Genomic DNA, 72,089 nt, shown 5'->3' on the forward strand with positions numbered 1-72,089 from the left:
TAAAATTATATGAGGTGATATATAATATTATATGAGGTGATATAGTGATATATAATATTATATGAGGTGATATATAATATTATATGAGGTGGTGATATAGTGATATATAATATTATATGAGGTGATATAGTGATATATAATATTATATAAGGTGATATATAATATTATATGAGGTGATATAGTGATATATAATATTATGAGGTGATATATAATATTATATGAGGTAATATAGTGATATATAATATTATATAACGCGGCTTCCTCAGGGGTAAAACAATATAAACAGACTGGCTAGCACTATACTATAAATAGTATAGTATAAACTAGTTAATTAGCATGTGTAGAGGCTGGGTTTGGACTGGCGACATCCGTTTTTTTGGGGTGTGTGTTAAATTGGATAAGACCCCATTTATTACTGTGGTGCCCTCTGTTTTTTTTCATGCACAGTGGGATATAATATTACATGGGGGGAAATTGTCGTATTATACAATATTTCATGAGCTTATATAGTGATATATAATATTACTGGATAAGCTAATTTAGTGGTGTATAATAATTAATGGGGAGATATACAGTGGCATGCAAAAGTTTGGGCACCCCTGGTCAAAATTGTTGTTACTATGAACAGTTAAGAAGATGAAGATGAAATGATCTCTGAAAGGCAGTAACTTACAGATGAGACATTTCCTTTGTATTTTAGGTAAATTACCGTATGTTCATGTTTTACATTTTAAAAATTACAAAAAAGAAAATTGGCCGATGCAAAAGTTTTTCCACCCTTGGAGATTTGTGAGCTCAGATAACTTTTACCAAGTTTTTAGACCTTATTTAGCCTGTGAGGGTTATGGCTTGTTCACTGTCATCGTTAGGAAAGGCTGGTGATGCAAATTTCACAGCTTTAGAGAAACCCGGCCTCCTCTAACTTTGTGACAAAAAACGGCAGCAATGGGTTCTTGTAAGCAGCTGCCTAGCACTCTGAAAATGAAAATGGTGGAGGCCCACAAAGCAGGAGAAGGCTATAAGAAGACAGCAAAGCGTTTTTAAGTTGCCCTTTCCTCAGTTCAAAATGTAATTAAGAAATGGCTGTTACCAGGAACAGCGGAGGTCAAGATAAGGTTTGGAAGACGAAGCAAAATTTCTGTGAGAGCTGCTGGTAGGATTGCTAGAGAGGCAAATCAGAGCCCTTGTGTGACTGGAAAAGACCTTCAGGAAGGTTTAGCAGATTCTGGAGTTGTGGAACATTGTTCTACTGTTCAGAGACACCTGGACAAATATGGCCTTCATGGAAGAGTCATCAGAAGAAAACCTCTCCTGCGTCCTCACCATAAAATTCAGAGTCAGAAGTATCCAAAAGAACATCTAAACAAGCCTGATGCATTGTGCAAACAAGTCCTGTGGACCGATGAGGATAAAATAGAACTCTGTCCACAATGATCAAAGATATGTGTGAAAAAAAGGGCGCAGAATTTCAGGAAAAGAATATATCGCCAACCATTAAGCATGGGGTGGATCGATCATGCTCTGTGGTTGTGTTGCAGCCAATGGCATGGGGAACATTTAACGGGTAGAGGGAAGAATGGATTCAATGAAATCTCAACAAATTCTTGATGCAAACATAACACCATCTGTAAAAAAGCTGAAGCTGAAAAGAGAAGAATTGAGGAGAAAAAGAGGAGAAAAGAGGATGGCTTCTACACATGGTTAATTATCCTAAACACACGTCAAAATCCACAACAAACGATCTCACAAGGTGCAAGCTGAAGGTTTTACAATGGCCCTCACAGTCCCCTGATCTAAACACCATTTGAAATCTGTGGCTAGAGCTCAAAAGAGCAGAGGATGTAAGACGAGCCAGGAATGTCACAGAACTTGAAGACGTCCCCAGGAAGAGCCGAGCATGCAAGACGAGCCGGGAATCTCACAAAACTGGAAGACATCCCCAAGGAACAGCAGTGCATGCAAGACGAGCCAGGAATCTCACAAAACTGGAAGACGTCCCCAAGGAAGAGCAGTGCTGTTAGGGCCAGGTGGACGGGCAGACCCAGGAGGTGGATCCACTGGGCTGAACACCTCACCGAGGGCAAGGTGCCCGGTAGCCGGAGCACTAGCAGGACAGTCCGTTTAGAGGAGTGGAGTAAAGAAGTCCCTGGGACCACGGGGTCTCTGATGGTAGTCCGGGTGACGGAGCTCAGGTTCGGAGGCCGAGATGTCGTCAGGCAGAGTCCGGAACCAATGGAGCGAGAAGACGGGTCACCACAGGGATCGGAGATGGCAGGAACTGACGGGATGGCAGGCCGTCACCGTTCGGGGTTCGGGTATCGTCAGGACCGGTTGGCGAGGCAGGAGCGGCTCTACGAGAGAGATAGGTGAGTATATCACAGACACAAGGAGACCTGACTCCTAGCTTAGAAAACACGAAGAACAGGCCCCGCCCACTTGGAAAGGATCCCCCTATATACCCAGTACCTGATCCTTCAATATCCTGTTGGAGAACACTGGCCCTTTAAGAAAGGGTCAATGACCGCGCGCGCGCCCTAATGCGCATGCGCGAGGCCCGGGTGCCAGAAGCCAGGGCAAGGAGCGGTGAACAGGAGGCAGGGGAGCCGGCCTGGAGCAGAGCTGCCGCCGGGCGCCGGGAGCGGGGACCGAGCCGCCTGGGGACCGCAGGTGATGGGGGCTGGAGGCTGTGGAGCGGGGGACGCCTGACAGAGGAGCTGGGGAGCGAGGCAGGGAAGCCGGGGAGCGTGGCAGGTGAGCCGGGGAGCGAGGCAGGGGATCCGGGAAGCAAGGCAGGGGACCCGGGGAGCGTGACAGTACCCCCTCCCCCACGCCCCCCTCCCCGCAACCGGGACAGGAAGGCACGTATCAGAGGAGTACCCACATTCTCCCGGGGTTCCCAGGACCTATCCTCAGGACCATACCCTGCCCAGTCCACCAGGAAGAACTGTCGGCCTCGTACGGTTTTCATGGCCACGATATCCCTTACCGCATAGATGTCATCATCAGCAATAGGAGGAGGAGCAGAACTGGCAGCAGCGGAGAAGGGACCAAGGACAACCGGCTTGAGCAGGGAGACGTGGAAGGAGTTGGGTATCCTCATCGTGGCCGGGAGCTGCAGCTTGTAGGAGACCTCATTTATTTTGCTGAGGACTTTAAACGGCCCGATGTAGCGAGGACCCAGCTTGTATGATGGTAGCTTCAATCGGACGTACTTGGAAGCAAGCCAGACCAGATCTCCTGGAGAGAAACACGGGGGATCCAGACGCCTTTTGTCTGCGTGTCTCTTCATCCGCAGGGAAGCACGTCCAAGGGACGTCTTGACAGAGTCCCAAATTGTAGAAAAGTCACGGACTACAGCATCAGCAGCAGGGACATCCGAGGAAGAGGATACAGGTAATGGGACGGAAGGCTGAAGACCGTAAACGATGGAAGGGAGAGCTGGAGGAGGACTCACTGACGTGGTGGTTATGGGAGAATTCAGCCCAAGGAAGAAGCGTGGACTAGTCGTCGTGATGGGCGTTAACGTAGTGACGTAAGAAGGAGGTCAAGATCTGATTGACTCGTTCCACTTGGCCGTTCGACTGAGGATGGTAGGCTGAAGAAAAGTCCAGAGTCACTCCCAGATGTTTGCAGAGAGCCCTCCAGAAGCGGGAGGTAAACTGAGTTCCTCTGTCGGACACAATGTGTGATGGAAAACCATGCAACCGGAAGATGTGCTGTATGTAAGCGTCAGCGAGTTCCTGGGCAGAGGGCAGTCCAGCCATAGGGACGAAATGAGCCATTTTGGAGAACCGATCCACCACGACCCATATGACTGTGTGTCCGGAGGACAGGGGCAAGTCCGTAATAAAGTCCATCGCAATGTGTTGACACGGAACGGAGGGTATAGGCAGAGGCAGAAGACGACCATATGGCAGGTGTTTGGGCGTCTTGTTCCTGGCACAAGAGGAGCAGGCTGAGACAAAAGAAGCGACGTCCGTGCGAAGGGATGGCCACCAGTAGTGACGTACAATTGTACTCCATGTTTTCTTCTGACCAGCATGGCCGGCTATTTTCGAGGCATGGCCCCAGTGCAACACTTTTTGCCTGTCAGTCTCAGAGACATAGGTCTTCCCAGGCGGTATCTGGGCCAGGGTGACAGGAGCCACCGGAATGATCTTACTAGGACAGATGATGGGCTGGGATGTCTCCTCCTCCTGCTCCATGGGCATGAATGACCTGGACAAAGCATCTGCTCGTACATTCTTGTCCGCGTGTCGAAAATGGAGCTGAAAATCGAACCTGGCAAAGAACAAGGATCACCTGGCCTGCCGTGGGTTCAGTCGCTGAGCGGACCGCAGGTATTCCAGGTTCTTGTGGTCCGTGTAAATGATCACGGGGTACACTGCTCCCTCCAGAAGGTAGCGCCATTCCTCCAGAGCCAGTTTGACTGCCAATAGCTCTCGGTCACCGATGGTGTAGTTGCGTTCAGGCGCTGAGAAGCTCTTGGAGAAGAAACCGCAAGTAACCATCTTCCCGGAGGAGGACTTCTGCATGAGCACTGCTCCGGCTCCCGAGGAGGAGGCATCCACCTCCAAGGTGAACTGTCGGTGTAACTCAGGACGGTGGAGCACAGGGGAAGAAGCAAATGCCTGTTTCAGGGAGCCAAACGCGGCGTCGGCCGCAGGTGACCAGTCCTTTGGATTAGCCCCCTTCTTGGTCAAGGCGGAGAGAGGTGCAGTCAGAGCAGAGAAGTGAGGGATGAACTGACGATAATAGTTTGCGAATCCCAGAAAGCGTTGGATTGCCTTCAGTCCGGAAGGAGGGGGCCAGTTGAGAATGGAAGAGACCTTCTCCGGGTCCATCTGTAGACCGGTATCGGAGATTATGTAACCCAAGAAGGGAAGAGAAGACTGCTCAAATACACACTTCTCGTACTTGGCGTACAGCCGATTCTCTCTCAGTCTTTGTAGTACCCGCTGCATGTTCTCTCTGTGGGTCTGGAGGTCCGGAGAGAAGACCAGGATATCGTCAAGATACACCACCACACAGACGTAGAGAAGGTCCCGGAACACGTCGTTCACCAATTCCTGAAACACTGCTGGTGCGTTACAGAGGCCGAAGGGCATCACACAGTATTCATAGTGCCCATCGCGAGTATTGAATGCGGTCTTCCATTCGTCCCCAGAGCGGATGCGGACCAGGTTGTAGGCACCCCGAAGATCCAACTTGGTAAACACACGAGCTCCTCTAAGCCGATCAAACAATTCGGGGATGAGCGGCAGGGGGTATTTATTTTTCACGGTGATTTGGTTCAATCCCCGGTAGTCAATGCATGGGCGTAGATCGCCCTCTTTCTTCTTAACGAAGAAGAAGCCTGCTCCCGCAGGAGAGGAGGACCTCCGAATGAATCCCCTTGCCAGGTTCTCCGTGATGTAGGCAGACATGGCCCTTGTTTCAGCAGGAGACAGCGGATATATCCGTCCTCGAGGTGGTGTAGTTCCCGGGAGTAGGTCGATGGCACAGTCATAAGGACGATGTGGCGGAAGTACCTCTGATTCCTTTTTATCAAAGACGTCCGCGAAGGACCAATAGGCCGAGGGCAGTCCCGGTAGGGACTCCGGAACCGGAGGTCGTCGGATGGGCTGTATAGTCTTCAGACAATTCTCGTGGCAAGAGGACCCCATCAGGTGATTTCACCAGTACCCCAGCTGACTGACGGTTCGTGTGTCCGTAACCAGGGGAGTCCCAGCAGGATTTGATGGGACATGTGTGGGAGGACGTAGAGAGCGATGTTCTCGGTGTGCAGGGCACCGATACGTAGTTCCACCGGCTTGGTGATCCACGAGATGGTGTCAGAGAGGGGTCTCCCATCTACAGAGGCAATCACGAGGGGTTTGTCGAGTGGAGTAACAGGCACCTGGTACTTTTCCACCGTGGCCTGCTGGATGAAATTGCCTGCTGCCCCGGAATCGAGGTACGCCTCGGCCGTGAACGGCGTCTCTCCCGTTGTCACTTGAACAGTCCACGTAACCGGGTCTGAGAGAGTACCAGCACCTAGGGTGGCCTCTCCTACCAACCCTAGGCTTTGGAGTTTCCCGGCCTCTCTGGACAGGAGCGTAGAAGGTGTGTGCCCTCTCCGCAGTAGAAGCAGAGGCCCTTGGCGAGCCGTTCTGCTCGGCGTTGTTCGGACTGCCGCAAACGGTCAATCTGCATGGGCTCGTGGACAGAGACACCAGACGACGCTGACTGAAGTCCGGCGGGCTTCTGCGGAGGAGAGGAATGCCGTATCGGACGTCTCTCACGGGACACCTCTTTGGATCGTTCCTGGAATCTGAGGTCCACGCGGGTGGCTAGTGCGATCAGGGCATCCAGGGTGGAAGGAACATCGCGGCCTGCCAGCTCGTCCTTAATACGGCTGGAGAGTCCTTCCCAGAAGGCGGCGGTGAGGGCTTCATTGTTCCACCCCAATTCTGAGGCCAAAGTGCGGAAGCGGATGGCATACTGCCCTACCGTCGTAGTCCCCTGACATAGCCTGAGGAGTGATGAGGCGGAAGCAGCGGCACGTCCAGGTTCGTCAAAGGTGTTTCTGAATGCCTGCAGGAAGTCCTGGATGTTGGTAGTCACAGGGTCCTCCTTTTCCCACAAGGGGTTCATCCAGGCCAGTGCCTCACCCTCTAGATGGGACATCACAAACGCCACCTTGGCTTGGTCGGAGGCAAACAAGTGCGGAAGCAGCTTGAAATGAAGGGAGCACTGGTTTAGGAATCCCCTGCAGGTCTTGGGATCTCCGGCGTACCGGGGTGGTGAGGCCAAACGAAGTCTGGAAGCATCCGAGGAGGCTGCCACGGGAGCAGTGGCCGTGGATTGTACAGTGGAAACCTGAGATGCCAAGGATGTGGCCGTTGCTTGTAGCGTGTTCAGGCGGGTATCCACAGAAGACATGAAGTTCAGCATGCGGGTCTGGGTCTCGCGCTGGCGTGTGAGTTCCTGCTGCAAGGCCGCTAGTGCTTCGTCGGGATCCATGGCCTGTTCTTACTGTTAGGGCCAGGTGGACGGGCAGACCCAGGAGGTGGATCCACTGGGCTGAACACCTCACCGAGGGCAAGGTGCCCGGTAGCCGGAGCACTAGCAGGACAGTCCGTTTAGAGGAGTGGAGTAAAGAAGTCCCTGGGACCACGGGGTCTCTGATGGTAGTCCGGGTGACGGAGCTCAGGTTCGGAGGCCGAGATGTCGTCAGGCAGAGTCCGGAACCAATGGAGCGAGAAGACGGGTCACCACAGGGATCGGAGATGGCAGGAACTGACGGGATGGCAGGCCGTCACCGTTCGGGGTTCGGGTATCGTCAGGACCGGTTGGCGAGGCAGGAGCGGCTCTATGAGAGAGATAGGTGAGTATATCACAGACACAAGGAGACCTGACTCCTAGCTTAGAAAACACGAAGAACAGGCCCCGCCCACTTGGAAAGGATCCCCCTATATACCCAGTACCTGATCCTTCAATATCCTGTTGGAGGACACTGGCCCTTTAAGAAAGGGTCAATGACCGCGCGCGCGCCCTAATGAACTGGAAGACGTCCCCAAGGAAGAGCAGTGCATGCAAGACGAGCCAGGAATCTCACAGAACTGGAAGATGTCTCCAAGGAAAAATGGATGAAAATCCCTCAAACAAAAAATGAAAGACTCTTGGCTGGTTACAAAAAGAGTTTACAAGCTGTGATACCTGCCATAGGAGGTGCTACTAGGTCCTAACATGCAGGGTGCCCAAACTTTTGCATTAGACCATTTTCCTTTTTGTTAATTTAAAAATGTAAAGGAAATGTGTCATCTGTAACTTGCTGCCTTTTAGAGATCATTTCATCTTCATCTTCCTTAACTGTTCACAAACAGTAATTTTGACCAGAGGTGCCCAAACTTTTAAGGGATGTATATTATTACAGTACAGGGGATGTCTATTACAGTACAGGGGATATATATTATTATATTATAGGGGATGTATATTACAGTACAGGGGATGTATATTATTGCAGTACAGTGGATGTATATTACAGTACAGGGGATATATATTATTACAGTACAGGGGATGTATATTACAGTACTGGAGATGTATATTACAGTACAGGGGATATATATTATTACAGTACAGGGGATGTATATTACAGTACTGGAGATGTATATTACAGTACAGGGGATATATATTATTACAGTACAGGGGATGTATATTACAGTACAGGGGATATATTATTACAGTACAGGGGATGTATATTACAGTACAGGGGATATATATTATTACAGTACAGGGGATGTATATTATAGTACAGGGGATGTATATTACAGTACAGGGGATGTATATTATTGCAGTACAGTGGATGTATATTACAGTACAGGGGATGTATATTACAGTACAGGGATATATATTATTACAGTACAGGGGATGTATATTACAGTACTGGAGATGTATATTACAGTACAGGGGATATATATTATTACAGTACAGGGGATGTATATTACAGTACAGGGGATATATTATTACAGTACAGGGGATGTATATTACAGTACAGGGGATATATATTATTACAGTACAGGGGATGTATATTATAGTACAGGGGATGTATATTACAGTACAGGGGATGTATATTACAGTACAGGGGATATATATTATTACAGTACAGGGGATGTATATTACAGTACAGGGGATATATATTATTACAGTACAGGGGATGTATATTACAGTACAGGGGATATATATTATTACAGTACAGGGGATGTATATTACAGTACAGGGGATATATATTATTACAGTACAGGGGATGTATATTACAGTACAGGGGATATATTATTACAGTACAGGGGATGTATATTACAGTACAGGGGATAAATATTATTACAGTACAGGGGATGTATATTATAGTACAGGGGATGTATATTACAGTACAGGGGATGAATATTATTACAGTACAGGGGATGTATATTACAGTACAGGGGATGAATATTATTACAGTACAGGGGATGTATATTACAGTGCAGGGGATGTATATTACAGTGCAGGGGATGTATATTACAGTACAGGGGATATATTATTACAGTACAGGGGATGTATATTATTACAGTACAGGGGATATATATTACAGTACAGGGGATATATATTATTACAGTACATGGGATGTATATTACAGTACAGGAGATGTATATTACAGTACAGGGGATATATATATTATTACAGTACAGGGGATGTATATTACAGTACAGGGGATATATTATTACAGTACAGGGGATGTATATTACAGTACAGGGGATATATGTTATTACAGTACAGGGGATGAATATTATTACAGTACAGGGGATGTATATTACAGTACAGGGGATATATGTTATTACAGTACAGGGGATGTATATTACAGTACAGGGGATGTATATTACAGTACAAGGGGATGAATATTATTACAGTACAGGGGATGTATATTACAGTACAGGGGATGTATATTATTACAGTACAGGGGATGTATATTATTACAGTATAGGGGATGTATATTACAGTACAGGGGATGTATATTATTACAATACAGGGGATGTATATTACAGTACAAGGGGATGAATATTATTACAGTACAGGGGATGAATATTATTACAGTACAGGGGATGTATATTACAGTACAGGGGATGTATATTATTACAGTACAGGGGATGTATATTACAGTACAGGGGATGTATATTACAGTACAAGGGGATGAATATTATTACAGTACAGGGGATGTATATTATTACAGTACAGGGGATGTATATTACAGTACAAGGGGATGAATATTATTACAGTACAGGGGATGAATATTATTACAGTACAGGGGATGTATATTACAGTACAGGGGATGTATATTATTACAGTACAGGGGATGTATATTACAGTACAGGGGATGTATATTACAGTACAAGGGGATGAATATTATTACAGTACAGGGGATGAATATTATTACAGTACAGGGGATGTATATTACAGTACAGGGGGTATATATTATTACAGTACAGGGGATGTATATTACAGTACAGGGGATGTATATTATTACAGTACAGAGAATATATATTATTACAGTACAGGGGATGTATATTATTACAGTACAGAGAATATATATTATTACAGTACAGGGGATATATATTATTACAGTACAGCGGATGTATATTACAGTACAGGGGATGTATATTACAGTACAGGGGATGAATATTATTACAGTACAGGGGATGAATATTACATTAGAGGGGATGTATATTATTACAGTACAGGGGATGTATATTACAGTACAGGGGATGTATATTATTACAGTACAGGGAATGACTATTACAGTACAGGGGATATATATTATTACAGTACAGGGGGATGAATATTACAGTACAGGGGATATATATATATATATATATATATATATATATATAATTATTATTACATTGCAGGGGATATATATTATTACAGTACAAAGGATGTATATTACAGTACAGGGGATGAATATTACGGTACAGGGGATATATATTATTACAGTACAGGGGATGTATATTACAGTACAGGGGATGTATATGACAGTACAGGGGATGTATATTATTACAGTACAGGGGATATATATTACAGTACAGGGGATGTATATTATTGCAGTACAGGGGATGTATATTATTACAGTACAGGGGATAAATATTACAATACAGGGGATATATATTATTACAGTACAGGGGATGTATATTACAGTACAGGGGATGTTTTTGACAGTACAGGGAATGTATATTATTACAGTACAGGGGATATATATTACAGTACAGGGGATGTATATTACAGTACAGGGGATGTATATTATTACAGTACAGGGGATGTATATTATTGCAGTACAGGGGATGTATATTATTACAGGACAGGGGATGTATATTACAGTACAGGGGATGTATATTACAGTACAGGGGATGTATATTATTGCAGTACAGGGGATGTATATTATTACAGGACAGGGGATGTATATTACAGTACAGGGGATGTATATTACAGTACTGGAGATGTATATTACAGTACAGGGGATATATATTATTACAGTACAGGGGATGTATATTACAGTACAGGGGATATATTATTACAGTACAGGGGATGTATATTACAGTACAGGGGATATATATTATTACAGTACAGGGGATGTATATTACAGTACAGGGGATATATTATTACAGTACAGGGGATGTATATTACAGTACAGGGGATATATATTATTACAGTACAGGGGATGTATATTATAGTACAGGGGATGTATATTACAGTACAGGGGATATATATTATTACAGTACAGGGGATGTATATTATAGTACAGGGGATGTATATTACAGTACAGGAGATGAATATTATTACAGTACAGGGGATGTATATTACAGTACAGGGGATGGATATTATTACAGTACAGGGGATGTATATTACAGTACAGGGGATATATTATTACAGTACAGGGGATGTATATTATTACAGTACAGGGGATATATATTACAGTACAGGGATATATATTATTACAGTACATGGGATGTATATTACAGTACAGGAGATGTATATTACAGTACAGGGGATATATATATTATTACAGTACAGGGGATGTATATTACAGTACAGGGGATATATTATTACAGTACAGGGGATGTATATTACAGTACAGGGGATATATGTTATTACAGTACAGGGGATGAATATTATTACAGTACAGGGGATGTATATTACAGTACAGGGGATGTATATTACAGTACAGGGGATATATGTTATTACAGTACAGGGGATGAATATTACAGTACAAGGGGATGAATATTATTACAGTACAGGGGATGAATATTATTACAGTACAGGGGATGTATATTACAGTACAAGGGGATGAATATTATTACAGTACAGGGGATGAATATTATTACAGTACAGGGGATGTATATTACAGTACAGGGGATGTATATTATTACAGTACAGGGGATGTATATTACAGTACAGGGGATGTATATTACAGTACAAGGGGATGAATATTATTACAGTACAGGGGATGAATATTATTACAGTACAGGGGATGTATATTACAGTACAGGGGATGTATATTATTACAGTACAGAGAATATATATTATTACAGTAAAGGGGATGTATATTATTACAGTACAGGGGATATATATTATTACAGTACAGGGGATATATTATTACAGTACAGCGGATGTATATTACAGTACAGGGGATGAATATTATTACAGTACAGGGGATGAATATTACATTAGAGGGGATGTATATTATTACAGTACAGGGGATGTATATTACAGTACAGGGGATGTATATTATTACAGTACAGGGATTGACTATTACAGTACAGGGGATATATATTATTACAGTACAGGGGGATGAATATTACAGTACAGGGGATATATATATATATATATATATATATATATATAATTATTATTACATTGCAGGGGATATATATTATTACAGTACAAAGGATGTATATTACAGTACAGGGGATGAATATTACGGTACAGGGGATATATATTATTACAGTACAGGGGATGTATATTACAGTACAGGGGATGTATATGACAGTACAGGGGATGTATATTATTACAGTACAGGGGATATATATTACAGTACAGGGGATGTATATTATTGCAGTACAGGGGATGTATATTATTACAGTACAGGGGATAAATATTACAATACAGGGGATATATATTATTACAGTACAGGGGATGTATATTACAGTACAGGGGATGTTTTTGACAGTACAGGGAATGTATATTATTACAGTACAGGGGATATATATTACAGTACAGGGGATGTATATTATTGCAGTACAGGGGATGTATATTATTACAGGACAGGGGATGTATATTACAGTACAGGGGATGTATATTACAGTACATGGGGATGTATATTATTACAGTACAGGGGATGTATATTATTGCAGTACAGGGGATGTATATTATTACAGGACAGGGGATGTATATTATTACAGTACAGGGGATATATATTACAGTACAGGGGATATATATATTATTACAGGACAGGGGATGTATATTATTACAGTACAGGGGATATATATTACAGTACAGGGGATATATATATTATTACAGGACAGGGGATGTATATTACAGTACAGGGGATGTATATTACAGTACAGGGGATATATATTACAGTACAGGGGATATATATATTATTACAGTACAGGGGATATATATTACAGTACAGGGGATGTATATTACAGTACAGGGGATGTATATTACAGTACAGGGGATGTATATTATTGCAGTACAGGGGATGTATATTATTACAGGACAGGGGATGTATATTACAGTACAGGGGATGTATATTACAGTACATGGGGATGTATATTATTACAGTACAGGGGATGTATATTATTGCAGTACAGGGGATGTATATTATTACAGGACAGGGGATGTATATTATTACAGTACAGGGGATATATATTACAGTACAGGGGATGTATATTACAGTACAGGCGATATATATTATTACAGTACAGGGGATGTATAGTACAGTACAAGGGATATATATATATATATATATATATATATATATATATATATATATATATATATATAATCACAGTGCAGGGGATATATATTATTACAGTACAAAGGATGTATATTACAGTACAGGGGATATATATTATTACAGTACAGGGGATGTATATGACAGTACAGGGAATGTATATTATTGCAGTACAGGGGATGTATAGTATTACAGTACAGGGGATAAATAATACAGTACAGGGGATATATTATTACAGTACAGGGGATAAATATTACAGTACAGGGGATATATATATATATATATATATATATATATTATCACAGTGCAAGGGATATATATTATTACAGTACAAAGGATGTATATGACAGTACAGGGAGTGTATATTATTGCAGTACAGGGGATGTATATTATTACAGTACAGGGGATGTATATTATTACAGTACAGGGGATGTATATTACAGTACAGGGGATGTATATTACATTAGAGGGTATGTATATTACAGTACAGGGGATGTATATTATTACAGTATGTATATTATTACAGTACAGGGGATGTATATTATTACAGTACAGGGGATGTATATTATTACAGTACAGGGGATGTATATTACAGTACAGGGGATGTATATTATTACAGTACAGGGGATATATATATTATTACAGTACAGGGGATATATATATTATTACAGTACAGGGGATATATATTATTACAGTACAGGGGATGTATATTATTACAGTACAGGGGATATATATTATTACAGTACAGGGGATGTATATTACAGTACAGGGGATGTATATTACAGTACAGGGGATGTATATTATTACAGTACAGGGGATGTATATTATTACAGTACAGGGGATGTATATTACAGTACAGGGGATGTATATTACAGTACAGGGGATGTATATTATTACAGTACAGGGGATGTATATTATTACAGTACAGGGGATGTATATTATTACAGTACAGGGGATGTATATTACATTAGAGGGGATGTGTATTACAGAACAGGGGATGTATATTATTACAGTACAGGGGATGTATATTACAGTACAGGGGATGTATATTATTACAGTACAGGGGATGTATATTATTACAGTACAGGGGATGTATATTATTACAGTACAGGGGATGTATATTACATTAGAGGGGATGTGTATTACAGTACAGGGGATGCATATTATTACAGTACAGGGGATGTATATTACAGTACAGGGGATGTATATTATTACAGTACAGGGGATGTATATTATTACAGTACAGGGGATGTATATTACAGTACAGGGGATGTATATTACATTAGAGGGGATGTGTATTACAGTACAGGGGATGAATATTACAGTACAGGGGATGCATATTATTACAGTACAGGGGATGTATATTACAGTACAGGGGATGTATATTATTACAGTACAGGGGATGTATATTATTACAGTACAGGGGATGTATATTACAGTACAGGGGATGTATATTACATTAGAGGGGATGTGTATTACAGTACAGGGGATGTATATTACAGTACAGGGGATGTATATTATTACAGTACAGGGGATGTATATTATTACAGTACAGGGGATGTATATTATTACAGTACAGGGGATGCATATTATTACAGTACAGGGGATGTATATTACAGTACAGGGGATGTATATTATTACAGTACAGGGGATGTATATTACAGTACAGGGGATGTATATTACATTAGAGGGGATGTATATTACAGTACAGGGGATGCATATTATTACAGTACAGGGGATGTATATTACAGTACAGGGGATGTATATTATTACAGTACAGGGGATGTATATTATTACAGTACAGGGGATGTATATTACAGTACAGGGGATGTATATTACATTAGAGGGGATGTGTATTACAGTACAGGGGATGTATATTACAGTACAGGGGATATATATTATTACAGTACAGGGGATGCATATTATTACAGTACAGGGGATGTATATTACAGTACAGGGGATGTATATTATTACAGTACAGGGGATGTATATTACAGTACAGGGGATGTATATTACATTAGAGGGTATGTATATTACAGTACAGGGGATGTATATTATTACAGTACAGGGGCTGTATATTATTACAGTACAGGGGATGTATATTATTACAGTACAGGGGATGTATATTATTACAGTACAGGGGATGTATATTATTACAGTACAGGGGATGTATATTACAGTACAGGGGATGTATATTATTACAGTACAGGGGATATATATATTATTACAGTACAGGGGATATATATATTATTACAGTACAGGGGATATATATTATTACAGTACAGGGGATGTATATTATTACAGTACAGGGGATATATATTATTACAGTACAGGGGATGTATATTACAGTACAGGGGATGTATATTACAGTACAGGGGATGTATATTATTACAGTACAGGGGATGTATATTATTACAGTACAGGGGATGTATATTACAGTACAGGGGATGTATATTACAGTACAGGGGATGTATATTATTACAGTACAGGGGATGTATATTATTACAGTACAGGGGATGTATATTATTACAGTACAGGGGATGTATATTACATTAGAGGGGATGTGTATTACAGAACAGGGGATGTATATTATTACAGTACAGGGGATGTATATTACAGTACAGGGGATGTATATTATTACAGTACAGGGGATGTATATTATTACAGTACAGGGGATGTATATTATTACAGTACAGGGGATGTATATTACATTAGAGGGGATGTGTATTACAGTACAGGGGATGCATATTATTACAGTACAGGGGATGTATATTACAGTACAGGGGATGTATATTATTACAGTACAGGGGATGTATATTATTACAGTACAGGGGCTGTATATTACAGTACAGGGGCTGTATATTACAGTACAGGGGATGAATATTACAGTACAGGGGATGTATATTATTACAGTACAGGGGATGTATATTATTACAGTACAGGGGATGTATATTATTACAGTACAGGGGATGTATATTACATTAGAGGGGATGTGTATTACAGTACAGGGGATGCATATTATTACAGTACAGGGGATGTATATTACAGTACAGGGGATGTATATTATTACAGTACAGGGGATGTATATTATTACAGTACAGGGGCTGTATATTACAGTACAGGGGCTGTATATTACAGTACAGGGGATGTATATTACAGTACAGGGGATATATATCACACAGGATGGTGCCGCTGGCTCCGCCCCCACCTGGTCCCCGCTGCAGGCCCCGCCCCCTGCTCTCGGCCGCCGGACACCTCTGGCTGGGCGCTCAGTTATTGGCTGCCTCTCTCCATCCGGGTACTTTGCGCAGTTGCAGCTCGTTCGCCTAGAGGTACCAATATGGCGGAGGTAAGGAGGAAAACCGGGCCGGAGCGGGGGGAGGGACGATACAGACGGAGATCCCGGGCTTTATAGCCCCGGAAACCGGACAAATCCCCTCTGAATCTCTATCTCACAGCCCCATCCACCGCTTCAGGCAGCCAGGGGGCGGAAGGGCCTCTCTGAGGCGAGGAAAATCGCCTTTAGGCCATGGGTGGGAGCGGACAGTCCGGGGTGGGGGAGGGACCGAGGACGGAGAGGCGGCGGCCGGGACCAGCGGCTTCCGGTGTGAAGTGGCCGATGAGTGAGCGCGGTGTAACCGGGTATAATGGCCCCCTACACCGCTCCCCTCATCTGCGTCTAATCCCCAGGGACTGTATGATGGATAGTGAGCCCGCCGGCACACCGTCAGTCCTGTATCAATTCCAACTAAAACCGGCAGCCCTGCCCACCCCCAAGTACACTTGCAGCTCTGCCAATCCCCCCCATCCCCAAGTACACTGGCCGCTTTACCAATTCCCCCCCATCCCCAAGTACACTGGCAGCTCTGCCAATCCCCCCCCCCCCCCAATCCCCAACTACACTGGCCGCTCTCTGCCAATCCCCCCCCCAATCCCCAACTACACTGGCAGCCCTGCCAATCCCCCCCCCCATCCCCAAGTACACTGGCAGCTCTGCCAATCCCCCCCCCCATCCCCAACTACACTGGCCGCTCTCTGCCAATCCCCCCCCCCCAATCCCCAACTACACTGGCAGCCCTGCCAATCCCCCCCCCCCCATCCCCAAGTACACTGGCCGCTTTACCAATTCCCCCCCCATCCCCAACTACACTGGCAGCTCTGCCAATCCCCCCCCATCCCCAACTACACTGGCAGCTCTGCCAATCCCCCCCCCCATCCCCAACTACACTGGCCGCTCTCTGCCAATCCCCCCCCCCATCCCCAACTACACTGGCAGCCCTGCCAATCCCCCCCCCCCCCATCCCCAACTACACTGGCAGCTCTGCCAATCCCCCCCCCCCATCCCCAACTACACTGGCCGCTCTGCCAATCCCCCCCCCCCATCCCCAACTACACTGGCCGCTCTCTGCCAATTCCCCCCCCCCAATCCCCAACTACACTGGCAGCTCTGCCAATCCCCCCCCCCATCCCCAAGTACACTGGCAGCTCTGCCAATCCCCCCCCCATCCCCAAGTACACTGGCAGCTCTGCCAATCCCCCCCCCATCCCCAAGTACACTGGCAGCTCTGCCAATCCCCCCCCCCCCCATCCCCAAGTACACTGGCAGCTCTGCCAATCCCCCCCCATCCCCGAGTACACTGGCAGCTCTGCCAATCCCCCCCCATCCCCAAGTACACTGGCAGCTCTGCCAATCCCCCCGTACACTGGCAGCTCTGCCAATCCCCCCATCCCCAAGTACACTGGCAGCTCTGCCAATCCCCCCATCCCCAAGTACACTGGCAGCTCTGCCAATCCCCCCATCCCCAAGTACACTGGCAGCTCTGCCAATCCCCCCATCCCCAAGTACACTGGCAGCTCTGCCAATCCCCCCATCCCCAAGTACACTGGCAGCTCTGCCAATCCCCCCATCCCCAAGTACACTGGCAGCTCTGCAATCCCCCCATCCCCAAGTACACTGGCAGCTCTGCCAATCCCCCCGTACACTGGCAGCTCTGCCAATCCCCCCATCCCCAAGTACACTGGCAGCTCTGCCAATCCCCCCATCCCCAAGTACACTGGCAGCTCTGTCAATCCCCCCATCCCCAAGTACACTGGCAGCTCTGCCAATCCCCCCATCCCCAAGTACACTGGCAGCTCTGCAATCCCCCCATCCCCAAGTACACTGGCAGCTCTGCCAATCCCCCCATCCCCAAGTACACTGGCAGCTCTGCCAATCCCCCCATCCCCAAGTACACTGGCAGCTCTGCCAATCCCCCCATCCCCAAGTACACTGGCATCTCTGCCAATCCCCCCATCCCCAAGTACACTGGCAGCTCTGCAATCCCCCCATCCCCAAGTACACTGGCAGCTCTGCCAATCCCCCCATCCCCAAGTACACTGGCAGCTCTGCCAATCCCCCCATCCCCAAGTACACTGGCAGCTCTGCCAATCCCCCCATCCCCAAGTACACTGGCAGCTCTGCCAATCCCCCCATCCCCAAGTACACTGGCAGCTCTGCCAATCCCCCCATCCCCAAGTACACTGGCAGCTCTGCCAATCCCCCCATCCCCAAGTACACTGGCAGCTCTGCCAATCCCCCCATCCCCAAGTACACTGGCAGCTCTGCCAATCCCCCCATCCCCAAGTACACTGGCAGCCCTGCTAATCTCCCCCCCCCCCCATCCCCAAGTACACTGGCAGCCCTGCTAATCTCCCCCCCCCCCCCCCCCCTATCCCCAAGTACACTGGCAGCCCTGCCAATCCCCCCCCCCGACACCCCTAAGTACGCTGGTACACTGGCAGCCCTGCCAATCCCCCCCCCCGACACCCCCAAGTACACTGGCAGCCCTGCCAACCCCCCCATCCCCAAGTGCACTGGCAGCTCTGCCAATCCCCCCATCCCCAAGTGCACTGGCAGCTCTGCCAATCCCCCCATCCCCAAGTGCACTGGCAGCTCTGCCAATCCCCCCATCCCCAAGTACACTGGCAGCTCTGCCAATCCCCCCATCCCCAAGTACACTGGCAGCTCTGCCAATCCCCCCATCCCCAAGTACACTGGCAGCTCTGCCAATCCCCCCCCCCCCCCCCGACACCCCCAAGTACACTGGCAGCTCTGCCAATCCCGTCCCATCCCCAAGTACACTGGCAGCTCTGCCAATCCCCCCCATCCCCAAGTACACTGGCAGCTCTGCCAATCCCCTTGACACCCCCAAGTACGCTGGCAGCCCTGCCAAACCCCCCCCCCCCCCGACACCCCCAAGTACACTGGCAGCCCGGCCAATCCTCCCCCCCCCCCCCCCCTGACACCCCCAAGTACACTGGCAGCCCTGGTTATTGGTGTGAGATATGTGGCAAAACTGACCCAGATAAACGTAGCTTATAGTTCGCCAGGTCCCCAAATCTTACTCTGTATACAGGCAGAGGGTGGTGAAGATTGCCTGGTACTTACAGTTATCTATAGGCTGTGACATAGGCCGGGGGCACGTATGCACCCCATTACCGTGGTACCTGAGTGGCAGATACTTGTACATGATCCTTACATCCAACTGTTTCTGCATTAGTAGACGCTGATCTCTGTGGGATGTAATGGTTATTTATGGGATGTGTGTGGACATTTAATAATTTGTATCTTTTGTTCTCTTTCAGGCTTCATTTGACAGTTCGAGCCCAGGTTGGTCCCATTTTCTTACCCTCTAAGCTTCGCTTCTCCCTGGCTTGCTGAGATGTTAGGAGTTGACATTTTTGATGATGAGGAAGTGAAGGCTTTGCTGATAACTTATCACTCGCTGTGCAATAATGTGTGCTTAATTATACTTCAGCTTTCCTCATTTATAACTTGTGCACAATATGGAGCTACAGTGTGATATAGAGAATATATATATTTTATTATATATAATTTGCTTGTAATCTTACATTGTACCCCTCATGTCACATAACAAGCATTATGACTGAGGGTTGTTTACGGCATTACCCTCCTGTGTTGTTTGGCGTCTGTACACCTTGTAAATTAGCGCCGCCTCCTTAACTTTAATGTTTGATACGAGAGCTCCTGATTTAATTTTTTTTGTAAGCTTATTTCGACTACTGAGTCACACACCCAAGCTCCCAAAGATGGCCTCTGTGTGGAACAGATGACTTAACCTCGGCATCTTCTGCTATATATACACATCACTACCTGTGTATTAGGACACATTATTGTGTATCGATCCCACGCTTGTCTCCTCCTGGTACCTCTTGAGCGTGTAATGATTGCTCGGAGAAGGGCGACCACTGCAGCCAGGGGCATCGGGTAGTGGGGACCAGCGTGGGAATCTGGAAGTGTTGGACCAAGACGGGGAGGTAGATAGGACCTGTTTTTATTTTTTTCCATTATTGCCTTTTTTTTTTTTCTTTTTTTAAAACAAAGTATTGGCTGGACAATCCCTCAATTCTTTCAATCCCCTACAACACAGAAGGTTAATGACCCGTACGGCTGGACGTCTCTCTGCTTGTTCATGTTTATGAGTATTTCCCTTATATATTGAAAGATAGAATTGTTCACTCTTTTTAAATACTAAAATCCCCAAAATGAGCAGCAATGCAATATCCAGTAATGTGGACTACAGACGGTCACAAGTATCTGCAAACCCAATCAACGTGAATGTAACGGTCACAGAAATTCCTGCAACAAGTCATTCACGTGTGAATGTTCTCTGATGGGAGCGCTGTCAATCACAATATATTGGGGAGCCGCCTGATTGGCTGACTCCTCCAAACCACAGAGCAATGTATGAAATCAGATCACTGTTCTGTGTAACGTGTATCCGATATTCACGTTAATCTCAGATACTTGTGCTCAGCTCTTGGATTAATATTTCTGTTGTGGGAGGAAATGTATAAACAGCTGTATAATATAGACCTAAACCTAAAGTAAAAATCTCATAAAATAAAGTGTTAATGGAGCTGCTAATATCACAAATGCCTATGGAAATAAAGGTTTCAGGAGTTTTTTGTTCAGCTACATTCTCACAAATGTAATATGCGGTCCGTGTATGGACCACCTGAAGGTGCCCGCTCCGAACTAAAAGTCTCACATATGTCTGAGTCTCTTAGTTGGGGTCGGGCAGTCCAGGCAGTACATAGACCATATATAATACCTTTGTGTAAAAGTAGCCTTGGAAATCTACCATATAGTAAATCAATGGTTTAGTGCCCCTTTTAAAGTTGAATTAAATGGTTCAATACCTTGAAGAAAATATGTTCTCTGTATTTGCTTAATGTAAACCAGCCTGTCTCATCTTTTTATTTATTCTTATTGTTTGATTATATTTGACAAATTAGTGTATGATGAACCTAAGCACTAACAGGCAGGTAGTTGCTAACTGCCTACCTGTTGTGCCCAGCACAGAGCTCCTGCCGGCAATTCAGCGGCTTCCACTTATGTCACGTGGACAGAACCGCGGCTTCTCTTCAGCTCTGCTCTGTTGATGGGGTGTGACTGCTGACATATAATTCTGATTGACAGACGGCTCCCTGGAGTTAGGCCACAGAGAGCTGGCTGTCAATTCACAAGATATTGGCAGTACAGCCCGGAACAGGAAGAGCTGCTCAGATGACGTGAAGCAATTGCCTGTTAGGTTTTAGGCCCATAGTAATATACGTCCTGGATAAGACTTTTGAGGGTGTAAGGCTACTTTCACACATCCGGTTTGAGCTCTGCGGCTCAATCCGGCTGTGAAACCTATGCAACGGATGCGGTGAAAACACCGCATCCTTTGCATAAGTTTTTACATGCGGCCCGTCCGTTTTTTTTTCCCGGTTGCGGTACGCTATTGAGCATGCGCAGTGGAAGAAACCGCATGCGGCAGCCGGATGCAGTTTTTGTGCCGCATGGGCTTGTGTTCGGTCCGGTTTTTGCAGCATGCGGCAGATTTAGCCGATGCCGCGGCCGGATGGAACGTTGCCTGCAACGTTTTTTGCTCCAGCAAAAAAAAAAAACGCATCGCGCCGCTGCGGCGCATTTTTCAATGCATGCCTATGGACGCCGGATGCGGCGCAATGCGTTTTTTTTTGCGGGGGCAAAAAACGTTGCAGGCAACGTTCCATCCGGCCCCGGCATTGGCTAAATCTGCCGCATGCTGCAATAACCGGACCGAACGCAAGCCCATACGGCACTAATGTAAGTCTCCAAAAAAACCCGCAACCAGCGGCAAAAAAAACCAAACGGTTGCGGTTTTTCTGCAGAGCGCGGTATTGTGCCGCAGAGCAAAAACCGGATGTGTGAAAGTAGCCTAAGTGGTTTAAACTAGGGGTGGGCAATTAACATGAAAGACTGTAACTGGTGTGCAGGGATGAACCTATAGGCTTAAATTCTGCTCAACATTAATATTGCCATATGAATTATAATGTATATTGTATCTTTTAATATTAAGCAGAATTATGTATGCTGACATCCCCCTATATACAGTATACAAGATGAGCCCCCACATAGCCTCCTATATACAGTGTGAGCCCTTCACTTACGCCCGTTTCACATATCCGGCACACTCCAGTACAGTGTAATACAGTGCAATGGCATCGCGGCAACCTTCGGTCACATGCTGTCGGAGCTTGCTGCGATGCCATTGTACTGTATTAACATTGTACTGGAGTGTGCCGGATCCGGCAATCTGGCAAAATGTCGGATGTGTGAAACGGGCCGTAGCCTCCTATATACAGCGTGACCCTCCACTTAGCCTCCTATATACAATGTGTTCACAGCTGTCTGCATAATGTGGGTGCAAATAGCGGTTAAAGAGAACCTGTCAGGTACAATATGCACCCAGCACCCGAGCAGTTCTGGGTGTATATTGCTAATCCCTGCCTAACCGTCCCTGTATACACTAGCATAGATAAAGAAATCCATATAAAAAGTATTTCTAAAAATCTTTTATCTTATACTAATGAGCGCAGGGACTAGTCCTAAGGGCGTTGTATAATATTTATTCATTTATATAGCACTATTAATTCCTCAGCGCTGTACATACAATGGCAACACTGTCCCCATTGGGGCTCACAATCTAGAGTCCCTATTTGTATGTGTTTGGAGTGTGGGAGGAAACCCACGCAAGCACAGGGAGAACATACAAACTCCTTGCAAATGGTGTCCGTAGTGGGATTTGAACCCAGTTAAATCCCCCGACTAGCCGCCCTCTTAGCATGCCCACAGGGGTGTACTAACATTTCTATTCAATGCAGCGTCACAAGCGGTGCAGCACATAGCTGTGTTCACTGTGACTGCGCTTCTGAATGCCCGGCACTTCCGATCATGCACAGTATGAGTCCCAGCTTCAGAGAGGTCTACTGCGCATGACTGGAAGTGCCGGGGCGTTCAGAAGTGCGAACACAGATACACGCTGCACCGCTCGTGACACAACATTGAATAGCTGTGGACGTGCTAAGAAGGCGGACTAGTCAGGGGATATAACACCCTTTGGACTAGTCCCCACTCTCCTTAGCATAAGATAAATACGTTTTCTAAAGATCCCTTTATCTATGCTAGTGTATACAGGGATTAGCAATATACACCTAGAACTGCTCGTGGTTCTGGGTGCATATTGCACCTGACAGGTTCTCTTTAAATTGTGTGTTGGGCAGCAGTGGCGGCGGGGGGTGGCATGGTGCTGCTCGCTGTCCATGGTTTTCAGCCCTTTGGCGGTTTTGGTCCACAAGCCAGATTGATACAGCTGCAGGGCTGGATGTGGCCTGTGGATTGCACTTTGCTCAGGTCTGGGTTATATGATAGATTTAAAGCTTCTCCGCAGTCAGACTAATCAAGCCACGTTTGGAAGACTGGATAATGATATAATTGTAGGAGACTTTTTCCAATAGTTGGAAATAATTGCATCTCTACAACTCACTTAGTATATCATCTAGGGATCAAGTCTGGTAAATTCTCAACAGGTGGAACAGATTTTCGATAGTGACCGTATTATGGCCATATTTTATCACAATTCTGTGAATTCACTCGTAGCCTATAAATATTGGATTCCCCTATAAAAAGATCCCTTTAGTTATCTGCTATGTGATTAGAGACTGTCTGTGCGTCTTAAGCTTTGGGGAGGGTGGGGAAAACCTCCCATTGTTGGCACATTCTTACAATAACTATACAATGTGTCGAAATGTTTCTATCCAGTAAAACCTTTTTTTTTTTTATATCCAGCATAAGAAACTAGCACCAGTCCCACTTGGCAAAGTACTTGTGCTGCTACTTATTTCCTAGGCCTCATTCACATGGCACTATATATCGGTCAGGGTTTTTCTTTTAGCCTTAATATTTTAACTAGCGACTATTAACAAGCACCAATCACCAGGATTCTCCTATATCACCTAGTGCGAGTATAGCACTGGCTTTATCAGGCTGATTCTATATATACCTTTAGTGGTCAGCTAGAATGTATAGGTTTTGAAATACAAGCAAGTAAAGTTTGTAAGATAAATAGTTTTTGATTAGCAGCAGCTAATAGCTGGGGTGGGTAATCCTAGTTATTCCTGCCCACTCCCTATCTATTTATTTATCCTAATTCCATTATAGAAGGTTGTGGCTATAAATCATGGTGACTATAAGGACCTGTGCTGATGTCATATCAATGTGCCCAGAAGGGGCGGGGCATCAGCTAACAGAAAAATAATGTTGCTTCCTGGTATCAGCTATGTTGGCTGAGGCCCCGCCTCTTCTGGTCACATGGGTATGACATAAGCATAGGTCCTTTTTAGCCACCATGATTTAGCCACAACCAGTAGTAAAACACTTCTATAATGGAATTAGCATAAATAGGGGGAGGATACACAGGCAGGGAGATGGGAATATATCAAACCCACCCCAGCTATTAGCGCCTTACAATTACTGATAATAATGTGGCAAAGTGACTGCAGGATTAACTTTTTCACATTTTTCTTTTTTGAGATAACTTGATTTAACCTGTATAAATGGTAGGAGTGATAATAATATTAATAATAATAATTAATAATAAGGCATCTAAACTAAACATAACCTGACAGCAATAAAGGATTTTTAACCAACGTAAACGTTCTCCGGGAGTACCGTAATGACCGAAATGTGTCACGTAATAATTCGCGGGCAGCCTGTCCATAGACTTTACACTCGGGGCTTGTGTGATTGATGGGAAGGAGGGAGCAGGAGTCTGAGCGGAGTCTCATCAGGAATTAGGAACGTAATGAGTCTCGAAAATACTGTTTTTATTTCAATTTTTCTCTGAAATAGATAACTACTGAAGCATATCACAATGAAATATTCAATCAGAATGACAAAGAGAAAGTAAAGGTAATTTGTGAAAACATTTTTTTTTTTTTTAATTTATTTTTCATTTTCTAAATGCTGAAGTGAGACTGGTGCTTTAAGAAAGTGATCTACTTATTAGTGTCTGCAGGGAAAACAGTGCAAACTCCAGCATCGGAGTCCTGCAGAAAGTGAGAGCCGTGGTACTTGTATCACATTCTTTTTATTTTGTGGGTGCATCTGGGTATTTGGCAAGAAGAAAAAGGAATAAAACTCTGGACCAGCGGATAAAGCCTGAGCAGACCAGGAAGTCTTCCATCTAGTATTATTGATTCTTACCAGAAGGGAGAACACTATCTGCAGGAGGACGAGGCTGGTTTCTATGGATATGATATATATTTGAAGGCAGATTGTGGTATATGTTCCTGTTGTTGCTATACGTATTCTAAGGCTTTGTCTTCCTTGTAGGCTGTTTCCAGATTTAACCTTTTAATAGAAATAAATTGGATATATTGTAGTTTGTTTTTTCTTTTGTGAATGTACTTTTTCTCCCGTGCACAGCTGTTAATGTCTGGATGTTTCCAGGTCTGCAATATTTGTATAATGTGTTTTGCGCTGTATTTTATGGTCTTATTTATTACAGAAGGGGCTCATTGCTTTTTTTTGTATTCATCACAGACTTTTTTTTTTTTTGCTTATTCTTCCAGTCGGCTCGCTGTCATCTGAGGATCATGACTTTGACCCTACAGCTGAAATGTTGGTACATGACTATGATGATGAGAGAACTCTTGAAGAGGAAGAAATGAAGGAGGACTGCAAAAATTTTAGCTCCGAAATTGAAGATTTAGAAAAGGTGGGGGGATTGCTAAAATTTCTGCTGCTAACAAATTGGCACTAATGATGCATTTTAGGTGATTGTTATGTCCTATCTCATACATTTTGAATGTCACTTGTTTCCCCAGGAAGGAAATATGCCTTTGGAGGATCTACTAGCAATTTATGTATATGAGCCAGCAGATCCAGTAATGGCAGGATCCAGTGCGGGGAGCTCCCCAAGTGAGCTTGCTGATGAGCTGCCAGACATGACATTGGATAAAGTAAGTGATCAACTTTCTTTATATGCAGAATTTCCAGCCCCTCTTGTTCAGTTGCCCATGATATTCTCGGTGCACCATGTATCCATAGGGTTTTATTCATTCAGGAGAACTACAGTGTGTTCTAGGTCAGTGCAGAGCTGGTTTACTTTGTGGGAATACCACATGTCCAACACTTGGTAAGCATTTTATTTTTGTGAAGGTAGCCTGGGCTATAAATTTTGTTCAAACGTAATAAGAATATCTGTGTATGTAAATAATTAAAATATAGATGTAGTAGCATAATTATCTGTGTGTCTATATAACAATTGCACAGACGCTATAATATGATTCTAAACTGTATATACAAGAAAGAGTTAACCAAGGTACAAATGAACAAGGGAGATATTAAGTTTGGAGCCTTATCAGTGGTTTCACACACAGAAAGAAGGAATAATGAGCAGAGAGGTATTTTATAACATACTGGGGAGTTGAATACTCCCTACTCCCTGTTTTATTTCAAGGTCAATGTTGTATTCTGTATAATTGAGTCTTTCTTTATCGTTCCTTTGGGAGACCCAGACCATGGGTGTTTGTGTGTCCTCCGGAGGCAGAAGCTAAAGTACTACACTTAAAAGTGTAGCTCCTCCCTCTGAGCTTATACATTCCCTGGTAGCCAGTCCTAGCCAGTTTATTGCTTTGTGTCAGGAGGCATACATCCACACATGCATTCTCATCTGATTTGTTTGACTTTTGGAAAGAGTTTGAAGAAAAGCGGGTCCATGTCTGGACTCCCGGCATGTCCCTTCTCACCCCACTGTGTCGGCGGTGTTGTTAAGGTTGATTTACAAGGCTGCAGCCTTACAAGCCGCGCTCCTTCACCATCCCTTCTGGGCTCTGGCTTGAAGTGGGAGCCAGCACGGTCTCCATGCCTGGCAGGAGTCCGGTCTCCATCCACAGCCCCTTGAGGATTCTGTTGGACCGGAGCACTCATCCCCAGGGACATGGCCCTGCGTCTCAGCAGCTAAGTACCTGAGACGATTATGTTGGGGGTCCCGGTTCTTTATTGTAAGGGGAGAGTATGCTGTATGTGATTGTTTTAACTTTTCCGGCGGGTTCTCTAGCTTTTGCCTGAGAACCGCGCCGATGGTGCCTGCTTGTCTGCCTCGCCGCTTAAATTTAGGCCCCGGCTTCGCCGGAGGCCTAGTTTCATTTTCCTGCCCTCGCATGTCACTCATGCAGAGGGACAGGTTCGGCTCCTCCCGGCGGCCGTTCTACACAGGGGAGGGACACTCCCCACTGCTGGGGCGTCCCTCCTTCCCTGCAGGTCTCTATAGCCCTCCAGTTCCCGCTCTTTTATAGGAACGCCCTCTTCTCAGGCAGAGTTCACTCTGCTCTGGGACATACTGCATTCTGCATCTCTGCTGAGGTGCTGCGACTGGGGGACCGGGCTTCGGGATCTGGAGGGCACACAACACCACGCTCAGCGGTCTGGTAAGCCACAGCCGGTCTCCGGTTGTGGACCTCTGTATATTCTCCCTGGGGTTCATTCTCTGCAAAGCCCCCACTGCAGCAGCATGTCTCACACAAGGAGCAAGGCTCCAAAGCTTTATTCTGCATGCACTGCATGCAAGCTCCTGCTGCCTGAGCCGAGCATTTATCCACACTGTGATGGTTGCTCTAACTTGGCGGTGCCACAGCCTGGAGTCTCACCCCCAGTGCTCTCTCAGGCTGCTGCTGCACCTGTGACTGAACCCCCGGCCTGGGTAGAGTCCTTTTCTAGGTCCATATCCCAGTCATTTGCTGAGTCCATGGGACTTTTGTCCAGGACTTTGATGAATATGCATCAGCCTCCCTCACAGGGTGCCTCTAATACTCTTGACAGAGGACTCCTATTCTCTGACCTCCGTCCATCGGAGCTCACGGAGGATTCATCATCTGATCCCAGACCCCGTCCTTCTAAGAGAAGGCGCAGGGTTTCCTCCCCCTCCCCATCCCACAGCTCTGTCTCAAGAGCTGACTCTCAAGATGAGGAGGATGCCCTCGCTGGGGGCTCGGAGGCTATGTATCCCATCGATTTCTCTGAGGGTGACTCAGATCTTAGTGATTTGATTGCTTCTATTAATTCTGTGCCGGATCTCAATCCGCCAGTGTCAGAGGAGCAACTCTTTGGCAGAAAAACATCAGTTTACCTCGCCTAAGAGAGTGAAGAGTGTGTTCTTTAACCACTCCAGTTTTCAGACCGCTGTGACCAAACCCAGGGCCTGCCCTGACAAACGCTTTCCAAAGCGTGGTTCTGATGACCAGTTTCCATTTCCACCTGAGGTGGTCAAGGAGTGGTCTCACTCCCCAAAGGTAGACCCTCCGGTGTCTAGGCTCTCAGCCCGGACCGTTGTCGGTGGCTGACGGCACCTCACTTAAGGATTCCACTGACCGTCAGATTGACCTTCTGGCCAAATCTGTGTATGAAGCTGCGGGGGCCGCGTTTTCCCCGACTTTTGCAGCAGTGTGGGCTCTCAAAGCCATCTCTGCTTCTCTAGAGGAGATGCATTCCCTCACCAAGGAATCTATGCCTGAGATGGTTACCTTAACTGCTCAGGCTTCAGCTTTTTCATCTTATGCCATGTCTGCCATGCTAGAGGCTGCTCACCGCACTGCGGTGGCTTCAGCCAATTCTCTTGTTATCCGCAGGATTTTGTGGCTTCGAGAGTGGAAGGCAGATGCTTCTTCCAAGAAGTTTCTTGCTGGGCTCCCTTTTGCTGGGTCCCGGCTGTTCGGTGAACAGCTGGATGAAATCATTAAAGAAGCTACTGGCGGGAAGAGTACTTCCATGCCACAAACCAAGACCAGGAAACTCGCCCAGGGTAGGAATCAATCGAGGTTTCGTTCCTCCAACTGGTCATCCTCTAAGCCTTCCGCCTCGTCTGCTAACTCAGCCAAGGATCAGAAATCCAACTGGCGCCCAAAAGCGCGTCCGCAGAAGACCGCAGGAGGTTCTGCCACTAAGGCAGCTTCCTCTTGACTCTCGGCCCGCTCCAGCCACGTCCTTAGTCGGTGGCAGGCTCTCCCACTTTGGCGACGTTTGGTTAAAGCAAGTCTCCGATCAGTGGGTGAGACATCATATCTCACGGCTACAGAATAGAATTCTCTTCCAGCCCGCCAAACAGATTTTTTTCTCTCAACTCCCCCCTGCTCCAAGGCCGCCACCTTCTCACAGGCCGTGGCATCCTTGCAGGCAAACGGAGTGATTGTCCCAGTTCCCGCTCAGGAACGGTTCAGAGGTTTTTACTCAAATCTCTTCCTAGTTCCAAAAAAGGACGGTACCTTTCGGCCCATCCTGGATCTCAAGCTTCTCAACAAGCATGTCCGGGTGCGGCATTTTCGCATGGAGTCTCTGCGATCAGTCATTGCCTCTATGACCCAAGGGGAGTTCCTGGCGTCCATCGACATCAGAGATGCCTATCTACATGTGCCAATCGCAGTGTCACATCAGCGTTGGTTACGTTTTGCGATAGGAGAGGATCATTTCCAATTCGTGGCTCTCCCCTTCGGGTTAGCCACGGCCCCTCGGGTATTCACCAAGGTCATGGCGGCAGTGATTGCGGTCCTGCACCTCCAGGGGTTAGCAGTGCTTCCTTATCTGGACGACCTTCTGGTCAAGGGTCCATCCAGCGCAGACTGTCAGCGGAGTGTTTCGCTCACTCTCGCCACCCTAGCCCAATTCGGGTGGATTGTCAATCTTCCCAAATCCACTCTGACTCTCACCCAGAGTCTCACGTACCTAGGGATGCAGTTAGAGACTTTGCCGGCACTTGTGAAGTTGCCCTTAATCAAACAGCAGTCTCTCCGGCTAGCGGTGCGCTCTCTCCTGAGGCCCCGCCGTTATTCCCTCAGGCGCCTGATGCAGGTGCTGGGTCAAATGGTGGCCTCCATGGAGGCTGTTCCCTTTGCCCAGTTCCATCTGCGTCCTCTGTAGCTGGACATTCTCCGCTGTTGGGACAAGCGGCCTTCCTCCTTACAGAGGTTAGTGGCTCTGTCGCCACGGACCAGGAGCTCTCTTCAGTGGTGGCTTCGACCCCTCTCCCTGTCCTGGGTGATTCTCACCACGGATGCCAGCCTATCCGGCTGGGGAGCGGTACATCTCCACCACAGAGCACAGGGCACTTGGACTCCGTCCGAGTCAGCCCTTTCAATCAATGTGCTGGAAACCAGAGCTGTGCTTCTAGCCCTCCTAGCCTTTCACCACCTGTTGGCGGGCAGGCACATTCGAGTCCAGTCAGACAACGCGACAGCGGTTGCCTACATCAATCACCAAGGCGGGACACGCAGCCGCCTGGCAATGTTGGAGGTCCAACGCATTCTTCAATGGGCGGAGGACTCCAAGTCCACCATATCCGCAGTCCACATCCCTGGCGTAGAAAACTGGGAGGCAGATTATCTCAGCCGTCAATCCGTGGACGGTGGCGAGTGGTCCCTGCACCCGGCAGTGTTTGTCAATCTGCCGCAAGTGGGGCACTCCGCACGTGGCCCTAATGGCATCCCGGCACAACAACAAGGTTCCGGTTTACGTGGCTCGCTCCCACGATCCTCAGGCCTTCGCCGCGGACGCTCTGGTTCAAGACTGGTCCCAGTTTCGTCTGTCCTACGTGTTTCCCCCTCTAGCTCTCTTGCCCAGAGTCCTGCGCAAGATCAGAATGGAGGGCCGTCGAGTCATCCTCATTGCACCGGACTGGCCCAGGCGAGCTTGGTATCCGGACCTGCTCCAACTGTCCGTTGAGATGCCGTGGCATCTTCCGGACCGTCCAGACCTGCTCTCGCAAGGTCCGTTTTTCCGCCCGAATTCTGCGGCACTCAAATTGACGGCGTGGCTCTTGAGTCCTGGATTTTGATGGCTTCTGGTATTCCTCCTGAAGTCATCTCCACTATGACTCGGGCCCGTAAGTCTTCCTCCGTCAAGATCTATCACAGGACTTGGAAAATTTTCCTGTCCTGGTGTCGCTCTTCCGGCCATTCTCCTTGGCCATTCTCGTTGCCGACCCTTATGTCTTTTTTACAGTCCGGTCTGCAGCTAGGACTGTCCCTCAACTCTCTCAAGGGACAAGTCTCAGCTCTATCAGTGCTGTTCCAGCGGCGTCTCGCCCGGCTGGCTCAGGTCCGCACCTTCATGCAAGGTGCGTCTCACATCATTCCGCCTTATCGGCGGCCCTTGGATCCCTGGGACCTTAACTTGGTCCTCACGGTATTGCAGAAACCCCCTTTTGAGCCTCTTAGGGAGGTTTCTTTGTATCGTCTTTCTCAAAAGGTGGCCTTTCTAGTTGCCATAACTTCTCTCAGGAGAGTCTCTGATTTGGCTGCGCTCTCCTCGGAGTCACCTTTTTTGTTTTTTCACCAAGACAAGGTAGTTCTCCGTCCGACCCCGGACTTTCTTCCTAAGGTCTCTCCCTTCCACCTTAACCAGGATATTTCCTTGCCTTCCTTCTGTCCGGCCCCTGTTCATCGCTTTGAGAAAGCGCTGCATACTCTAGATCTGGTGCGTGCTCTCCGGATCTATGTGTCTCGCACCGCTGCGCTTAGGCGGTGCACCTCTCTTTTTGTGCTAACCACAGGGCGGCGCAAGGGTCTCTCTGCTTCTAAGCCGACCTTGGCCCGTTGGATTAGATCGACCATTTCGGACGCCTACCAGAGTACTCAGGTGCCTCCCCCGCCGGGGATCAAAGCACACTCGACCAGAGCTGTCGGTGCCTCTTGGGCTTTTAGGCACCAGGCTACGGCTCAACAAGTCTGTCAGGCTGCCACTTGGACTAGCCTGCATACCTTTTCGAAGCACTACCAAGTGCATGCTCATGCTTTGGCAGATGCGAGCGTGGGCAGACGCATCCTTCAGGCGGCTGTCGCCCACTTGTGAAGTTAGGCTCCGCCTACTTCTTAGTTTTTTCTGTTTATTCCCACCCAGGGACAGCTTTGGAACGTTCCATGGTCTGGGTCTCCCAAAGGAACGATAAAGAAAAAGAGAATTTTGTTACTTACCGTAAATTCTTTTTCTTATAGTTCCGTATTGGGAGACCCAGCTCCCTCCCTGTTGCCTGTTGGCAATTTTCTTGTTCCGTGTGTTATCACCGGCTATTGTCGTGGACAGAGTCTCCGGTTGTTCCGGTTCTTACTCGGTTCTACTTGTGGGTGGCTATTCTCCTTCAGCTTTTGCACTAAACTGGCTAGGACTGGCTACCAGGGGGTGTATAAGCTCAGAGGGAGGAGCTACACTTTTAAGTGTAGTCCTTTGTGTGTCCTCCGGAGGCAGAAGCTAAACACCCATGGTCTGGGTCTCCCAATACGGAACTATAAGAAAAAGAATTTACGGTAAGTAACAAAATTCTCTTTTCTTTGTCGCTCCATTGGGAGACCCAGACAATTGGGTGTATAGCTTCTGCCTCCGGAGGCCACACAAAGTATTACACTTTAAAAAGTGTAACCCCTCCCCTCTGCCTATACACCCCCCCCCCCCCCCCCTGTGCATCACGGGCTCCTCAGTTTTATGCTTTGTGTTGAAGGAGGCACACATTCACTCAAGCTCCCATTTTTAGTCAGCAGCAGCTGCTGATTATATCGGATGGAAGAAAAGAGGGCCTCTAACAGGGCTCCCGGCATGCTCCCTTCTCACCCCACTAAGTCGGCGGTGTTGTTAAGGATGAGGTACCCATTGCGGGTACACAGGCCGGAGCCACATGCCGTTTTCCTTCCCCATCCCTTAGGGGCTCTGGGAGAAGTGGGATCCTATCCGGTCATCCAGGCACTGGGACCGGGCTCCCTCCGCAGCCCCTGTGGGATTCTGACGGACAGGAGACTGAGTATCATCAGGGACAGGGCCCTGCATCTACAGGTACTCTGTGTCCCCTTGGGGACGGTGCATGGAGCACCTTGGCCTCAGACGCTGCACCGACTGCGGTGTTGGTATGAGACCGGGACTACCGCGCCTGCTTGCCGGCCGCGGTTTTTAACTTTAGTCCCCGGCTTTTGCGGCCTAGTGCCTTAAACTCCCGCCCCCGGGCCTGCCAGTCAGGGGGAAGGACGGTCGGTCTGACGCCGACAGTGAGGGCTGGAGCACACTTGGCTGTCCTCCGCCCCCCTCACCGGTGCTGGGCCCCCTAGAGTGCTGAACTGTATATATATGTGTGTGTATGTATATATATATATATATATATATATATATATATATATATATATATATATATATATATATATATATATATATATATATATATATATATATATATATATATATATATATATATATATATATATATATATATATATATATATATATATATATATATATATATATATATATATATACTATATATATATATATATATATACTATATATATACTATATATATATATATATATATACTATATATATATATATACTATATATATATATATATATACTATATATATATATATATATACTATATATATATATACATACATACACTATATATATATATATATTAGTATGTATGTATATATATATATATTAGTATGTATGTATATATATATATATTAGTATGTATGTATATATATATATATTAGTATGTATGTATATATATATATATTAGTATGTGTATATATATATATTGTATGTATGTATATATATTGTATGTATGTATATATATATATATATATATATATATATATATATATATATATATAATATTGTATGTATGTATATATATATATATAAAAATGCATACATTTTCCCGGTTCGGCTGTACTATTAGCTTGTGGCTATATATCCCTCAGTGATCACTCTCCTGGGAGACTACAGCATGTCGTTCACAAGGAGCAAGGGTGCCAAGACACAGGGTTATTTTGCAACCTGTACCTCTTGTGCGGCTATGCTACCTGCAGGTTCCACCTACCCTCACTGTGTGCAATGCTCGGGCCATGTGGCACTCGCTCAGCCGGAGCCTGGGGCACTGGTGGGACCCTCGGCCCAGGTAGAACCGCCGGCTTCCCCTGTCCAGGCGGCAGGGACAGAGTTTGCAGCTTTTGCTGAGAAACTCTCTGAGTCACTTTCACAATCCATGGCTCAGTCTATGGACAAATGGTCTGCTAAGATACTAGAAGCTTTGCAGCCCAGACCGGCCCTTACACAGGCCCCGGGCACTGCAGGATCGCCCCCAGGCCCCTCTCGGTCTGCGACGAAGCGTGCTCCTGGGGTGGCCTCTAGTTATTACGTGGAGGACTCCGGCACGGACCGCAGTCCCAGACCGGCTAAGCGGGCTCGCTTAGAATCTTCCCCGACTTCATCACGCTGTTCGGGGTCTCAGCTTGAGGACTCTCTAGAGGATGAGGCGGAGGTCGCAGCCCAGGACTCTGACCCTGACGTTGCTCTCAATCTTGATACACCTGAAGGGGACGCCATAGTAAATGACCTTATAGCGTCCATCAATCAGGTGCTAGATCTTTCTCCCCCAACTCCACCTATAGAGGAGTCGGCTTCACAGCAGGAGAAGCACCAATTTAGGTTTCCCAAACGTACTCTGAGTGTTTTCTTCGATCACTCGAACTTCAGAGATGCTGTCCAGAAGCACAGGGCTTTCCCGGACAAGCGCTTTACTAAACGCCTTAATGACACACGTTACCCCTTCCCCTCTGACGTAGTTAAGGGTTGGGCTCAGTGTCCCAAGGTGGATCCTCCAGTCTCTAGACTGGCGGCTAGATCCGTAGTAGCAGTGGCTGACGGTTCAACGCTCAAGGATGCCACGGACAGGCAGATAGAGCTCCTAATGAAATCCATCTATGAAGCCATAGGCGCGTCCTTTGCCCCAGCCTTTGCAGCAGTGTGGGCACTCCAGGCTATCTCAGCTTGTCTGTCTGAGATTAATGCGGTCACCCGTACCTCTGCTCCGCAAGCAGCGTCTTTGACGTCTCAGGCGTCGGTATTTTCATCCTACGCCATGAATGCTGTCCTGGACTCGGCTAGCCGTACAGCGGTAGCATCCGCCAATTCGGTGGCAGTCCGCAGGGCCATGTGGCTACGCGAATGGAAGGCAGACTCTGCTTCCAAGAAGTTCTTGACCGGTTTGCCCTTTTCTGGCGACCGATTGTTTGGCGAACAATTGGATGAAATTATTAAGCAATCCAAGGGAAAGGACTCGTCCTTACCCCAGCCCAAACCAAAGAGACCTCAGCAACGAAAAATTCAAGCGAGGTTTCGGTCCTTTCGGCCCTCAGCCAGGTCCCAATCCTCATCGTCCAACAGGCCACAGAAGAGCCAGAGAAACTCTTCTGCATGGCGGTCTAAGTCACGTCCTCCAAAGACCGCCGGAGGCACCGTCTCCAAGGCGGCCTCCTCATGACTTTCGGCCTCCCCAAACCGCATCCTTGGTCGGTGGCAGGCTCTCCCGCTTTTGCGACGCCTGGTGGCCACATGTCCAAGACCGATTGGGTGAGGGACATTCTGTCTCACGGTTACAGGTTCAGGTTCAGCTCTCGTCCTCCGACTCGTTTTTTCAGAACATCTCCGCCCCCCGAGCGAACCGTTGCACTTTTTCAGGCGGTGGACACTCTGAAGACAGAAGGAGTTGTGATCCCCGTTCCCCTTCAGGAGCGTGGTCGCGGTTTTTACTCGAACCTGTTCGTGGTACCAAAAAAGGACGGTTCATTCCGTCCCGTTTTGGACCTCAAATTGCTCAACAGACATGTGAGAACCAGGTGGTTTCGCATGGAATCCCTCCGCTCTGTCATCGCTTCGATGTCCCAAGGAGACTTCCTGACATCAATCGACATCAGGGATGCCTATCTCCACGTGCCGATCGCTCCAGAGCATCAACGCTTCCTGCGTTTCGCCATTGGGGACGAACACCTTCAGTTTGTGGCACTGCCTTTCGGCCTGGCGACAGCCCCACGGGTCTTCACCAAGGTCATGGCATCCGTGGTGGCGGTCCTACATTCTCAGGGCCACTCGGTGATCCCTTACTTAGACGATCTCCTAGTCAAGGCACCCTCCCGGGTGGCATGTCAACACAGTCTGACCGTGGCTCTGGAGACTCTCCAGAGGTTCGGGTGGATCAACAATTTCCCAAAGTCAAAATTGACTCCGACCCAATCACTGACTTACCTCGGGATGGAGTTTCATACTCTCTCAGCGATAGTCAAGCTACCGCTGGACAAACAGCGTTCGCTGCAAACAGGGGTGCAATCTCTCCTTCGGGCCCAGTCACACCCCTTGAGGCGCCTCATGCACTTCCTGGGGAAGATGGTGGCAGCAATGGAGGCAGTTCCCTTTGCGCAGTTTCATCTGCGTCCACTCCAATGGGACATTCTCCGCAAATGGGACAAGAGGTCGACGTCCTTAGATAGGAACGTCTTTCTTTGTCGCTCCATTGGGAGACCCAGACAATTGGGTGTATAGCTTCTGCCTCCGGAGGCCACACAAAGTATTACACTTAAAAGTGTAAAGCCCCTCCCCTTCTGCCTATACACCCCCCGTGCATCACGGGCTCCTCAGTTTTTATGCTTTGTGCGAAGGAGGCTGACATCCACGCATAGCTCTACATCTTAGTCAGCAGCAGCTGCTGACTATGTCGGATGGAAGAAAAGAGGGCCCATAACAGGGCCCCCAGCATGCTCCCTTCTCACCCCACTCTTGTCGGCGGTGTTGTTAAGGTTGAGGTACCCATTGCGGGTACAGAGGCTGGAGCCCACATGCTGTTTTCCTTCCCCATCCCTTAATGGGCTCTGGGTGAAGTGGGATCCTAATCGGTCTCCAGGCACATGAGACCGTGCTCCCTCCGCAGCCCCTGGGGAATCTGCTGACAGGAGCTGAGTATCGACAGGGACAAGGCCCTGCTACTGTGAGGTACTCTGTGTCCCCGTGGGGACCGCGCATGGAGCGCTGATGCCACACTCAATGCAGCACTGCTGGGTGTGTTAGTGCGCCGGGGACTTCCGCGCCGGCCGCGCTGTGAGGTACTCTGTGTCCCCGTGGGAACCGCGCATGGAGCGCTGGTGGCCATATACACTTCAGCACCGCTGGGTGTGTTTGTGCGCCGGGGACTACCGCGCTTATATGCCGGCCGCGCTTATTACTTTAGTCCCCGGCTTTTGCGGCCTAGTATCGCATATTCCCGCCCCCAGGCCTGCCAGCAGGGGAAGGGCGGGACGCTGCACAGGACGTTAGTGCTGAGGGTTGGAGCATACTTTGTATCCTCCTCCCCCCTCATACAGCACACTGGGGCTCCAGATTCCCGCACTTTCTAGGGCACGCCCACGGCCCCCTCCTCTCCACAGAACGCCGGCAGCCATTCCTGTCAGCACTTCTAACGCTGGAGAGGAGAGACAACAGGCTCTGGGAGGCCCATGCAGGGATTCTGGTGATCACACAACCGCTTTGAGCGGTCGGTAAGCAGCACCTGAGGTGCTGGCCCCACTGAGTGCAGAAATATATATATATATATATATATATATATATATATATATATATATATATATATATATATATATATATATATATATATATATATATATATATATATATATATATATATAATATTATGGATTGTACTCAGAGGAGACAACAGCATGTCGTCTGCAAATAGCAAGAGTGCCAAAGCACAGGCTTACTTTGCAACCTGTACCTCATGTGCGGCTATACTACCGGCAGATTCCACGGACCCTCATTGTGTGCAATGCTCGGCCCCTGTGGCACTTACTCAGCCGGAGCCTCTGCTACTGGTGGCCCAGGTGGAACCACCTGCTACCACTGTCCAGGTGACAGGGACGGAGTTTGCAGTGTTTGCTGACAAACTGTCTGAGACTATGGATAAATGGTCTGCTAGGATACTAGAAGCCTTACAGTCCAGACCGGTGACTCAGGCCCCGGGCACTGGTCAATCATTGACCCCAGGCCCCCCTCAATTGGAGCTGCAGAGTGCTCCTGGGATGACCCATGGGTCCCAGGGTGAGGTCTCTGACATGGACCGCAGTCCCAGGCCGCCTAAGCGGGGTCGCTGGGAAATTCCCTCGACTTCATCACACTGTTCAGGGTCTCAGCAGGAAGACTCTCTGGATGATGAAGAGGAGGGGGCAGATCAGGATTCTGATCCTGAGACCGCGCTCAACCTGGATACACCTGATGTTGACGTCATAGTGAATGACCTTATAGCAACCATCAATCAGGTGTTGGATATTTCTCCACCAGCTCCTACAATTGAGGAGTCAGCTTCTCAGCAGGAGAAATTCCGTTTCAGGTCTCCCAAGCGTCCATTGAGTATGTTTCTGGAACACCGAGCTTGTCCAGATAAGCGTTTTTCCAAGCGCCTTAAGGATACACGTTATCCCTTCCCCCCTGACGTTGTCAAGGGCTGGGCTCAGTGTCCTAAGGTGGATCCTCCTGTCTCCAGACTGGCGGCTAGATCCATAGTTGCAGTGGAAGATGGGGCTTCACTCAAAGATGCCACTGACAGACAGATGGAGCTCTGGTTGAAATCCATCTATGAAGCTATCGGCGCGTCTTTTGCTCCAGCATTCGCAGCCGTATGGGCACTCCAAGCTATCTCAGCTTGTCATGCGCAGATTAATGCAGTCACACGTACATCTGCTCCGCAAGTGGTGTCCTTAACCTCTCAGGCGTCGGCGTTTGCGTCCTACGCCATTAATGCGGTCCTGGACTCTACGAGCCGTACAGTGGTAGCATCCGCCAATTCGGTGGCAGTCCGCAGGGCCATGTGGTTACGTGAATGGAAGGCAGACTCCGCTTCCAAAAAGTTCTTAACCGGTTTGCCATTTTCTGGCGACCGCCTGTTTGGTGAACGATTGGATGAAATCATTAAACAATCCAAGGGAAAGGACTCTTCCTTACCCCAGTCCAAACCAAACAGACCTCAACCACGGAAGGTACAATCGAGGTTTCGGTCCTTTCGGCCCGCGGGAAGGTCTCAGTTCTCCTCGTCCAAAAGGCCTCAAAAGGATCAGAGGAACTCCGATGCATGGCGGTCTAAGTCACGTCCTAAAAAGACCGCCGGAGGAACCGCTCCCAAGGCGGCCTCCTCATGACTTTCGGCCTCCTCACACCGCATCCTCGGTCGGTGGCAGGCTTTCCCGCTTTTGCGACGCCTGGCTGCCACAGGTAAAAGACCGATGGGTGAGAGACATTCTATCCCACGGTTACAGGATAGAGCTCAGCTCTCGTCCTCCGACTCGTTTTTTCAGAACATCCCCGCCCCCCGAGAGAGCCGATGCTCTTCTTCAGGCGGTGTGCACTCTGAAGGCGGAAGGGGTGGTGATCCCTGTGCCTCTTCAGCAACAGGGTCACGTTTTTTACTCCAACTTGTTCGTGGTACCGAAAAAGGACGGATCCTTCCGTCCTGTTCTGGACCTAAAACTGCTCAACAAACACGTAAAAACCAGGCGGTTCCGGATGGAATCGCTCCGCTCCGTCATCGCCTCAATGTCCCAAGGAGATTTCCTAGCATCAATCGACATCAAAGATGCTTATCTCCACTTACCAATTGCACCAGAGCATCAGCGCTTCCTGCGTTTCGCCATAGGAGACGAACATCTTCAGTTCGTGGCACTACCTTTCGGCCTGGCGACAGCCCCACGGGTCTTCACCAAGGTCATGGCAGCAGTGGTAGCAGTCCTACACTCTCAGGGACACTCGGTGATCCCTTACTTAGACGATCTGCTTGTCAAGGCACCCACTCAAGTGGCATGCCAACACAGCCTGAACATTGCTCTGGAGACTCTCCAGAGTTTCGGGTGGATCATCAATTTTCCAAAGTCAAATCTGACACCGGCCCAATCTCTGACATATCTTGGCATGGAGTTTCATACTCTGCCAGCGATAGTGAAGCTTCCGCTGGACAAACAGCGTTCACTACAGACAGGGGTGCGATCTCTCCTTCAAGGCCAGTCACACCCTCTGAGGCGCCTCATGCACTTCCTAGGGAAGATGGTAGCAGCAATGGAGGCAGTTCCTTTTGCGCAGTTTCATCTGCGTCCTCTTCAATGGGACATTCTCCGAAAATGGGACAGGAAGTCGACGTCCCTCGACAGGAAAGTCTCCCTTTCACGGGCAGCCAAGGCTTCCCTTCAGTGGTGGCTTCTCCCCACTTCTCTGTCGGGGGGGAAATCCTTTCTTCCCCCATCATGGGCTGTGGTCACGACGGACGCGAGCCTGTCAGGGTGGGGAGCGGTTTTTCTCCACCACAGGGCTCAGGGAACCTGGACTCCGACAGAGTCCTCCCTTCAGATCAATGTTCTGGAGATAAGGGCAGTGTATCTTGCCCTAAAGGCGTTCCAGCCATGGCTGGAAGGCCAGCAAATCCGAATTCAGTCGGACAACTCCACAGCGGTGGCATACATCAACCACCAAGGGGGAACACGCAGTCGGCAAGCCTTCCAGGAAGTCCGGCGGATTCTTATGTGGGTGGAAGCCACGGCCTCCACCATATCCGCAGTTCACATCCCGGGCGTAGAAAACTGGGAAGCAGACTTTCTCAGTCGCCAGGGCATGGACGCAGGGGAATGGTCCCTTCACCCGGACGTGTTTCAGGAGATCTGTTGCCGCTGGGGGATGCCGGACGTCGACCTAATGGCGTCACGGCACAACAACAAGGTCCCAACATTCATGGCACGGTCTCAAGATCACAGAGCTCTGGCGGCAGACGCCTTAGTTCAGGATTGGTCGCAGTTTCAGCTCCCTTATGTGTTTCCTCCTCTGGCACTGTTGCCCAGAGTGTTACGCAAGATCAGGTCCGACTGTCGCCGCGCCATCCTCGTCGCTCCAGACTGGCCAAGGAGGTCGTGGTACCCAGATCTGTGGCATCTCACGGTGGGTCAACCGTGGCCACTACCAGACCGACCAGACTTGCTGTCTCAAGGGCCGTTTTTCCATCTGAATTCTGCGGCCCTCAATCTGACTGTGTGGCCATTGAGTCCTGGATCCTAGCGTCTTCAGGGTTATCTCAAGAGGTCATTGCCACTATGAGACAGGCTAGGAAACCAACGTCCGCCAAGATCTACCACAGGACGTGGAGGATATTCCTATCTTGGTGCTCTGATCAGGGTTTTTCTCCCTGGCCATTTGCCTTGCCCACTTTTCTTTCCTTCCTTCAATCAGGATTGGAAAAAGGGTTGTCGCTCGGCTCTCTTAAGGGACAAGTCTCAGCGCTCTCTGTGTTTTTTCAGAAGCGCCTGGCCAGACTTCCACAGGTACGCACGTTCCTGCAGGGGGTTTGTCACATAGTCCCTCCTTACAAGCGGCCGTTAGAACCCTGGGATCTGAACAGGGTACTGATGGCTCTTCAGAAACCACCTTTCGAGCCAATCAAGGATATTTCTCTTTCACGCCTTTCACAGAAAGTGGTTTTCCTAGTAGCAGTCACATCACTTCGGAGAGTGTCTGAGCTAGCAGCGCTGTCATGCAAAGCCCCTTTCCTGGTGTTTCACCAGGACAAGGTGGTTCTGCGTCCGGTTCCGGAATTTCTACCTAAGGTGGTATCCCCCTTTCATCTCAATCAGGATATCTCCTTACCCTCTTTTTGTCTTCATCCAGTTCACCAGTGTGAAAAGGATCTGCACTTGTTAGATCTGGTGAGAGCACTCAGACTCTACATTTCTCGTACGGCGCCCCTGCGCCGTTCGGATGCACTCTTTGTCCTTGTCGCTGGCCAGCGTAAAGGGTCACAGGCTTCGAAATCAACCCTGGCTCGGTGGATCAAGGAACCAATTCTCGAAGCTTATCGATCTTCTGGGCTTCCGTTTCCCTCTTGGCTGAAAGCCCATTCTACCAGAGCCGTGGGTGCGTCCTGGGCTTTGCGGCACCAGGCTACGGCTCAGCAGGTGTGCCAGGCGGCTACCTGGTCGAGCCTGCACACTTTCACAAAACACTATCAGGTGCATACCTATGCTTCGGCGGATGCCAGCCTAGGTAGGCAAGTCCTTCAGGCGGCGGTTGCCCACCTGTAGGAAAAGGCCGTGGTACGGCTCTATTACGAGGTATTATTGTACCCACCCAGGGACTGCTTTTGGACGTCCCAATTGTCTGGGTCTCCCAATGGAGCGACAAAGAAGAAGGGAATTTTGTTTACTTACCGTAAATTCCTTTTCTTCTAGCTCCAATTGGGAGACCCAGCACCCGCCCCTGTTCCCTTCGGGCTGTTGTTCTTTGTGTACACATGTTGTTCATGTTGAATGGTTTCAGTTCTCCGAAATTCCTTCGGATTGAATTTACTTTAAACCAATTTATAACTTTTACTCCTTCTTGCTTTTGCACCAAAACTGAGGAGCCCGTGATGCACGGGGGGTGTATAGGCAGAAGGGGAGGGGCTTTACACTTTTAAGTGTAATACTTTGTGTGGCCTCCGGAGGCAGAAGCTATACACCCAATTGTCTGGGTCTCCCAATTGGAGCTAGAAGAAAAGGAATTTACGGTAAGTAAACAAGATTCCTTTCTTCTCTGGCAGCCAAGACCTCTCTTCAGTGGTGGCTTCTTCCCACTTCTCTGTCGAAGGGAAAATCTTTCCTGCCCCCATCCTGGGCTGTGGTCACGACGGACGCGAGTCTGTCAGGGTGGGGAGCGGTTTTTCTCCACCACAAGGCTCAGGGAACCTGGTCTCCGACAGAGTCCTCCCTTCAGATCAATGTTCTGGAGATAAGGGCAGTGTATCTAGCCCTAAAAAGCGTTCCATCGGTGGCTGGAGGGCAGGCAGATCCGCATACAGTCGGACAACGCCACGGCGGTCGCGTACATCAACCACCAGGGCGGCACTCGCAGTCGTCAAGCCTTCCAAGAAGTTCGGCGGATTCTGCTGTGGGCGGAGGCCACAGCCTCCACCATCTCCGCGGTTCACATCCCAGGCGTAGAAAACTGAGAAGCAGACTTTCTCAGTCGCCAGGGCATGGACGCAGGGGAATGGTCTCTTCACCCGGACGTGTTTCAAGAGATCTGTTGCCGCTGGGAAACGCCGGACGTCGATCTCATGGCGTCTCGGCACAACAACAAAGTCCCGGCATTCATGGCACGGTCTCAGGATCACAGAGCTCTGGCGGCGGACGCCTTAGTTCAGGATTGGTCGCAGTTTCGACTGCCTTATGTATTCCCTCCTCTGGCAATGCTGCCCAGAGTGTTGCGCAAGATCAGGTCCGACTGCCGCCGCGCCATCCTCGTCGCTCCAGACTGGCCGAGGAGGTCGTGGTACCCGGACCTGTGGCACCTCACGGTGGGTCAACCGTGGGCGCTCCCAGACCGACCAGACTTGCTGTCTCAAGGGCCATTTTTCCATCTGAATTCTGCGGCCCTCAACCTGACTGTGTGGCCATTGAGTCCTGGCTCCTAGCGTCCTCAGGGTTATCTCAAGAGGTCATTGCCACTATGAGACAGGCCAGGAAACCAACGTCAGCCAAGATCTATCACAGGGCTTGGAGGATCTTCTTAGCCTGGTGCTCTGATAAGGGGTTTACCCCCTGGCCGTTTGCCTTACCCACGTTTCTTTCCTTCCTTCAATCCGGAATGGACAAGGGTTTGTCTCTCGGCTCTCTCAAGGGACAAGTATCGGCGCTTTCCGTGTTCTTTCAAAAGCGTCTAGCCAGGCTTCCGCAGGTCCGCACGTTCCTGCAGGGAGCTTGCCACATAGTTCCACCTTACAAGCGTCCGCTGGAACCCTGGGACCTTTACAGGGTGCTAACGGCTCTTCAGAAACCACCTTTCGAGCCGCTGAAGGATATCTCTCTATCACGCCTTTCGCAGAAGGTGGCATTTCTAGTGGCAGTCACATCACTCCGAAGAGTGTCAGAGCTTGCAGCGCTGTCATGCAAAGCCCCCTTCCTGGTATTTCACCAGGATAAGGTGGTTCTGCGTCCGGTCCCGGACTTTCTCCCCAAAGTGGTGTCCCCTTTTCATCTCAATCAGGATATCTCCTTACCTTCATTTTGCCCTCATCCAATTCACCAATGTGAAAAGGATTTGCATTTGTTAGATCTAGTGAGAGCACTCCGGATCTACGTGTCTCGCACGGCGCCACTGCGCCGTTCTGATGCGCTCTTTGTCCTTGTCGCTGGCCAGCGTAAGGGGTCGCAGGCTTCCAAGTCAACCTTGGCTCGGTGGATCAAGGAACCGATTTTTGAAGCCTACCGTTCTTCTGGGCTTCCGATTCCTTCAGGGCTGAAAGCCCATTCTACCAGAGCCGTGGGTGCGTCCTGGGCATTGCGGCACCGGGCGACGGTTCAGCAGGTGTGTCAGGCAGCTACCTGGTCTAGTATGCACACTTTCACGAAACACTCTTTCACGAAACACTATCAGGTGCATGCCTATGCTTCGGCGGATGCCAGTCTAGGTAGGCTAGTCCTTCAGGCGGCGGTTGCCCACCTGTAAGAGGAGGGCCGTTGTTGGCTCTTTTTATCAGGGTATTCTTTTACCCACCCAGGGACTGCTTTTGGACGTCCCAATTGTCTGGGTCTCCCAATGGAGCGACAAAGAAGAAGGGAATTTTGTTTACTTACCGTAAATTCCTTTTCTTCTAGCTCCTATTGGGAGACCCAGCACCCGCCCCTGTTCCCTTCGGGCTGTTGTTCTTTTGTGTACACATGTTGTTCATGTTGAATTGTTCTTTTGGTTCATGGTTTTCAGTTCTCCGAACATCCTTCGGATTGAATTTACCTTGGACCAATTTATAAGTATCCTCCTTCCTGCTTTTGCACCAAAACTGAGGAGCCCGTGATGCACGGGGGGGGTGTATAGGCAGAGGGGAGGGGTTACACTTTTTAAAGTGTAATACTTTGTGTGGCCTCCGGAGGCAGAAGCTATACACCCAATTGTCTGGGTCTCCCAATAGGAGCTAGAAGAAAAGGAATTTACGGTAAGTAACAAAATTCCCTTCTTTTTCAATACACGAGCCCAGTCTATGACATTGGCTCATACAGTGAACACGTTTTGTGTGAGTATTGTCTGATTCAGTAATATCTGCGTAGATATATAGCTAATTCGGTCCGTGCCTTTGGATACTCTGAATGAAGATACCATTAACTATCTTCACCTAAATTTCTCCCTTGACATTTTCATCTTAGACTTAAATTGACCAAACCCCAGACTGTTGTGAATTTTAGATCTATGAGTTACTTTATAATACATTTTAATTTCAGGAGGAAATTGCAAAAGACCTTTTGTCTGGTGATGACGAAGAAACACAATCTTCTGCCGATGACTTGACGCCATCGGTGACCTCACACGAAGCAACAGACTTTTTTCCGCGCCCCCTGAGATGTAAGTGAGCACTGAGGTTACGTCCTCGTTCAGACAGCTGTAACATCAGTGCATGATCGCCGGTCCGCTGACCAGAACAAACAGCACCATAGACTCTTATATGGGTTCATAATATGTGTTTCGAGCTTCTATAGTTTTATAAACCGCTTTTCAGTGTTAAATCACTAAATAATTCCTTTCTTTATGATAAAACAGCAAACACAGCCTGTGACGGAGATAAGGAGTCAGAAAGCGAGGATTTAGAAACTGATTGTGGGAACTCGTCAGAGGACTTAAGAAAGGTAAGTACCTTCATGGAAATTTGATAAAGGCTGCATGTGTGTTAAATAATGAATTCTAAAATCCATCCTTCCATCTATTATGTAGGAAATAATGATTGGTCCCTATCATCAGGCAGATATTCCGGCTTTTCAGGGACACTACATGGCAGATCCATCAGGTGAGGCTCTACATCTCCATCTATCTTAGTCACTGCCAGCACGGCACCACAAAGGGAGGAGTACCTAGCTTGTAGTCGTATATAAGGCTCTGTTCACCCATTGCATTTTTGCTTTTTTTTTAAATTTTTTTTTTCTGCAGCAAAACCTGCTTTCATAGCAGAAAAGAAACAAAACATAAAAACCCGTTTCCAAAAAGCGGTCTTTTGTCTCGGGCGGTCTTTTGTCTCGGGCGGTCTTTTGTCTCGGGCGGTCTTTTGTCTCGGGCGGTCTTTTGTCTCGGGCGGTCTTTTGTCTCGGGCGGTCTTTTGTCTCGGGCGGTCTTTTGTCTCGGGCGGTCTTTTGTCTCGGGCGGTCTTTTGTCTCGGGCGGTCTTTTGTCTCGGGCGGTCTTTTGTCTCGGGCGGTCTTTTGTCTCGGGCGGTCTTTTGTCTCGGGCGGTCTTTTGTCTCGGGCGGTCTTTTGTCTCGGGCGGTCTTTTGTCTCGGGCGGTCTTTTGTCTCGGGCGGTCTTTTGTCTCGGGCGGTCTTTTGTCTCGGGCGGTCTTTTGTCTCGGGCGGTCTTTTGTCTCGGGCGGTCTTTTGTCTCGGGCGGTCTTTTGTCTCGGGCGGTCTTTTGTCTCGGGCGGTCTTTTGTCTCGGGCGGTCTTCTGTCTCATTGCATCACTTGTCTACAGTACATGTTTAAATAAAGTTAGTTTCATTCACCACAAAAGCACCAACTCTTGTTGCTTTCAATGGTAAACACTGAAAGAATTGACATACTGCTTCTTTCAAAAACTCAGCAGTTTTCCATTTGTCTGGAAAAAAGCGAGTGTGTGCATGAGATTTCTGGAATCTCACCACTTTTGCAGAAAACGCATAAAAAAGCACAACAAGAACATAACGTGTAAACATAGCTTAACTCTTTCATCATTTGCAGCACGTGAATATGACGATCAGTTGGTTTGGAGTCCGAATTTACTTCCAGAAAACAAAGTGGAAGAATATCTTTTGGACACCAGAATTGACAACAAGCGGGATACGACCCGAGTCTCAGATGCAGCGATCATTAAGGATGATGAGCAGGTTTGTGTGTTTATATAATTTCAGTCTGGTTACTTGTAAGTAGTAGACAACCAGCTTTGTGTGCGTGTCTGGGGTGAGCCACACAAAGTTCGTATTTACATGAAAAAATTGGAAATAATTTTCAGGTATGGTCATCGGTAATGTCCCCCAAATATCTTGTTTTCTTTTCATTCAGTAAATAATTTTTGCTTTTTTTTTTGTCCAGGCTTTGCACGAACTCTTCAAATGTCGATACAATACCCAAGAAGCGATGGAAAGATTCTGCAGTAGAAAAATGTTACACGGTAAATTTTTAAGTGTTTCTTCCATGTCCTTTTTAGATCTTCAGTTATGGGGAATAGATGTGTACACGTAATGTAAGGAAGGCAATAGAAAAGCACAGAGCTCGCCTGTTAGGTTTCTAAGAAATTTATTGGGCTTCAATGTTATAGAAAACAAGTTTTCCCGATGGGAATGAGCAGCACCAGAAAACATAAAGGGAGGACTAGAGGCACATTTATCAGCTGATTTTTGCAATGTGTATGTGAAGTGAAATGTGTTTTCTACTTTAATCCTTATTTGTCTTCAGGGCTTAGTGATATCTGCCATCCAGAAGACGCAGAAAGAGAGATATTCATTACAAGTTCTTATAAGACATTGGAACGCCTTTTTCTTGGTGTTCCATTCGTCAGTAATGCTTTAGCAGTACTACCACAATGCTCTGCCGCCTATATAGACACATAACACAGGCATAGAAGGTAAAAGCGATACGACAAAGGTGATGTTGTTGCTAAAATAGATTAGCAGCAAATCGAAAAAAACAAAACAGCGTTTATTATAAGCTAAATGTGATTTATCAGAAGTCGAGCAATCCGACACTGACTCTTTGCTTGTGATTTTTTTCAGATGATATCCGGGCTTGGAATGAGGATGAATGTAGGAACTTTGAACACGCTCTCGTAATACATGGGAAGGATTTTCATCTAATACAGAAAAATAAGGTAACTAGAGGGGATTACACCTCAATAATGTGTTCTCTAATGTAACTGTGCAGATGGAGTTCCCCTTTTAAAGCTGGGACTACATTACAACAAAAAAATGTAAATCTCCGAGATGTTAGACCATGTGCCCGCAGGAGATCGGACCTCTCTGCAGGTATGTCCGCAGGTTCACGCAGCAACTCCCCGGAATCCGCAGCTATCCATTGATGCGGAATTGTTGCCGTAAACCTGCGGAAACAGTGCGGATTTCCCGCTTTGTATCTCCATAGTGGAAAGGCAGAAAATCCGCAGGACAATACGCAGGAATAATTGACATGCAGTTACACAGCAGCATTTTCCGCAGCTACAAAAACCGCAGCATTGATATCACTCCCCAAATCCCGTAGGATAACATGGGGTGTTTCTGTACTTGCGTAAACCTGCGGATTTATCTGCAAAATCTAAAAAATCCACAGGTTTTCCGCAGCAACACCCGCAGGTACGTTCTCCCTGAACTTCGCCTCAGCCATCGTGGCAGGTTTAGGGATGGTTTTTTTTTTGTTTTTTTTTTTTTTACTTCTATAGAATAATTGTAGTTGCGGTGCCTGAAATCCCAGTTGTCGATCACTTGAGACTTTTGTGTAAATCGGAGCCCTTTTATTTCAGGTGAGGACCCGGACAGTAGCAGAATGTGTCGCCTTCTACTACATTTGGAAGAAATCTGAGCGATATGATAGCTTTGCCCAGCAAACAAGGTTCGGAAAGAAGAGATATCACCATCACCCTGGAGTAACGTAAGTTGAATTTACCGCTGGTCATTTTTGGGAGGGAAGCTTGTCTGATAAATTTCTGAAAGTGGTAGATGTCACCAGGCTATGGGTGAGAAACGAGATAATGGGGGTTGCCGCAGTTCCCTGCGCAGACAGCGAGTGCCACAGACTGCACACACTTTCGTGCTGACACTTTCCTGCTTAATGAAGCGTGTTGTTTTCTTCGGCGCTCCATTGGGAGACCCAGACGATTGGGTGTATAGCACTGCCTCCGGAGGCCACACAAAGCATTACACTAAAAAGTGTAAGGCCCCCTCCCCTTCTGGCTATACACCCCCAGTGGGATCACTGGCTCACCAGTCTTCTGCTTTGTGCGAAGGAGGTCAGACATCCACGCATAGCTCCACTGTTTAGTCAGCAGTAGCTGCTGACTCTATCGGATGGAAGAAAAGAGGGCCCAGATAGGGCCCCCAGCATGCTCCCTTCTCACCCCACTTGCGGTTTGTAAGGTTGAGGTACCCATTGCGGGTACGGAGGCTGGAGCCCACATGCTGCTTTCCTTCCCCATCCCCCTGAGGGGCTCTGTGGAAGTGGGATCTTACCGGCCCCCAAACCCTGAGGCCGAGCTCCATCCACAGACCCAGAGACCCTGCTGGAGGAGCTGAGTACAGTCAGGGACAAGGCCCTGCAACGTTCAGGTACTCTGTGTCCCCGCACAGACAGGCCACGCACACTCCAGGCTTGCTGGGTGTGCTAGTGCGCCGGGGGCACTAGCGCTGCGCGCTCGGGTTAGAGTCACTGCAGCTTAGCTGAGTGATTTTATGTCTTGGGAACTACCGCGCCGGCCGCTCCGGGAGCGGCGGCGCCGCTGGGACTTGTAGTGCGCCGGGGACTCGCGCTGCCCGCGCTTTTACGGCGGCAGCGCTCATAAATCTAGTCCCCGGCTTTTGCGGCCTAGCTCTGCTTCGTTCCCGCCCCCACCCTGTCAATCAGGGAAAGGGAGAGACGCTGTTCTATAGCCAGCGCCGAGGGCTGGAGCCTTATTTACATGCTCCAGCCCTCTCACTGGGCACAGTGGGGACGCAAGTTTCCCGCTCTTGGTCTCAACACGCCCAGGGCCCGCCCCTCTCCACAGGACGCCGGCAGCCATTCCTGCATGCAGTCTGGCTGGAGAACGGACACAGGCTCTGGGGGACTCAGACAAGGGACTCTGGCGACCACACACCCGCGTTTATGCGGGCGGTAAGCTGCACATAAGTGCTGGCCCCACTAGTGCCACAGTGTTATTTGGTGCATTTTTTCCCTGTACCATATATATTTATATTGCACTGTACAGTCGCTTCTTGGCTTATACCCTACATTGCTCTGAGGAGACAACAACATGTCATCCGCAAAACGCAAGGGTGCCAAGGCACAGGCGGTATGCACTGCTTGTGCCGCATGTGGGGCTAATCTACCGGCAGGTTCCAATGACCCCCATTGTGTGCAATGTTCAATCCCTGTGCCACTTCGGCAGCCAGAGTCTATGGTAGTAGTGGCCCAGGCAGAGACGCCTGTGAACCCTGCCCCGGTGACGGGGACAGAATTTGCAGTTTTTGCTGATAAGATGTCTGTGACTATGACAAAAATCCTGGAAACCTTGCAGTCCAGGCCAGTTTCTCAGACCATAGACACTGCTGTGTCTATGCTCCCCGGTCCCCCTCAGTTGGAACTAATCCGTACTTCAAGGGGGTCCCAGGCATCACAGGCTGAAGACTCTGACTCGGATGACAGTCCCAGGCAGCCTAAGCGGGCTCGCTGGGAAAGACCCTCGCCGTCATCACACTGGTCAGGGTCTCAGCGAGACGAGGCTCTGTATGAGGAGACAGAGGTGGGTGATCAGGAATCTAATCCTGACACCGCTCTCAATCTAGATACCCCTGATGGTGACGCTATGGTAAATGACCTTATAGCGGCCATCAATAGACTGTTGGATATTTCTCCCCCAGCCCCTTCAGCAGAGGAGGCAGCTGCACAGCAGGAGAAATTCCATTTCCGGTATCCTAAGCGTAAATTGAGTACTTTTCTGGACCACTCTGACTTCAGAGAATCAGTCCAGAAGCATCAGGCTTATCCAGATAAGCGTTTCTCCAAACGTCTTAAGGATACACGTTATCCCTTTCCCCCTGACGTGGTCAAACGCTGGACCCAGTGTCCAAAGGTGGACCCCCCAATCTCCAGGCTTGCGGCTAGATCCATAGTTGCAGTGGAAGATGGGGCTTCACTTAAAGATGCCAATGACAGACAGATGGACCTTTGGTTAAAGTCTGTCTATGAAGCTATCGGCGCGTCGTTTGCTCCAGCATTCGCGGCCGTGTGGGCACTCCAAGCTATTTCAGCTGGCCTGGCACAGGTGGACTCTATCATACGTCCAGCAGTGCCGCGAGTAGCGTCCCTAACCTCGCAAATGTCTGCGTTTGCGACTTACGCTATCAACGCTGTCCTAGACTCTACGAGCCGTACCTCAATGGCGTCTGCCAACTCTGTGGTTTTGCGCAGAGCCTTGTGGTTAAAGGAATGGAAAGCAGATTCTGCTTCCAAGAAATGTTTAACCAGCTTGCCACTATCTGGAGACAGACTGTTTGGTGAGCAATTGGCTGAGATCATTAAACAGTCCAAGGGTAAGGACTCCTCCTTACCCCAGCCCAGATCGAGCAAACCTCAACAGAGGAAGTGGCAGTCGAGGTTTCGGTCCTTTCGAGGCTCCAGCAAGACCCAATTCTCCTCGTCCAAAGGGACTCAGAAGGAGCAAAGGAGCTCAGATTCCTGGCGGGCTCATTCACGCCCCAAGAAAGCAACCGGAGGAACCGCTTCCAAGGCGGCTGCCTCATGACTTTCGGCCTCATCCCTCCGCATCCTCGGTCGGTGGCAGGCTCTCCCGCTTTTGCGACATTTGGCTGCCACAGGTCAAAGACCGGTGGGTAGCAGACATTTTGTCTCACGGGTACAGGATAGAATTCAGTTCTCATCCTCCGACTCGGTTCTTCAGAACCTCCCCACATCCCGACCGAGCAAATGCCCTTCTGCAGGCGGTGTGCTCACTAAGAGCAGAAGGAGTGGTGATCCCTGTTCCTCTGCAGGAACAAGGACAAGGTTTTTACTCCAATCTCTTCGTGGTTCCAAAAAAGGACGGCTCGTTCCGTCCTGTTCTGGACCTAAAGCTGCTCAACAAGCATGTGAACGCCAGGCGGTTCCGGATGGAATCCCTCCGCTCCGTCATTGCCTCAATGTCTCAAGGAGATTTCCTTGCATCAATAGACATCAAAGATGCTTATCTCCACGTGCCGATTTGCTACAGAGCACCAACGTTTTTTACGTTTCGTGATAGGAGACGACCATCTCCAGTTCGTAGCTCTGCCATTTGGTCTGGCGACAGCCCCACGGGTTTTCACCAAGGTCATGGCGGCAGTGGTAGCAGTCTTGCATTCTCAGGGACATTCGGTGATTCCTTACTTAGACGATCTACTTGTCAAAGCACCCTCTCAAGAGGCATGCCAACACAGCCTGAATGTTGCGCTGGAGACTCTCCAGACTTTCGGGTGGATCATCAACTTTTCAAAGTCAAACCTGGCACCGACTCAATCACTAACGTATCTTGGCATGGAGTTTCATACTCTCTCAGCGATAGTGAAGCTTCCGCTGGACAAGCAGCGGTCACTACAGACAGGGGTGCAGTCTCTCCTTCAGGGTCAGTCGCACCCCTTAAGGCGCCTCATGCACTTCCTAGGGAAGATGGTGGCAGCAATGGAGGCAGTCCCGTTCGCGCAGTTTCATCTGCGTCCACTTCAATGGGACATTCTCCGCCAGTGGGACGGGAAGACAACTTCCCTAGACAGGACAGTCTCCCTTTCTCAGATGACCAAGGACTCTCTGCAATGGTGGCTTCTTCCCACCTCATTATCACAGGGAAGATCATTCCTGCCCCCATCCTGGGCAGTGGTCACGACAGACGCGAGTCTGTCAGGGTGGGGAGCAGTTTTTCTCCACCACAGGGCTCAGGGGACGTGGACTCAGCAGGAGTCCACCCTTCAGATCAATGTTCTGGAAATCAGGGCAGTGTATCTTGCCCTATTAGCCTTCCAGCAGTGGCTGGAAGGAAAGCAGATCCGAATTCAGTCGGACAACTCCACAGCGGTGGCATACATCAACCACCAAGAAGGGACACGCAGTCGGCAAGCCTTCCAGGAAGTCAGGCGGATTCTGATGTGGGTGGAGGAAAGAGCATCCACCATATCCGCAGTTCACATCCCGGGCGTAGAAAACTGGGAAGCAGACTTCCTCAGTCGCCAGGGCATGGACGCAGGGGAATGGTCCCTTCACCCGGACGTGTTTCAGGAAATCTGCCGCCGCTGGGGAAGGCCGGACGTCGACCTAATGGCGTCTCGGCACAACAACAAGGTCCCGACCTTCATAGCGCGGTCTCGCGATCAAAGAGCTCTAGCGGCAGACGCCTTAGTGCAAGATTGGTCGCAGTTCCGGCTCCCTTATGTGTTTCCACCTCTGGCACTCTTGCCCAGAGTGTTACGCAAGATCAGATCCGATTGCGGCCGCGTCATACTCGTCGCCCCAGACTGGCCGAGGAGGTCGTGGTACCCGGATCTGTGGCATCTCACGGTCGGCCAACCGTGGGCACTACCAGACCGACCAGACTTACTGTCCCAAGGGCCGTTTTTCCATCGGAATTCTGCGGCCCTGAACCTGACTGTGTGGCCATTGAGTCCTGGATCCTAGCGTCTTCAGGATTATCCCAAGGGGTCGTTGCCACCATGAGACAGGCTAGGAAGCCCACGTCTGCTAAGATCTACCACAGAACGTGGAAGATATTCTTATCCTGGTGCTCTGCACAAGGAGTATCCCCCTGGCCATTCACGTTACCTGTCTTTCTTTCCTTCCTGCATTCTGGGTTGGAAAAGGGCTTGTCGCTCGGCTCCCTTAAAGGGCAAGTCTCGGCACTATCCGTGTTTTTTCAGAAGCGTCTAGCGCGACTGTCTAAGGTGCGCACGTTCCTGCAGGGGGTGTGTCATATCGTACCTCCGTACAGGAGGCCGTTAGATCCGTGGGATCTAAACAAGGTCCTTGTTGCTCTCCAGAAGCCGCCTTTCGAGCCCCTGAGGGATGTGTCACTTTCTCGACTCTCACAGAAAGTGGCATTTCTGGTAGCGGTCACGTCTCTTCGGAGAGTGTCTGAACTAGCAGCGCTGTCATCCAAAGCTCCCTTCCTGGTGTTCCACCAGGACAAGGTAGTGCTGCGCCCCATTCAGGAGTTTCTCCCTAAGGTGGTATCCTCTTTTCACCTTAATCAGGATATCTCCTTGCCTTCCTTTTATCCGCATGCAGTTCATCGGTATGAAAAGGATCTACATTTGTTGGATCTGGTGAGAGCACTCAGAATCTACATTTCCCGCACGGCGCCCCTGCGCCGCTCGGATGCACTCTTCGTCCTTGTCGCTGGTAAGCGCAAAGGGTCGCAGGCTTCAAAAGCCACCCTGGCTCGATGGATCAAAGAACCAATTCTTGAAGCCTACCGTTCTGCTGGGCTTCCGGTTCCATCAGGGCTGAAGGCCCATTCTGCCAGAGCCGTGGGTGCGTCCTGGGCATTACGACACCAGGCTACGGCTCAACAGGTGTGCCAGGCAGCTACCTGGTCGAGTCTGCACACTTTCACCAAACATTATCAGGTGCATACCTATGCTTCGGCGGACGCCAGCCTAGGTAGAAGAGTCCTGCAGGCGGCAGTTGCCTCCCCGTAGGGGAGGGCTGTCTTTGCAGCTCTAACATGAGGTATTTCTTTACCCACCCAGGGACAGCTTTTGGACGTCCCAATCGTCTGGGTCTCCCAATGGAGCGCCGAAGAAGAAGGGAATTTTGTTACTTACCGTAAATTCCTTTTCTTCTAGCTCCTATTGGGAGACCCAGCACCCGCCCTGTTGTCCTTCGGGATTTTTGGTTGTTTTTCGGGTACACATGTTGTTCATGTTAAACGGTTTTCAGTTCTCCGACGTTACTTCGGAGTGAATTTGTTTAAACCAGTTATTGGCTTTCCTCCTTCTTGCTTTTGCACTAAAACTGGTGAGCCAGTGATCCCACTGGGGGTGTATAGCCAGAAGGGGAGGGGCCTTACACTTTTTAGTGTAATGCTTTGTGTGGCCTCCGGAGGCAGTGCTATACACCCAATCGTCTGGGTCTCCCAATAGGAGCTAGAAGAAAAGGAATTTACGGTAAGTAACAAAATTCCCTTCTCTTAACCAAGGCTGTATGTGGATCCAGGAGGAAAGCATAGATTTATTTATTTTTTCCTCGTCCTTGCAATCCTGACTTTAGCTCAAAAATTTTTTTCTTGCCATACATGAGTTCAGTTGATGACGCTGGCTCAAGGAGAACATGTCTCATGTATTCATTGTCTGATACATTGATATATCGGCACTAATATACAGCTAATACGGCACCATCTCTGGATATCCCAAACGAAGACTCCATTAGCAATCTTCACCCAAATTCCTCCCTTGACACAGCCTCCTTGCACAGAGCTTTACCAGCTCTGCTTCTGAATTTTCCCTTTCGCCCATGACAGCACCACCTGAGGGAGAGATTCCACCATACCTCTCAGGTGGTGCTCTCATGGGCTTCTGAAAATCCCATTACTGGTAAGTAATTAAGATGATTGGTGTGTGGCGATCCCCATGGAAAACTCTTGTTTGCTGACGCTGCTCACACACCTTTTCATTCTGTTCCTTCTCTTGCTCAGGGATTACATGGACCGATTGGTAGATGAAGCGGAGATCCCGAGAGGACCAGAAAATCCATCAGCCTTAACCTGCCAAACCCGATCAGATTCCATCCCTGACTCCCAGCTCAACCTGCTGAGCTCCATCACTGCGAACGATCTCACAGGTGAGGCGACGCTCCGCACCTCCCCCCAGCACCAGCCGGCGCGTCTCCAGGTAGCTTGTAACCATTTCCCACCTTTCCTTTCAGCGCTGACTCACGGTGTAGCATGCAATAATCCAGAGGTGAACTGTTTGAACGATGGCTTCCCAACATTGGACACGTTACCCCGGGGCACGGTAAATCATGTGCCTGTTGGAACAGAAGACTTGCTGTCATTGCCCTCCAACGGGGAAAGTGATTGTTTTAACTTATTTGAGACTGGATTTTATCCTCCTGAGCTTAACACAGTGAGTTTATGCAACGACGAGTCCGAGAGGCCGGCGAAGAGGATAAAAATGGGGATCTCCGTCCCAGAGTCCTTCATCAGCGATGTTTCTGTAAATAACCTCGGTGTGGACTTCGAGAACCATACGCACCATATCACCAGTGCCAAAATGGCCGTATCCGTGGCAGACTTCAGCAGTTTATCCGCGAGCGAGACAAACAGTTTTCTAAGTTCACACACACTACACCACACAGCCCTACAATCGGAGTAGCTCCCGGCAGTCGGCGGAGGCGCAGAAGATGAAATCTGATCATAAACTTCGGGTTTGCTGAGTCTTTCACTGGAAGTTTGAACTCTTTTTTTTTTTTTTTTTTTGTTGCTATGACATCAGTGATGTCTTTGTATGTACAGAACTATATCTTGATTTTTGTCAAGAATTAACTTCTTTGGTCCATTAATGTGGAAATAGACAATGGTCAGCAGAGTTGGGAACTCAGATTATGTTCTGAGGAGCAGCTTTAGGTTACATTTTTTTTTTTTTTTTTTGTTAATCTGTAGATAACCTGGTCTCCCATCTCAAAAACCAGCACAGCTTCAAAGTCTCTCCGAGAGCAAAGAGGGCAGTGGGATGCAATGTTTACAGGTACCGGTCCGATCTTTGCTTCATGTAGCATTTATTTTTATTTTTATTTTTATTTTTTACAGCGAGGTCGGCACCCAGCCCAATGATGAAGACTTTTTTTAGTTTTATTTATTATATTTTTTTTTTTTTTTTATGCTCACCATCTTGTAGATGTAACCGAGCACTTGAGCATAAACCACGATCACCGCTCGCACGTGCGATAGTCTGCGCTTTGTCTAAAGGAATCATGTTTTGTTTTGTTTTTTTTTCTCTTCAGATGCTCTAGAATATTTACCATGGTGTTTTACAACTGCCGGAGTGGATCTTTATGTACTTTTTTTTTTTTTTTTTTTGTTCTTTTCTTTCTATAGGGGGTTAGCACTTGTCTGCAACTTTTGAAGATTGTAATTCTAAATTACACATTAATTTGTGTATCCTAAAGTCTTGTGAAGACGAGGGCGTCGTCCAAGGTCAGCGCTCCTGATTAGATGAGTCCATTGGCTCGGCCTTTGCAGTACCAATTCCCCCCCCCCACCCTCCCCCCAGGTCTAAACTGTGGTGTCTCATGCCCCTACCATGTACTGTAATCATGTCTCCAGCGTGTGTATACTGCTCCATGAGCCAGAGCCTTCCAATACATCCGCCTTGTGGTTATGATCTATGTGACCAATGCATGTGCTTCCTCTGCCAAAGAGTCCTTCCCGTCACTGTCCGGTCGTCCACCACTGCTGCTCCCATTAAGCTCCGGTTATCCGAGCGACACCCGTCATTCATCCTGTGCGGTGCGTCTGAGGGTTATTTTAGGAATCGTAGACTGGGGGTCGGGTATTTATTATTCACTTACTGTGAACCGCATTTCAGATTTAGTCCCACGTCACCGCGCACTTGAAGGACGATCCGATTACCCTGCGGACATCCTACGCTCCGCAGCCCTGGTAGTCGTTATCTATTTACGCCCCCTCATTACATCCGGATGACTGAATGCTTCAACCTGTTGCACTTTTTCTACTTACGATCGTTTCTCCATCGCCGATGCAGTAATACTCCGTTTATCTATGCATTGCTGGACACTCTAGACTCTCCAGTTTCCTGCCAGTAGTTTCGGTTGTCGGCGAAAAAAAAAAAAAGTGTACCAACACTTAACGTGCTGAAGAGATATTATTATTTTTTTTTTTCGCAAATTTCTGACCAAATTATTATTTTTTTTTTTCTTGCTTAGAACAATAGGCGTTAGGATATCAAGTTGTGCTGTTATTGTAGCCGATGACTCCTCTCTGGCCACAGCGACGGTCGATGGGTTCCCTATTGCTTGAGCAGCAGCTAGCAAAGGTTTTTTGTATGTTCCATATATATATATAAAATCTATATCTCTATTTTTCTTTTTCGATGTTGCTGATTGTGTGGGCAAACGAGTGTTGGAAACTGTGAGCTAGCATTAAATATTTACCTCTAATTCTCATTACGAGGCAATAATTGCAAATTATTTTTTTTTTGTAAATACTTGTACATTTTCTTATCTTGGATATATATATTTCTGTAAAATTGTTTTCAGATTTCCTGCGGTGTATAGTATTTTTTTTTTTTTTTGTGCATGCCTAATGTGACAGAACCATGTACCACTATTAACTTTACCCATGTAAAATAGCTATTTATTATTTTATTTTTTTTTTAGCTCTTTAAAGATGTCATACTAGTTTTTAACCCCTCAGCTGCTGTAAAGCAGTAGTCTGCAGCCTAAAACTTTGTAGCTGGTGGCTCGCTGGGAGTTGTAGTTTCACAGCAGCCGATGATGTAGCCACAGGTTGCAGCCTTGTTTGTTTGGGCTGTGCTGCAGAGGCACGGTCACGGCGGCTCTGGGGTTCCTAAAACTGTGCAAGTGGTGGAGGAGGACGACATTGTGCATCCAATATTCCAGTCTCCGCCGCTCGGTAGTGAGCGGAGAGGTTGAATGTCCACTAACGCGATGGTCGTCCTCGGCGCATACGGGACCTGCAAACATGAAGAATCTTATCTTGCCTTTCAGTATCGAAAAGTTAAAGCACAATTTCTCTAGGAAACCGATGAATTCTTTGTTTTTGCAGGAATTCTGTTTCATACAGAAAAACCCCCAAAAAATAAAATGACTGCATTTTTTTTTCTATTTTTCTTTGTTTTTTTGTTTTTTTTTGTCAGATTTTGTTTTCATGTGGCAGAGTAACTGGGTCTGTTTTCTAGCAATACTGCAAACTGGTAGTGCATCACTATATGACGGTAAATACGGCGTCCTGGTTCAGCTGCGGTCATTATTTTGTATAAAATATATATATATATATATATATATAACTTTTTTTTTTTAATTTATTTATTTTTATTATGCAGTGGAATTTAAGGCAAAGTAACACAAGACGACATGGCTGATCGGAAAGGTGCAAGTTCCTAGACCTTTTTTTTTTTTTTTTTTTTTTTTTTTAAAGCTTGTGACGTGGGGGTTTTTTGGGTCCATTTGTGCACCTGGCCTTACGAAATATGCCTCAAATACCTGCTAGACATTTATGGTGCATCAGTTTAGTTTTCCAGAAAGCCTCAAGTCACCATTGTGAAGGTTTCTCCAGAACATAGCGTAAGTCACGTCTGTAATTTTTCCACCCCCTCATCTTTTTACCTCCTTACCGGCAGCCATTTTTGTTTTGGGTAAAAAAAAAAAATACTGATCAGCAATACAGACCTGACGTACGCATGCGGCCGGCGAGCGCTTCAATGCCTTAATGCACCTTCTTATGTTTTAGCCTCTTGTCATCCATAGCTGTTTTAAGCTTCTTTATATATATATATATATATATATATATATATATATATAATATATATATATATATATATATATATATATATATATATATATATATATAAATTTTTATATTTTTGCTGAATTTACTTGAAAGTGTGTACAACCTGTCCTAAAGAAATCCTCTAGTGTGTACCATTAGGGCCGCAGTTATGCAGTGTTTTATTTTTCCTCTGTTCCATTGCCAATTGGCAAATATTAAAGCCGAGCTCATGACTGGGATATGAGAATTATTATATAATATATATATATTTTTCTTTTTTGCCTACAAAAAGTTAAATGAGAGAATAGAGAGCGGGCCTGCTCACAGCCGATGTTATGCCTCCAACAAGCAATTAGAAATATTTTCTATTTTTTCTAAGAAAAAAATTAAAAATTAAAAAAAATCTGAATTACATTGAGATGGAATATTTACTGAATGGTAACTTTTTATATATAAAAAAAAAATTAAAAGGAAATGATTGCCATGTATATTTGTTAAGCTCTGTGTGTTGTACCACCAGTGTCTGTTTTTCTTTTTTTTCTTTTTTTTTCCCCCTCCTTTTTTACGTTTCAAAAAAAACACAAAAACAGAAAATTACCAGTAAAAACCCAGAGGAAACCCTGGGTGACAATCAGAATGGCCTTTTAGTGTGCGGCTGGAGGAGGTCACTGCATTGGTTTTAATATTTGTACATAAAACACTGACTTTTTTTTTTTTTTAACATTATTTTGTATTTTTTTTTTTTTTTGTTGTATTTTAATATCTGGTGTACAGTTCCAGAAATAAAGAGTCTGGAAATCTTACCTCGATGGAGGCGTCTGTCGTATTTCTTTTTATCTCATACTTAATCCGATTTAGCAATTTATAAGGCAAAAATCTATTAGGGTTAGGATCTCACACAGAGAGAGGTTCCCCATACTATAATATGTGGTGAAAAGACTCCCAGGAATAGCAGAAAAACCTGAAAAATCACAAACAAAATGTAGGTAAAAACCTAAGATTAATGAATTGAACAATTTAATATTTAATTATCCAAAATCCGTCATATGAAAAATGGGTCACAGCAAGGAGGATAAACTATCCCTGGAAGAGGAACTGTGCATGGTGGCAGCAATTCAGTTGAAACCAGAAGTTTCCCTCTGTTCTCGATATACACATCTGCATGTTTTTCCCTTTGTTCTCTATAAAGACACATCTGAAGGTTTTTCTTACTGACATGAAATCAGAATAAAGCTTTCTTTCTTTGTCGCTCCATTGGGAGACCCAGACAATTGGGTGTATAGCTTCTGCCTCCGGAGGCCACACAAAGTATTACACTTAAAAGTGTAACCCCTCCCCTCTGCTATACACCCCCCCGTGAGTCACGGGCTCCTCAGTTTTTATGCTTTGTGCGAAGGAGGCACACATGCACGCATAGCTCCACAATTCAGTCAGCAGCAGCTGCTGACTATTTCGGATGGAAGAAAAGTGGGCCCATATAGGGCCCCCAGCATGCTCCCTTCTCACCCCACTCTGGTCGGCGGTGCGGTTAAGGTTGAGGTACCCATTGCGGGTACATAGGCAGGAGCCAACATGCTGTTTTCCTTCCCCATCCCCTAGGGGCTCTGGGTGAAGTGGGATCCTAATCGGTCTCCAGACACTGGGACCGTGCTCCCTCCGCAGCCCCTGGGGAATCTGCTGGACAGGAGCTGGGTATCGTCAGGGACAAGGCCCTGCTACTGTGAGGTACTCTGTGTCCCTTTGGGGACAGCGCATGGAGAGCTTGTGTCATACACGCTGCAGCACTGCTGGGTGTATTAGTGCGCCGGGACTACCGCGCTGACCGCGCTTGTTTGCCGGCCGCGCTTATAACTTTAGTCCCCGGCTTTTGCGGCCTAGTACCGCATATTCCCGCCCCCGGGCCTGTCAGTCAGGGGAAGGGAGGGACGCTGCACTGGACGTCAGCGCTGAGGGCTGGAGCATACTTTGTATCCTCCTCCCCCCTCACTGAGCACAGTGGGACACCAGATTCCCGCACTTTCTTGGGCACGCCCACGGCCCCCTCCTCCTCACAGAACGCCGGCAGCCATTCCTGTCAGCACTTCTGAAGCTAGAGAGGAGAGACAAACGGCTCTGGGAGATCCAGGCAGGGAATCTGGTGGTCACACAACCGCTTTGGGCGGTCGGTAAGCCGCACCTGTTTCTAGGTGCTGGCCCCCCTGGGTGCCGAAGTGTATATATATATATATAGGTTTATATGCTATACATTTACTCTGTACGGTCGCACTGGTTTTTGGCTATATACCCTCCCAGATTGTACTCAGAGGAGACAACAGCATGTCGTCTGCAAATAGCAAGGGTGCCAAAGCACAGGCTTACTTTGCAACCTGTACCTCATGTGCGGCTATGCTACCTGCAGGTTCCACCTACCCTCATTGTGTGCAATGCTCGGCACCTATGGTACTTACTCAGCCGGAGCCTCAGCCACTAGTGGGACCCTCGGCCCAGGTAGAAACACCGGCTGCCACTGTCCAGGTGACAGGGACGGAGTTTGCAGTATTCGCTGACAAACTTTCTGAGTCTATGGATAGATGGTCTGCTAAGATACTAGAAGCTTTGCAGTCCAGACCTGTAACACAGGCCCCGGGCACTGTTGAATCATTGACCCCAGCCCCCCGCGGTTGGAGCAGCAAAGTGCTCCTGGGGTGACTCATAGGTCTCAAGGTGAGGACTATGACACGGACCGCAGTCCCAGACCACCTAAGCGGGCTCGCCGGGAGCTTCCCTCGACTTCATCACACTGCTCAGGGTCTCAGCAGGAGGACTCTCTAGAGGATGAAGCGGAGGAGGCAGATCAGGACTCTGATCCTGAAGCCGCTCTCAACCTAGATACACCAGAAGGGGACGCCATAGTGAACGACCTTATAGCGTCCATCAATCAGGTGTTGGATCTTTCTCCCCCAGCTCCTCCAATTGAGGAGTCAGCTTCTCAGCAGGTGAAATTCCGTTTTAGGTTTCCCAAGCGTACAATGAGTATGTTCCTGGATCACTCCGATTTCAGAGACGCAGTCCAGAAACACCGAGCTTGTCCAGATAAGCGCTTTTCTAAGCGACTTAAGGACACACGTTATCCCTTTCCCTCTGACGTTGTCAAGGGTTGGGCTCAGTGTCCCAAGGTGGATCCTCCAGTCTCCAGACTGGCGGCTAGATCCATAGTTGCAGTGGAAGATGGGGCCTCACTCAAAGATGCCACTGACAGACAGATGGAGCTCTGGTTGAAATCCATCTATGAGGCTATCGGCGCGTCCTTTGCTCCGGCATTCGCAGCCGTATGGGCGCTCCAAGCTATCTCAGCTTGTCATTCGCAGATTAATGCAGTCACACGGGCCTCTGCTCCGCAGGTGGTGTCATTAACCTCTCAGGCGTCGGCGTTTGCGTCATACGCCATTAATGCTGTCCTGGACTCTACGAGCCGTACGGCGGTAGCATCCGCCAATTCGGTGGCAGTCCGCAGGGCCATGTGGCTACGTGAATGGAAGGCAGACTCTGCCTCCAAAAAGTTCTTAACCGGGTTGCCATTTTCTGGCGACCGCCTGTTTGGTGAGCGATTGGATGAAATCATTAAACAATCCAAGGGAAAGGACTCATCCTTACCCCAGTCCAAACCAAAAAGACCTCAACAACGGAAGGTACAATCGAGGTTTCGGTCCTTTCGGCCCGCGGGCAGGTCTCAATTCTCCCCGTCCAACAGGCCACAGAAGGGTCATACGAACTCCGATTCATGGCGGTCTAAGTCACGTCCTAAAAAGACCGCCGGAGGAACCGCTCCCAAAGCGGCCTCATGACTTTCGGCCTCTTCACGTCGCATCCTCGGTCGGTGGCAGGCTCTCCCGCTTTTGCGACGCCTGGTTGCCACAGGTACAAGACCGTTGGGTGAGAGACATTCTGTCTCACGGTTACAGGATAGAGCTCAGCTCTCGTCCTCCGACTCGTTTCTTCAGAACATCTCCGCCCCCCGAGCGAGCCGATGCTCTTCTTCAGGCGGTGTGCACTCTGAAGGCAGAAGGAGTGGTGATCCCTGTTCCTCTTCAGCAACAGGGTCACGGTTTTTACTCCAACTTGTTTGTGGTGCCAAAAAAGGACGGATCTTTCCGTCCTGTTCTGGACCTAAAACTGCTCAACAAACACGTGAAAACCAGGCGGTTCCGGATGGAATCGCTCCGCTCCGTCATCGTCTCAATGTCCCAAGGAGATTTCCTAGCATCAATCGACATCAAAGATGCTTATCTCCACGTACCGATTGCACCAGAGCATCAGCGCTTCCTGCGTTTCGCCATCGGGGACGAACACTTTCAGTTCGTGGCACTGCCTTTCGGCCTGGCGACAGCACCACGGGTCTTCACCAAGGTCATGGCAGCAGTTGTAGCAGTCCTACACTCTCAGGGACACTCGGTGATCCCTTACTTAGACGATCTGCTTGTCAAGGCACCCTCCCGAGTGGCATGCCAACACAGCCTGGACATTGCTCTGGAGACTCTTCAGAGATTCGGGTGGATCATCAATTTCACAAAGTCAAATCTGACACCGGCCCAATCACTGACATATCTTGGCATGGAGTTTCATACTCTTCCAGCGATAGTGAAGCTTCCGCTGGACAAACAGCGTTCACTACAGACAGGGGTGCAATCTCTACTTCAAGGCCAGTCACACCCCTTGAGGCGCCTCATGCACTTCCTAGGGAAGATGGTGGCAGCAATGGAGGCAGTTCCTTTTGCGCAGTTTCATCTGCGTCCACTTCAATGGGACATTCTCCGCAAGTGGGACAGGAAGTCGACGTCCCTCGACAGGAACGTCTCCCTTTCTCAGGCAGCCAAAGCATCTCTTCGGTGGTGGCTTCTCCCCACTTCATTGTCGAAGGGGAAATCCTTCCTACCACCATCCTGGGCGGTGGTCACGACGGACGCGAGCCTGTCAGGGTGGGGAGCGGTCTTTCTCCACCACAGGGCCCAGGGTACCTGGACTCAGCCAGAGTCCTCCCTGCAGATCAATGTTCTGGAGATAAGGGCAGTGTATCTTGCCCTAAAAGCGTTCCAGCCGTGGCTGGAAGGCAAACAGATCCGAATTCAGTCGGACAACTCCACAGCGGTGGCATACATCAATCACCAGGGCGGCACACGCAGTCGGCAAGCCTTCCAGGAAGTCCGGCGGATTCTGCTGTGGGTGGAAGCCACAGCCTCCACCATCTCCGCAGTTCACATCCCGGGCGTAGAAAACTGGGAAGCAGACTTTCTCAGTCGCCAGGGCATGGACGCAGGGGAATGGTCCCTTCACCCGGACGTATTTCAAGAGATCTGTTGCCGCTGGGGGATGCCGGACGTCGACCTAATGGCGTCCCGGCACAACAACAAGGTCCCGGCATTCATGGCACGGTCTCAAGATCACAGAGCTCTGGCGGCAGACGCATTAGTTCAGGATTGGTCGCAGTTTCAACTGCCTTATGTGTTTCCTCCTCTGGCACTGTTGCCCAGAGTGTTACGCAAGATCAGGTCAGACTGCCGCCGCGCCATCCTCGTCGCTCCAGACTGGCCGAGGAGGTCGTGGTACCCGGATCTGTGGCATCTCACGGTGGGTCAACCGTGGGCACTACCAGACCGACCAGACTTGCTGTCTCAAGGGCCGTTTTTCCATCTGAATTCTGCGGCCCTCAACCTGACTGTGTGGCCATTGAGTCCTGGATCCTAGCATCTTCAGGGTTATCTCAAGAGGTCATTGCCACTATGAGACAGGCCAGGAAACCAACGTCCGCCAAGATCTACCACAGAACGTGGAGAATATTCTTATCCTGGTGCGCTGATCAGGGTTTTACTCCCTGGCCATTTGCCTTGCCCACTTTTCTTTCCTTCCTTCAATCCGGATTGGAAAAGGGTTTGTCGCTTGGTTCCCTTAAGGGACAAGTCTCAGCGCTCTCTGTGTTTTTCCAGAAGCGCCTAGCCAGACTTCCAAAGGTGCGCACGTTCCTGCAGGGGGTTTGTCACATAGTTCCTCCTTACAAGCGTCCGTTAGAACCCTGGGATCTGAACAGGGTGCTAACGGCTCTTCAGAAACCACCTTTTGAGCCAATGAAGGATATTTCTCTTTCACGCCTTTCGCAGAAAGTGGTCTTCCTAGTAGCAGTCACATCACTTCGGAGAGTGTCTGAGCTAGCAGCGCTGTCATGCAAGGCTCCTTTCCTGGTGTTTCACCAGGACAAGGTGGTTCTGCGTCCGGTTCCGGAATTTCTCCCTAAGGTGGTATCCCCCTTTCATCTCAATCAGGATATCTCCTTACCTTCTCTTTGTCCACATCCAGTTCACCAATGTGAAAAGGATTTGCACTTGTTGGATCTGGTGAGAGTACTCAGACTCTACATTTCTCGTACGGCGCCCCTGCGCCGCTCGGATGCACTCTTTGTCCTTGTCGCTGGCCAGCGTAAAGGGTCACAGGCTTCCAAATCAACCCTGGCTCGGTGGATCAAGGAACCAATTCTCGAAGCCTACCGTTCCTCTGGGCTTCCGGTTCCCTCAGGGCTGAAGGCCCATTCTACCAGAGCCGTGGGTGCGTCCTGGGCTTTGCGGCACCAGGCTACGGCTCAGCAGGTGTGTCAGGCGGCTACCTGGTCGAGTCTGCACACTTTCACGAAACACTATCCGGTGCATACCTATGCTTCGGCAGATGCCAGCCTAGGTAGGCGAGTCCTTCAGGCGGCGGTTGCCCACCTGTAGGAAGGGGCCGTTTTACGGCTCTATTACGAGGTATTATTTTACCCACCCAGGGACTGCTTTTGGACGTCCCAATTGTCTGGGTCTCCCAATGGAGCGACAAAGAAGAAGGGAATTTTGTTTACTTACCGTAAATTCCTTTTCTTCTAGCTCCAATTGGGAGACCCAGCACCCGCCCCTGTTCCCTTCGGGCTGTTGTTCTTTGTGTACACATGTTGTTCATGTTGAATGGTTTTCAGTTTTCCGAACTTCCTTCGGATTGAATTACTTTAGACCAAATTATAAGTTTCCTCCTTCTTGCTTTTGCACCAAAACTGAGGAGCCCGTGACTCACGGGGGGGTGTATAGGCAGAAGGGGAGGGGCTTTACACTTTTAAGTGTAATACTTTGTGTGGCCTCCGGAGGCAGAAGCTATACACCCAATTGTCTGGGTCTCCCAATTGGAGCTAGAAGAAAAGGAATTTACGGTAAGTAAACAAAATTCCCTTCTTTAGTCAGCAGCAGCTGCTGATTATATCGGATGGAAGAAAAGAGGGCCCCTAACAGGGCCCCTGGCATGCTCCCTTCTCACCCCACTCAGGTCGGCGGTGTTGTTAAGGTTGAGGTACCCATTGCGGGTACACAGGCAGGAGCCACATGCCGTTTTCCTTCCCCATCCCTTAGGGGCTCTGGGGAAGTGGGATCCTAACCGGTCATCCAGCCACTGGGACCGGTCTCCCTCCGCAGCCCCTGGGGGAATCTGCCGGACAGGAGACGGAGTATCGTCAGGGACATGGCCCTGCATCTACAGGTACTCTGTGTCCCCGTTGGGACGGTGCATGAAGCATCTTGGCCTCAGACGCAGCTGCGACTGCGGTGTGGATTTTTTGTCTGGGACTACCGCGCCGACCGTGCCTGTTTGCCGGCCGCGGTTTTTACTTTAGTCCCCGGCTTTTGCGGCCTAGTGTGTTAAACTCCCGCCCCTGAGCCTGCCAGTCAGGGAGAAAGGCGGGACGGTCGGTATGATGCCGACAGTGAGGGCTGGAGCACACTTCGCTGTCCTCCGCCCCCCTCACTGATCACTATGAGCCACCAGGTTCCCGCACTTTTGCGGTTCCGCCCACGGCTCTCTCCTCCCCTCGGAACGCCGGCAGCCATTGTTATAATTCTGCCGGTGGAGGATCTCAGAATCTGCTCACTGCTCTGGGAGAGGGGGATCCTAACCGGTCGCCATGCCTGGGACCGGGCTCCATCCGCAGCCCCTGGGGGATTCTGACGGACAGGAGACTGGACATCATCAGGGACAGAGCCCTGCATCATAAGGTACTCTGTGTCCCCTTAGGGACGGTGCATGCAGCATCTGTGTTACAAATGCCGCAGCGGTTGCTGAGGGGTTTGTGAGACTGGGACTACCGCGCCGACCGCGCCATGTTTGCCGGCCGCGTTTTTAAATTTAGTCCCCGGCTCTTGAGGCCTAGTACTATATACTCCCGTTCTCGGGCCTGCCAGTCAGGGGTAACGACGGGACGGCCGAGTGGACGTCGGCAGGGAGGGCTGGAGCATACGTTGGTATCCTCCTTCACCCTCACTGAGCACTGTGGGGCACCAGTTTTCAGGTGCTGACCCCCCTTGGTGCCGCAGTGTATATATATATGTTTATTTATATGGTATATAATCTCACTGTTCGGCAGCATTATTTGCTTTTGGCTGTATACCCTCACTGATTACTCTGCGGAGGACATGCTATTGTCTGCTCTTAAAGAGTAAGGGTGCCAAGGCACTGGCTTATTTTACAACCTGTGCCTCATTGTGTACAATGCTTGGCCCCGAGGGCACTCACTCAGCCGGAGTCTCCGGCACTGGTGGGACCCTCGGCCAGGTGGTACCGCCGGTTTCCACTGCACAGATGACAGGGACAGAGTTTGCATGTTGGAATCAGCAAATCTCTGAGTAGCTTTCACATTCCAGGACTCTGTCTATGGACAGAGGGTCTGCTAAGATACTGGAAGCCTTGCAGTCCAGACCGATAACACAGGGCCAGGGAGCTGTGAGTTCATCGCTCCCGGGTCCCTCTGGGTCGGTACAACAAGGGGCTCCTGGGGTAACACCCAGATCCCACGGTGAGAACTCCGTCACGGACCGGGGCCTCTGATAGGCTAAGCGGGCCCGCTGGGAACCTTCCCCGACTTCATCAGGAGTGCGTGTTTCGATCACTCTAACTCCAGAGGGGCCGTCCAGAAGCACAGAACTTTACGGACAAGCGCTTACTAAGCGCCTTATTGACACACGTTACCCTTTCCCCCCTGACGTTGTTAAGGGTTGGGCTCAGTGTCACAGGGTGGATCCTCCAGTCTCTAGGCTGGCGGCTAGATCCGTAGTATTAGTGGCAGATGTCCATCTCTCACGAATGCCACTGACAGGCAAATAAAGCTTATGGTGAAATCCATCTATGAAGCCATAGTCGCATCTTTTGCTCCAGCCTTCGCAGCCGTGAGGGCACTCCAAGCTATCTCAGCTTCTCTGGCTGAGATTATTGCGGTTGCACATACCTCTGCCCCGCAGGTTGTGGCCTTCTCTTCTCAGGCGTAGCTTTTTTTCGTTCTACGCCATGAACGCCGTTCCTGGACTCTGCGAGCCGTACAGCGGTAGCATCCACCAATTCGGTGGCAGTCTGCAGGGCCATTTGGCTACGTGAATGGAAGGCAGGCTCTGCTTCCAAGAAGTTCTTAACCGGTTTGCCATTTTCTGGCGACCGTTTGTTTGGCGAGCAATTGGATGACGTTACTAGACAGTCCAAGGGAAAGGTCTCGTCCTTGCCCCAGTCCAAAGGTTTCGGTCATTTCGGTCCTCAGCAAAGTTCCGTTCCTCCACGTCCAACAGGTCAGAGGAGGGCTAGAGGAACTTTTCTGCATGGCGGTCTAAGTCACAAGGCGGCTTCCTCATGACTTCGGCCTCACCAAGACCGCGTCCTCGGTCGGTGGCAGGCTCTCCCGCTTTTGCGACGCCTGGTGGCCACTTGTCCAAGACCGATGGGTGAGAGACATTCTGTCTCACGGTTACAGGATAGAGCTCTGCTCTCGTCCTCCGACTCGTTTCTTCGAAACATCTCCGCCCCCCGAGCGAGCCGATGCACCTTTTCAGGCGGTGAACACTCTGAAGCCTCGATGTCACAAGGAGACTTCCTAGCATCAATTGACATCAAGGATGCTTATCTCCATGTGCCGATCGCACCCGAGCTTCAACGCTTTCTGCGTTTCGCCATCAGGGACGAACACCTTCAGTTCGTGGCACTGCCATTCGGCCTGGCGACAGCCCCACGGGTCTTCACCAAGGTCATGGCAGCAGTGGTGGCGGTCCTACACTCTCAGGGCCACTCGGTGATCACTTACCTAGACGATCTAGTCAAGACACCCTCCTGGGTGGCATGTCAACACAACCTGACCATTGCTCTGGAGACTCTCCAGGGGTTCGGGTGGATCATCAAATTTCCAAGGTCAAAACTGACACCGACCCAATCACTGACTTGCCTCGGGATGGAGTTTCATACTCTCTCAGCGATAGTGAAGCTTCCGCTGCATAGTCAGCGTTCACTACAGACAGGGGTGCAATCTCTCCTTCGGGCCCAGTCACCCCTTGAGGCGCCTCATGCACTTTCTAAGGAAGATGGCAGCAAGGGAGGCAGTTCCCTTGCGCAGTTTCGTCTGCGTCCGATTCTATCGGACACCGCAAATGGGACAGGAGGTCGACGTCCCTAGACAAGAACGTCTCTCTTTCCCTTGCAGCAAAAACCTCTCTTCAGTGGTGTCTTTTTTTCCACTTCCTGGGCGAAGGAAAAATCCTTCCGGCCCCCAGCCGGGGCTGTGGTCACGACGGACGCGAGTCTGTCAGGGTGGGGAGCGGTCTTCCTCCACCACTCGGCTCAGGGAACCTGGACTCCGACAGAGTCCTCCCTTCAGATCAATGTTCTGGAGATAAGGGCAGTGGATCTAGCCCTAACGGTGTTCCAGCGGTGGCTGGAGGGCAGGCAGATCCGAATTCAGTCGGACAACGCCACGGCGGTTGCGTACATCAACCACCAGGGCGGCACACGCAGTCGTCAAGCCTTCCGAGCAGTTCGGCGGATTCGGCTGTGGGCGGAAGCCACGGCCTCCACCATCTCCGCAGTTCACATCCCGGGCGTAGAAAACTGGGAAGCAGATTTTCTCAGTCGCCAGGGCATGGACGCAGGGGAATGGTCTCTTCACCCGGACGTGTTTCTAGAGATCTGTTGCCGCTGGGGAACGCCGGACGTCGATCTAATGGCGTCTCGGCACAACAACAAAGTCCCGGCATTCATGGCTCGGTCCAAGGATCACAGAGCTCTGGCGGCAGACGCGCTAGTTCACGACTGGTCGCAGTTTCGACTGCCTTATGTATTTCCTCCTCTGGCACTACTGCCCAGAGTGTTAAGCAAGATCAGGTCAGACTGTCGCCGCACCTTCCTCGTCGCTCCAGACTGGCCGAGGTGATCGTGGTACCCGGATCTGTGGCACCTCACGGTGGGTCAACCGTGGACACTCCCAGACCGACCAGACTTGCTGCCTCAAGGGCAATTTTTCCTTCTGAATTCTGCGGCTCTAAACCTGACTGTGTGGCCATTGAGTCCTGGCTCCTAGCGTCATCAGGGATATCTCCAGATGTCATTGCCACCATGAGACAGGCCAGGAAACCAACGTCCGCCAAGATCTATCACAGGACTTGGAGGATCTTCTTATCCTGGTGCTCTGATCAGGGTTTTACTCCCTGGTCGTTTGCCTTGCCCACTTTTCTTTCTTTCCTTCAATCCGGAATGGACAAGGGCTTGTCTCTCGGCTCTCTCAAGGGACAAGTATCGGCGCTTTCCGGTCCCACCTTACAAGCGTCCGTTAACACCCTCGGATCTTAACAGGGTGCTGACGACTCTTCAGAAGCCACTTTTCGAGCCGATGCGGGATCTCTCTATCTCGCCTTTCGCAAAGGGTGGCCTTCCTAGTGGCAGTCACATCACTCAGAGTGTCTCAGCTAGCAGCGCTGTCATGCAAAGCCCCCTTCCTGGTGTTTCACCAGGATAGGGTGGTTCTACGTCCGGTCCCGGACTTTCTCCCTAAGGTGTCCCCGTTTCATCTCAATCAGGATATCGTCTTACCCTCTTTGGGTCCGCATCCAGTTCACCAATGTGAAAAGGATTTGCATTTATTAGATCTGGTGAGAGCACTCCGGCTCTACATTCTCGCACGGCGCCCCTGCGCCGGTCTGATGCGCTCTTGTCCTGATCGCTGGCCAGAGTAAGGGATTTCAGGTTTTCAAGTCAACCTTGGCTCGGTGGATCAAGGAACCGATTCTTGAAGCCTACCGTTCTTTTAGGCTTCCGATTCCTGCAGGGCTGAAGGCCCATTCTACCAGAG

The 72,089-nt window shown here is 48.6% G+C and overlaps 1 protein-coding gene across 1 annotated transcript; it reads left to right on the forward strand.

The window, feature by feature from the left end:
* Nucleotides 1–26,475: 26,475 nt before the first annotated feature.
* Nucleotides 26,476–57,064, forward strand: MIER3 (MIER family member 3). Its single transcript, XM_075343739.1, has 11 exons — nt 26,476–26,613; nt 26,723–26,857; nt 45,980–46,100; nt 46,296–46,381; nt 46,467–46,539; nt 47,458–47,603; nt 47,809–47,887; nt 48,489–48,583; nt 49,229–49,356; nt 56,117–56,262; nt 56,347–57,064. Exons 1-11 carry the CDS (start codon nt 26,515–26,517, stop codon nt 56,793–56,795), a joined length of 1,557 nt encoding a protein of 518 aa, XP_075199854.1. The 5' UTR covers nt 26,476–26,514; the 3' UTR covers nt 56,796–57,064.
* The last annotated feature ends 15,025 nt before the right edge of the window (nt 57,065–72,089 follow it).

This window comes from Anomaloglossus baeobatrachus, chromosome 1, assembly GCF_048569485.1.
Source record: "Anomaloglossus baeobatrachus isolate aAnoBae1 chromosome 1, aAnoBae1.hap1, whole genome shotgun sequence".
NCBI classification, from domain to species: Eukaryota; Metazoa; Chordata; class Amphibia; order Anura; family Aromobatidae; genus Anomaloglossus; species Anomaloglossus baeobatrachus.

Coding starts and splice junctions, on each gene's coding strand:
- MIER3 (XM_075343739.1), top strand. CDS start 26,515: ATGTTGGTACATGACTATGATGATGAGAGAACTCTTGAAGAGGAAGAA. Junction 26,614..26,722: donor AAATTGAAGATTTAGAAAAG/GTGGGGGGATTG, acceptor TTGTTTCCCCAG/GAAGGAAATATGCCTTTGGA. Junction 56,263..56,346: donor CACTGCGAACGATCTCACAG/GTGAGGCGACGC, acceptor CTTTCCTTTCAG/CGCTGACTCACGGTGTAGCA.